The sequence below is a fragment of the Euphorbia lathyris genome, chromosome 1, assembly GCF_963576675.1.
Source record: "Euphorbia lathyris chromosome 1, ddEupLath1.1, whole genome shotgun sequence".
Classification (NCBI taxonomy): Eukaryota; Viridiplantae; Streptophyta; class Magnoliopsida; order Malpighiales; family Euphorbiaceae; genus Euphorbia; species Euphorbia lathyris.
In genome coordinates, this window is record NC_088910.1 from 25,921,566 (window position 1) to 25,993,654 (window position 72,089).

Genomic DNA, 72,089 nt, shown 5'->3' on the forward strand with positions numbered 1-72,089 from the left:
TGACAATCCCACTTCTCCTACTCAGCGTGATCACGCTGGAGTTACTACGCCGAGCAAGAAAGCTCAAGCTGTCCAAGCTACCTCTTCCAAAGGGAAACAACAGCAAAAGGACAAGGGCAAGAAAGTAATAGAACACACCTACACTCAGGTCTTCGAGAGTGTGAAGGGGTGGAAGATTGACCAATCGCGGTGGTTCTCAAAAGGATTCGTGGACGCCGAACAGCCCTTTTGTGAGTGGATCAAGAACAACGGTTGGACCGAGATGTTCTCAGTTCAAGATGCTACTTACCCTGAGCTGGTAAGAGAATTCTATGCCAACCTAAAAGCTGCCGATGATAACAGGACCTACCTGGTCTCCAGAGTTGGAGGAAAATACATCTTCATCAACCCTGCGTACCTTGCCTCACTGTTCCAATTGAAAAACGAAGGAGCTATACTTCGTAAATCAGGTGACCATGAGAAAACCGACTACATTCAGACCTTCTGTAAACCTGAGGGTCATGTAGGTGAGATCTCAAGTACCTCCATGGGTCAGCATCAAAAGATGGCCCATTACATACTGACAAATTTCCTTTACCCTAAAATCAACTGCACCAACTCAGCAACCAATTTTGAGCAGTGTTTTATATGGCACATGCTGACCTACACACCGATAAACATGCCTATCTTCATAATCGGTGGGTTTCTACGAAGTACAGGAACCCTTAGGCTGGGCTCCTTCATCACTCGAATCCTCCAGGATCATAAGGTGGACATGATTGCAGAAATCCAAGTTCGGGGAACCGAGATTACAGTTGCTGCCCTATTCAGTTTCGCATATGATCTACCTATTTTGCCAAAGAAAGGAAAAGGGGAAGCTGTCCAGAACGCTGAGGGGGTGGTGACTAGAAAGGGCAAAACACAAAGAAAGAGGAAAGCTGTGCAAAGCACCTCTAAAGGAGCTGCCTCTACCCAAAAGAAGCTCAAATTTGTATGTAAAGGAACAAAGCCTCAAATTGAACAAGGACAGGGTGGATCTAGGTCAGCTGAGAAAAGACCCAGACAAGCTGAGCCTGAAACAGAAGAAAGAGAGGTTGATGACCAACCATTAAGGAAGAAGAAGAAGCAGCTCAATTTTGAGTTGAGACCTATCGATGCACAACCAACTGATGTCGTCGTTCCTCCTAACTCTCACTATGTACAAAGTCAAGACGTTGACGCTGAGCAACAGTTAGATGCTCAAGAAGAACAAGACCAACTGGGTGGTCAGTTTGTCGAGGAAGAACTGGAGGAACAGTTTGAGGAAGAAGAACTGGATGATGAGTCTGAAGAAGAAGAAGAAAGTGGTCAAGATGACACTGAGGAACCAGCAGATGATGAGCATCTTGAACCAATCAACACTGAGTTGGTTGATGAAGAAGAAATTGAGCACCCAGTAAATGCACCTGCTGTTCAAAGGGAAGACTCGCCCACTGACTCCATTGAGTCTATTCCGTGTGACCCTACTCCTCCAAAGCTTAAGAGACTGAGAAAGAAGAAAGCTTTTAGAACACCCGTTATTGATCTCATGGGTGATTCACCGCTGAGAGATGAGATCACTGAACTTACCGAGGTACATCTTAAATACTTCTCCAACCCACCTATGCCTCAACTAGAGCTACCAGAAAATCAAGCCTCTGTTTCTCAGCCGAAGGAACATGCCGACTTATCCGCTTCTCCAAGTCACATCAATTCCGAACAAGTTCTCGAAGATTCCGCTCCTCAACACGTTGAGCAAGCCAAGGAATTACCTGCTCAAGTGAATACTGAACTTACTCAGCTTCCACAATCAAGTCAGCTTCTACCTGACCCCGAGCAAGCAACACTTTCTGCTGATCCTCCACTTCCCCCACTCAATGAGTAGAATCAGATTCAGTCAATTTCTACTGACAACACTAATTTTGGGCCAGCCGCTGATAATGCTGGGCCTTCTAATGTTGAGCAGAACCAAACAACGCCTCTATTCGGTTCTACTCCTCCTCCGGCATCTGGGTCAACAAATTATGGATCCTTAAGCTATTTGAATGCCTCTGAGTCTGGTCGAAGAATCGTTGACTCAGCTCAAGCTCTTATCCAGGACCTCCATCAAACCAGTACCAATGCCGCTGGGTCTACTAATGTTGAGACAACTTCACTTTCATCTGTCACTCAGCTTCTAACTGAGATCAAAGGTCTGAAGGATCTTCTGAGTGTCATGAATTCATTGCAATCTCAACAGCCCAGGCAGGACTCTATAACAAAGCTGGCCGAACTCCAGCTGACCATGGTAAACCACATGAACTCACTACAAGGGCAGATTCATCAATTGTCAGCTGCGAACTCAGCATATGCCACTTCTGCCGAAGTACATCATCTCTTCAGCCAGCTTCATTCTGAGCAAGAGAAAACAAATCACCAACTTTCCACCTCCTCCCAATGCTCCATTGAGCAAATTAGCGAGGATGTGCGTCTGCTGAACTTAAATAGGCAAGAGATGGCAACTGACGAGCTTAAAACCAACGAGATTCTGAAGTATTCTCGAGTGACTTTCAGCAATGTGCGCCAAATCAACGGTCAGTGTGAGTATTTTGATTCATCTTTGCTAAAGATGTTTCATCAAGCTTTCGCAATGCTCACTGAAACCATGCACTGGGTCGGCAAGTCTCAAGCCGCTATTTTGAGTATGCTGAGTGCCGCATCTATCGGTATTCCTCGAGCTATTATGGATGACGGCGTTCCAATCTTTGACGGAATGAATGAAAGCACAAGAAAGTTAAAGGCATTCTCTAAACGCCTAACTCAAGCTGCCATTGAAGAAACCTTCATTCCCAAATGTGATGATGGCAAAACGGGGGAGAAAGAACAAGCCCCAAGAACTCAGCAAGCTTCAGTTAGTCAGCCGCAACACAAGGGCAAAGGCAAAAAGCTATAGATCATCCTGTTCAAATTAATTACAAGAAGAAGTAGCTTAACTTGTATTGACTAGGATAGCTAGATTTTTGAACCGTTATATCTATGTTCTTTTTTTGTGAACCCTGTTGTGTTGACTTTAAATTCAAAACAAATTATATGCATCTCTTTCATACTAACTACTCTTATGCGATGCTTACTTAAGTGATTATTATAATTTGTTAAAACGCATCTTCATTAAATCAACTGTGCTACATTGTCTATATTAATTTATATGTCTGCTGTGTTGATCAAACATGTTTACCACTTCTTATATGTCCACTTAACTAAAACTCATTGAACAAAGCATACTCAGCGCTCCCTGATATTTAAACCTTCCGCGTAAAACTGAGTTAAATAGAATATGTTCCATGAGCCGACCTATCTCTGAAAACTGACCTTAGACTTACTCTATTAAACCTTGAAATGTTTAGAGTAAAACTAAGTCAGTAGCTCAACCCTTACGGGGGAGTTATTTGATAAAATAAGGTCAACTATCATGGGGGAGCTCAACACTGAGTTTTTCGACTGAATATTTTTGCCAACATCAAAATGGGGGAGTTTGTTGAAACACCTTTCCACATGATTTTGATTTGACAAAATTATTTAAGTAATGATAAAAATATTCTAACACATTAAATTTAAATGCTTTGATTTATTACACTAATGTGTTTGTTCAATGTTGAGTTTAATTGTGTATAAGACATTGAGATTAAAAAGCCCAAAGGCCTATAAAGTGGAAGTCAAGCCCAAGTCAACACATCAAGACCATTCGGCCCAAGAGTTCAAAACGAGGCCGTATCAACTAAAACGACGACTCAGCAAGAGAAGGATCGAGAAGCCTTCGTGGCAAAAGCTTCAAGTAGAAGCTGCTGAGTTGGACGACAAAGCAGTCTGGACAGCGGCAGACAATGTTCAAGTTCTAGACAAAGTATTTCTACTTTGGGAAAATTCAGAAGGCGCAGAAAGCTGTATCGTGGACTTTTCCTTAAATGTCGAAACATTCTGCCGAAGACTGACGAAGACAGAAGATGTGTGAATCCTATCGGCCAACGACGCTGAGCACGCCCAGAGTGACAACGACAGGAAGCCGTTTCCCTCCAACGGTTATTTCAAAATTCGAAATGACCAGGTGCCTCAAGTGTCACTATATAAAGGCCATCCATTTGCTTCAATCGATACAGAACTTCAATTAGTCGAAACGCTGACCAAATTCATACTTGAAGTTTCTGTGAGAAAAGCAAAGCAAAAATACCTTACACCAATTCTTAATCTTTGTGTAAAAGTCTAGAGTGATTTCCAATCATCTAAAGTGTCTTAGCAATCGTTGTTTAGGACAAACACTTTATCATTTCTAGAAGAATAGAAAGGAGAGGCTGAGTACTCGGTTACAGTACTCATCGTAGATATAGGAGTGAGTAGAGGTATAGAGGAAGGTACTCTTGTTATACTCAGCTTCTATTTGTAAAAGGTTTTGTGCTCTACCTTTAAAGAGCTCAGTAGAGAATTCAAAAAGCTCGGAACGAGTTCCGGGGACTGGACGTAGGCGGAGAGGCCGAACCAGGATAAGTCTGCTGAGTAATATCTTTCTAACCCTTAAACTCCTTTAATATATATTGCTTGCTATGAAAACTGACTAAGTAAAGAACTCACGCTGAGTTAAGTTTACTAAGAAGCTGAGTTCAGGAATAGACTCTAAGTGCTATTGCCTGACTCAAGTAAAGAAGCAGACTTAGTCACAAGTTGACTAAGCTTGTGTCTTGAATCTACTTAGTGACGCTGTGTAAACCTTTTCATAAGAAAAGAAGTCAGCCTTAACGGACAAAATTTTAAATAGTTCCTATCCCCCCCCCCCCCTTGGAACTAACTTGTCACGTTATAAGGGACCAATAGAAACCAAGTAACGAGTAGGAACAGGAAGATGAAGAACCATGGCTTCTTTTTCTAGGATTAGGAAGTTGCAGAATCAAAAGATGAAGAGAAGAAAAAGAGAAATTCATTGTGATTTGGCGAAATGGTGCAGATTTCGTGCAATTTAAAGGAAGATAGGAAGATCAAAAGTCTTCAAATCATTAATGGAGGAGCAACTTTTTGCGTAAACAAGGAGAAGGGGGGAGCGGCGTTCGCGTTGTGGGAAGGGAAAAGGTTAGGGGTATTATAGGAAAGTCACATAAAATCAGTCTAGATATATAGTAGGTTGAGTAAATGGGTTAAATATGTAAATGGACCTCCCATTTGACCTAGTTTCGTAATTTTCCCAATTTTCAATTATTAATTCTATAATTTATAATTGAGTCTGCTTGGTTTATCTGGTTGCTGTTACGGTTTGTCGTTTGCTGTTGGAAAAAACTGTTTTTCCAAAAAATAGAGATTTTCTCATTTTATAAAAAGCTACTTTTCAACTATGAAAGGTAAATATCATCTAACCAAACACTTAAAAATCTCATTTTTGGAGTGAAAATGGCGAACATGAGAAGAAAATGGAATAAGCAAACACTACCGGTAACTCGATATAGAATATCGAGATTCAAGAGAATCCTAATTCATACATTAATCTATTATTCTCAATCCAATTTTTCTAAAAAATAAATTTAATTAAAATTCCTCGTGATTTACAATTTATTTAAAATGACTTTATTTTTTTTAAGATAATTACAAACTTTCTTGTTTGATATATTATTATCGACGGTTTTAAAAGTTTGGATAATAAAATGTTATAAAAATTTAATTTATCTCAATAAAATTACTTAAAGTTTATTTTTGTTTTAATAAAGTCATTCTGAATGTTTTTCGATCATTTTCTAATTGGAATGGTTGATATAACATCTAATCAGCAACTAATGTGAAAATATATAGACACTAAATTTTACCATTAAAAAACAATATCCATAAACAAATCTATTTGGTGGAATGATGTAAAATGCTAAGGAGTTGAAATTTTATACAGGAATATCGGAATGTTTAACTTCTATTTTAGGAACTAATATATGAAAATATTTTACAATGAAGGCCCTGTTTGGTAAAGAGCGTTTTGAGATAAAAAAGAGCGGTTTTGACCAACTTTAGCAGTTTGACCACTGAAACCGCTGATTGGAGTGTTTAGTGGAGAGATGTTTTTTTTTTGAATCAAAGAATAGACTTTTTACTAACTTGAATCACAAAGAATAACATCGTAAAGGAAGTGAGGGGCAGAATCCCACTCACCACGAACAGACTGAGAACTTACTGCTTTTGCCAAGCAATGAGCAGCAACGTTCGCTGAACGTTTAACAAAAGAGACCGAAAATGAATCTAGCTCTTGTAACAAAGTTCTACACTCAAAGACAACATCCTGTAAGTATGAAAATCTAAAGGAAGATGTGGATTGATGAAGTGCCGTAATAGCTGATAAGCAGTCCGACCGAATATCCACCTTCCTGTACTCATTAGTCTTGAGCCAAGTCAATGCTTCCTTAATAGCAATAGCCTCTGCCACCACTGGTTCATAGAACCCGTCCAACACACCATGGAAGGCATAAACGCAGACACCTCGAGAGTCCCTCAGTATAAGACCCATAGAACAATATCCTTCTTCATGAAAAACACCAGCATCCACATTACAAGCAAGAAAACCATCTGCTGGTTTTGCCACCGAACAGCAGGAGATTTATTTCCGATCAGATTTCCTCGTCTCAATTGGATTTCCCGCCATTCAGACAGGTCTCTTCTCGCTGATAGCACGATTGATACCGGATTAGAGCTCTTTTGTTCCCAAACCACAACATTTCTATGTTTCCATATATGCCAAATTAAACTAGAGATTTCCGCAATATCCGTACCCCCCGGGTTTTGAATTTTGTCACCAAACCAATGAAGAAAATCCCCAATACACACCATACGCTTATCCAAAAAGAAAGCCTCCCAAACAGAAGCAGCAAAAGGATAGGTTAATAGAAGATGATTCTCATCCTCATTGTACTCCTGGCAGATTGGACAAAGGTTAGGATGGTTACTATGCTTCTTCGCCAAATTAGCCATTGTGGGGAGACAAAGTGAAAATAAACGCCATATAAAGTTCACCATCTTCGGAGGAGCTTTAATTCTCCAAATACCTGACCATAAATTCTCATATATCGGGTCCGTGACCAGAAAATTCGACAACAACCTTCTATATCCGCTACGAACCGAATATACACCACTTTTTTCAAAAAACCAATACCAGCCGTCTGCCATAGAGTTATTACGTCTCGGTATTGATTCAATGAGTCTCCTTTCACTTTCATTAAAAATATTTCTCACAATATCAAGGTTCCACCTTCCCTCATTAGTTAACAAATCACATACCTGTCCCGTAGGAAGCGTGGAGTTGATTTCGGATTCCGGCACAGGCTGAGTCGCAGAAGGTAACCATGGGTCACTCCATATCGCAATTGATGTTCCATTGCCAACCTTTGCCCGTAAACCCTCAATTAACACGTCCCTTCCAGCTAAAATGGACCTCCAGATATATGAGGGGTTGTGGCCGATTTCAGCAGTAAGAAAATTGGATGAATTGAAATATTTGGCTTTCATGATCCTTGATACAAGTGAATTTGGTCGAGTCAAAATCCTCCACCCCTGTTTTGCAAGTAAAGACAAGTTAAAACATTTAGTATCCTTAAAACCCATTCCACCTTTGATTTTTGGTCGGCAGAGACGGGACCAAGACTGCCAGTGAATTCCAGAATTCGCATCCCCAGAAGCCCTCCACCAAAATCTGTTAAGTAACTTGTCTAACTGCTCACATAATTGGTTAGGTAGAACAAATAAGCTCATAATATATGAAGGGATAGATTGGAGGACCGATTTGATCAAAATTTCCTTACCCGCTCTTGACAGAAACTTTTCCTTCCAGTTGTTGAGTCTAGTCCAAACTCTATCTTTGATAAATGAGAAAGTCTGCATAGTACTCCGACCCACCTTAATCGGTGCTCCAAGATAAAGACCCAATTCCTCCACCTCAATAACCCCTAGTTTAGCACAAATCAGTTCTCAGTCTAGATTACTCGTACCTTTGCTAAACAAAAGTGATGATTTCTGAAAATTAACGCTTTGCCCGGAAGCCCTTTCGTAAGCCTTTAAGCAATTTTGAATCACCACAACCTCCTGTTCCTTAGCTTTGAAAAATAAAAAACTGTCGTCAGCGAAGAATAAATGGGAAATGCTCGGTGCCTGTCTTGTAATTGCACATCCATGAATCAGACCAGCCCTCTCTTTAGACAATAGAAGTGATGATAAACCTTCTGCATAGATAAGAAAAAGGAAAGGAGACAAAGGGTCACCTTGACGTAAACCCCGAGAAGGTTCAATTGGATCCAACTCCTGATTACCACATAAAATTTTGTATCTTACAGAAGATACACACAACATAATCATTTTGATCCACTTATCTTGGAAACCAAACCTCTCCATCATACAGCTTAAGAAATCCCATTCAACACGGTCGTAAGCCTTGCTCATATCTAATGTCAATGCCACCAATCCTTTCTTATTTTGTCTCATAGTTTTCAAATGATGAAGGGCCTCATATGCAACAATGATATTATCTGAAATCAAACGTCCAGGTAGGAAGGCGCTTTGAGTCTCCGAGATCACCGAGTTCAGAACCTGTTTCAAACGGTTAGCTAGCATTTTAGAGATAATTTTGAACAGAACATTACAAAGAGCGATGGGTTGAATATCCGTTACAAACTCCACATTCTTTTTCTTCGGGACCAGAACAATAAATGTGTCGTTTAACTTTTCAGGAATTGATACCGTGTGAAGAATATTTAGACAAGTAGCCGTGACATCCCCTCCCACCACACCCAAAATCGTTGGTAAAACGCCGGATTCAAACCATCGGGGCCCGGGCTCTTATCAGGATGCATCTCAAAGCAAGCCAGTTTCACTTCTTCATCAGTAAACAACCTCCCCAACTCAGCATTATCCGTGTCAGATATCCGAGAATGGACAGTAGATAGAACCTCGTTAACTTTGCTACCACGGCTTTTGAAAATATCTTTGAAATAATCCTGCACGATTTGCTCTAAACCATTTCCTTTCCCACACCACTGACCATTACTATTATGAATTTCCTGAATTGAATTATGTCTTTTCCTGGCCGATGCGTAGGCATGAAAGTATTTGGAATTCAAATCTCCTTCCCTAAGCCAAAAAAGTTTGGCCCTTTGCTGCCAAAAATCATCCTGATGCTGAAGGACCTTCAAATACTCAGCCGTAGCCTTAGAGTACTGCTCCCTTCCAAAACAGTCAGTTCGCCTATGATATCTGGAACGAATCTCTCTCAAAATTGCTAAAGATTGATGAAACTTACCTTCGAGTTTCGAGCTCCATTATTGAAGTGCAGAAGAACATCGATGTATCTTCTCTTCAATAGAACTGCTAGGAGAATCCCAAGCCTGTTTAACAATCTCACCACAACTTTCCTCTCTAAGCCAGCTATTTTCAAATCTGAATCTTTTAACCCCCTAATTTTGCACCCATAATCTTAGAGTTAGTAATAAAGCCGTATGATCAGAACAAGTGGTTACCTGATTTTGTAGCCTTGATTCAATAAACTGACTTCTCCACTGTGTATTAATCAACACCCTATCAAGACGCTCTTCAATCCACCTGTCTGTTCCACGTCCTACTTCCCAAGTAAAAGGATATCCTTTCATAGATAGGCTTGACAATTCACAATCCTCAATTGCATTTTTAAAACCTTCTAATAGATTCGTGGGGTGGCGGTTTCCTCCTCTTTTCTCTTCTTGACAAGTTAAGTCGTTAAAATCTCCTATACAACACCACGGTCTTCTTAAAGGGTCAAATAACACCCGTAGCATATCCCATGAAGCTTGTCTTCTAGTTCTCTCCGGAAACCCGTAAAAACCCGTCAATCTCCATTGCGGGATATTGAACATATTGATATAGGCATCAATAAAGTTCAGACTGGTTGATTATATGACAACTGAAACAGAATCCCTCCACAATAAAGCAATACCCCCTCCATGTCCCTGACCCTCCACAACAAAACAATTCTCAAAGCCAATTTTCCTACAAACTTGGCTTACCTTAACTTCCTTGACCATTAGTTCCATCAGAAAACAATTACCGGGCGATGAACATGTACCAGGTCCCATAGGACATTGACTGTCCGTGGATTGCCCAATCCACGACAGTTCCAGCTTAACAGACTCATAATGTCCGACGGGCCTGGATCCCAGGTCCCGTCTCATCTCCAGATTTCCTCTGTCCGACACAGGTGGTTTCAATCTCCATTATCACATCACTATCACTGGTTCGTTGTCTTTTTGGATCCAAGCTAATGCCATCTACTACTCCACTAGATTTCCCCAAACTCATAGTCTGTTTGGAAGATTCCCGCTGTATATTATGTTCAGTACTTAGACCCATATCAGGTTGATCCCCAAGCTCACTCTGATTCTCAAAATTGTCATCAGTTGGATCACGCAGCCTTTGTTTCCCTATTTGAATCCCTGCCTTACGCAGAGGGGCTCTAAGGAAACTACCAAATCTTCTCTCAGTTGGTTTAGTCGGATTGTCAAATAGCATTGTACAAAATTTGTCCACATGACCAATTACCCCACAATAGAAGCAAAATTGGGGAAGCCGTTCGTATTTGAAATCAACCCAGAACCACTTTTCGCCTCTTCGCTGTAAGTTCTGACCCATTTTCAGACTTCTATGAACATCTATGGTTACCTTGATACGAAAGAAGCTCCTCCTAAGTCCAGTGAAATTCTTAGGATCAGCTGCAATGAATTTGCCAAGATTGTTTCCCAGGGTTCACAAACCGCTATTGTTTGAAATTCCAATGGGAGACCAAAGATCTGAATCCAAATAATCAAATCATTGAGTTCCACATGAGTTGCTTGTTCTGAAATATCCAAATTTCGAAGAATTAGCAGGTTTTGGTTGAATGTCCAAGGACCATCATTGATCACCCTTTCGCTGTCCAGCTCGTGATAAAATTGAAACAGATATCTTCCTTCGACTTCAGTTTCAGTTACCGTCACTCCTTTAACTGGTCTCCAAATTGCTGCTAGAGTGTTTTTCATTGATTCAAAATGGATATTCCTATGAGCAAGAAATTGCCCTACAACAAACAGAATTGTTGATCCGCAGCCGCAATTAGTAGGTTATCCTCAACAATAAGCCCCTCATCTTCCTCATCATTAATATGTAGTCGTTCATAATCTTGCGGCAAAACATTAAGTCCTGCCATAGTCTTTACCACAGATTGAAATACAGATACAAAACAGGCAAGCGATGATTATTGACGGAATGTAACAAAGGTATAAAGCAGATATCACCAATGGGATCGATAGGTTTAGGGTTTCAACTCAATCAGAGAAGACACGCGACACTCCAATAGGAGAGACAAATTACTTATCGAGATCAATCAAATAAACAGAGCAAAGGAATTAGGCAAAGACAGAGATTACACAAACCAGTGAGAAGAGCACGGCGGATGTAACGGCGAGATCAGACGGATTTTCAAGAAGACAGCACTTGCTCTGGTGGAGAGAGGTTTGGGAGAGAGTTTTGGGATGAAAACGCTAATTTAGAAAAAAGCTCACTTGAGGAGCTTTTTAAATTAGCGTTTTGCAATATTAAAATTAATGGACTTCTTTAACCCTAATTATTTTATGTATATTTTTATGTATTAAAAAAATACCCTTATTCGTCTTTTTGCACAAACCGCTACTATCAATCAGCTAATTTTTACCAAACAGGTCTACACAAACAGCTAATCAAATCAGCTAATGTAATCAGCTAACAGCTAATTCCCAAACAGGGCCGAAATGCAAATAATAATAGCTATTATCTTCAGAATTGTAAGCATTGTAAAAAGTTTTTAAGGCAACTTTAGTGAGAAGATGGTTGAAAAATGTTCAATAACACAAAAACAAATTTAAGTAATTTTATTGAGACAAATTAAAATTTTATAATATTCTGGAGATATTATCCAAATTTTTATAACTATGGAACTGTTTCAGTTTATCAATAAACTTGTATAACATAGGGTTTAAATTGATCTTGCTTGGAAACCATATGATTAATTGCATCATTTAAAATTTTAATATCTGACAAATCCTTCACCCAGCATTATAAAATGTATTTTTAGACTGGCTAAGGGACTAAAGCTCCCTTCAACCAAAATGGCAGTCGGTTCTTGATAAATTCTATATAATTTCCATTACAAGCCACAAAAAAATAAGTGAATAACAAGAACGCTTGAATTTCCTTTCTCAAAGAATTAGAATTTAATTCGTGGTTTTGTCGCATTTTCTCTTGAAGTAGTTTGGTGTATGCTTTGGTGTACTAATTGCGTGACCGGGAATACAAAATCAGAGTATATTTTTTCTGTTGCAAAACATATAAGAAATTTACACTACAAAAGATAACCCGAATATCTATTTATCCGAACGTGTGAATCTAAAGGTATATTCGAACATGTATATATGAAGATACATTTCGTCGGTTCCATCTATATGCATAGGTCAGAAAGAATATATATATCAGAACATGTATATATGAAGATACATTTTATTAATAATATTTTGATCCTTGGAATAAAATGTAGGCTTAAGTTGTTAAAAAATGTTATACTTTTGGTTTGAAAATAGGGATGATGATGTATGACAAATTGTGCAGTTAGAGTTGGTCATATTCCCATTCCCTTGTATTTCGGCTATATTCCCATTCCCTCTAGTTGTACCAGAATTCTGATAAAATTGGACAAAATCTAGTGTGATTTTAATATTGGGTTAAGGTGAAAAAATACCTCTAACGTTTTGGATTAGTAGCAAGTTTACTCTTAACGTCTAAAATTGTGCAATTTACTTCTATCATTGGAAGCCAAGTGCAAATTTATCCCTAACGTTGATAATTTGGGTCAATTTGAGAAATAATTCATCAAACTGTATTCTCGGTTATGAATATTGTTATCTACACTTCACACGTGCGTCATTTTATCAGTTACAAATCATAAACATATATTGAGATGTGAAAAAAATAATAAAAAAATTATATTGTCTTTTGTATGAATTGGACAAAAAAAATCGCCGAATTTATAAATATTAATCTTCAATTCTATTATTAAATTATAAAAAATATGGAATGTTTTTTTAGAACTAACCGATATGTAATTGGTGCAGAATAAGGAACAAAATATCTGTGATTTTTTTTGTAGGAACAGGAAAGAAAACAAAAACCAAAAAACCAAAGCAATTAACATGGGATTAGCCTACGGAAGCTAACCCTCATTGCATCTTCCAAAAGAAGAGAAGATAAATAGTCAGGAGGAGAAGATAAGGTTGTGACGCCCAACATCCGCTCATGCCCATCAGCCGCCAAACGATCCGCAACCCTGTTTTGCTCTCTGAAGACATGGCTGAAACTGATGAAGTCAAAGGAAGAACAAAGCCTTCTAATGCCTTTGATTAAATTACGGCTATTTAGACAAATAGCATTCTTATCGGAAATCATTTTGATGGCCTCGAGGTTGTCAGATTCTACAAGCAATTTATTTAACCCCAGACTCTTGGCCAACCTTAGGCCAGAAAAAATCCCTCAAAGCTCAGCCGAAAAGGAAGTACCCATGCCTAAATTATGAACAAACCCAGACAGCCAAGCACCCTCATCATCTCTTAGAACCCCTCCTGCAGAGATTTTACCGGAATTAAGGCAAGAACCATCCGTGTTTAATTTAACCACCCCTTCCCTAGGCCTACACCAGCCAAGGAGGTGAAAATTTTTCTTTTGGGTAGAAATAGCAAGGGCATCTCCTTTGAAACTAGCCATAATATTAGATAATTTTCCCAAGAAGAACTCTTTCAAATTAGGATGAATAATAGTTTTCCTTTCAAAAATCTCCACGTTCCTCTAATACCAAATCTGGTGACAGACAATAGCAAAGAAAATATCACCATGCTCAAGGTTAGCCAACAACTTCCCACTAACTCCATCTGCAAACCAGTCAATATCAGAGTGGGCCAGAAAAGTCAAAAGCAAATGGTGAGGAAGAACTTTCGTCCACACCTCCTTACTCCTAGTACAATCCCTAAGAGCATGACACATTGTTTCCACATGCTCTCTGCATCTGCTACAAGCACCAGAATCCACCAAATGCCGTCTGTTTCTTTCTGAATTAGTTAGCAACCTATTCTTGGCCCCAAGCCAGAGGAAGCTCCTAATACGGTAGGGAACTTTTAAAGCCCAAACACGCTTCCAGACTTCAGAGATGGAACCCGCCCCATTCTGATTGAAGGCCTCAAAAGCAGATTTACATGTATAAGCCCCGTTATTAGTCAACGCCCAACAATGCCTATCCTTATCTTCCTCCATATTACTTATCTTAACTCCTCTGATATTCAGGAGTGTATCCAGATTAAAAAATGAGTCAAATTTAGACCAAATCCAATCCCCCTCAGAATCTACCACATCCGCAATCCTCCAATTACGGACATTGTCAGGCGGCAGGGAAGTACACTCTTCTAAAAGGGATTTACCACCAATCCAGGGTTCATTCCAGAAACTGATAGACGTGTCGTTTCCCACCTCCCAGCTAGGGCTGTAAATGAACAGAGCGGCTCATGAGCGGCTCGGTGATCAGCTCGATAAAAGCTCGGCTCGACTCGGCTCGATTTGTAAATGAGTCACTCGTGAACACGATTTACTGGCTCGGCTCGTAAACGAGCCAAGCTTGAGCAGGCCAAAGCTCGGCTCGAAAGCTCGCGAGCAGGCTCGATTAGAACATTTATGAACAATTTTAGTTTTGTAGAAAACTATATAGTTTTGTATTAGTTCACAAATATCTAAACTTAATATTATTTCATTTGCTATTAGATGAGTTTGTTCACAAACATAATAAATGAGTAATAGACGAACTATTTGTAAGCATCTTGTTTATTTCACGAACTTTGCGTGTGAGCTTGTTTATGTACACAATTAAAGAGTTATTTGTGAGTAAACTTCACAAATATAATTAATAATTTATCTTACAGAATTATCAAGATGCATCGTTCATTGAAGCGCTATCGGTCCGTGAAGCTCTCAGTTGGATCAAAGACCGCGGATGGAAGGATGTAATCATTGAATCAGATTCTTTGATCGTGGTTCGGTCTATGGCCCGCCCGTTAGAGGTTTCATCTCCTTTTAACGTCTTAGCCAATGATTGTCATTTTTCATTGAACGAGCTTTTTAATTGCTCTATTCGATTTGTCTGTCGTTCTACAAATTCTGTTGCTCATTTGTTAGCTAGAAGTAGTATTTTACCTTTACATCGGGGTGAGTGGTTTTATATACCCCCTGATTTTATTTGTAATATGCTTCTTCTTGATTGTTAATATATGCTTCATTGGTTGTCAAAAAAATTAATAATTTACTCACAAACAATTCATGGTTAGATAATTTTTTTAATGAACCAAGTCCAAAAGAGGATTTTGGGCTCGAAACAAGCTCGAAGCTCGGCTCAAGCTCGTTGAGCAAGCCAAAGCTCGGTCCGGGCTCGGCTCGTTAATTTTATAGCAAGCTCGGCTCGGGCTCGAGCTCGTTAATTTTATAGCGAGCAGAGCTTGAACAGGTCAAAGCTCAGCTTGGCTCGGCTCGATTACAGCCCTACTCCCAGCCAATCCCAGAGCAAAACTCTGAAAAAACAGAACTAAGGCCTTTCCAAAGAAAAGAACAGTTAACAACTCTCTCTTTGGGCCCCAAAAATATCTGTGTTTTTTAATAGTGGCTGAAATTGACCCAAATTATTAACGTTGGGGTAAAATTGCTCTTGACTACCAACGTTAGGGATAAAATTGCACCATTTTAGACGTTAGGGGTAAAATTGCTTTTGACCCAAAACGTTAGAGGTATTTTTGCACTTTAATCCTTTAATATTTTATAGCCTCGTAGAAGAGGAACTGGCCCAAAATCTACAATTACCACTTTAAGCATGATTATCAATTTTTGTAATAGGAATGTTGAAGCTCTTAACTTTTTGCTTAGTTTTGTTTTTGCAAAGATGGACCCAATTGTCTATTTTGGAAGCTCACTTCCTTATAGTGATGTTTCCGCTAACTTATCTGACCGTCGTCGTTTCAGTAGGCCTAATTATTATCTCCCCTCGTTTCTCAAGATGACCTATAGGATATGTAATAATTATGGAACTTACCGTCCCTTAGCATTCATCCTTTTCTACCTTTATAACTCGAAGAAGTGAAGCTTTCTGTTTCTACGCTCTAGCTCATCTGCAATTTTTGTTAGTTCCTTGCTTCTTCTTTCTACTTTTCTATATTTCTTGATATCTTTTTGCTTTAATTTCGCGTTATGGCTCCAAAACCACACAAAAAATCACCTCTTTCAAACCTTAAGAAGCTTCCACTTCTGCCCTACAAAAAACCCTAAAAATGCTCTTGTCAAAGCAAGAAAAGTGAACTTAAATGTTCCTTTCCAACCCTCAACCTTGACTTAAGCAACTGAATGAAATTGTTGCTCTACATCCTTGCTTAGAAGGGATGTCCGTTAGTCTTCCTTCCAAGAGTAAAAGAGCTACCCATCCTCTTATAGGTACCTTGGGAATTTTCACCCAGTATCTTCAATGGGAGATGCAATTTCCCTTGCCTCGTGGGGTCGTTGCCGCCTTAAATGAATTCAATTTAAGTCCTTGCTAGATTACTCCGAATGATTGGCTTGAGTTGTTTTCATTTCTAAATGTGTGCTCTGATTTGGGCATGAATATGATCGGACCTATGTTTCGATTTTGCTGGCATTCTAACAACAAGGCGCATGAAGACATGGATTATCGGCCAGTCAATTCTCAATATCGTCCTTTCTTAAATAAGAATGTACAAAGCATAAAGAATTTTAAACCAAATTGGTTTTGGATAAAACAAAACGCCTCTAATGCTGAAAATCCATACTCTGAGGGATTTCCCTTTGTCACCAAATCGAATGAAACTCCATGTAATCCTGATTCTTGGAAATCTGTTGACACCTAAGCTCTAGGGAAAAAGAAGGACTTGCACTCATTCAGTCTTACAACAAGCAATGGTCCTGCCATGAGATGCTTAGTCTGATTCGTAATAACATGCTTTCAGCTTATATGACAAAAAAAGGGGGAAATTGTCTATAATGGCTCGAAACCATTTCAAAGAAAAGAAGGTGACCTTGCTTCTTCCATTACTTATTTTGATTTTGTTGGATGCATGTGATTTTGACAATATGTCTCTTCGTTCTCAACTCGTAGCCGGATTAAAGCATTGACTAATGCGAAGAAGTCCTCAATGCCTCCTAAAGCTACTACTACTCATTGCCAACTAGTGGACCGAGCGTGGAACCCTTAACCAAAGGTTCCTTAGGCCTTGAAGTTCAAGTTGCTTAGGCCGAGCTTATTCCTTCAGTGACTTCTAGAGGCTGGAATCCCTTATGGTCCTGTCGAAGATTCGTCCCTCCTAGATGCCTTCATCCAAACTGATCCAATGGAACCTAGTTGTAAATGATCATACTAGTAAGTCGCAGAATCCTTCAACATTATCGAAAATAGTATGCATATGAAGGCATCGATAGCCATCATCGTTTATAGTGCCTTATGAATTTTTTTAACATGCAAAGTAGGGTCAGTCATACAATTATAATATTTGAGCAGTGGATATTTAAATCCACGTGGCATAAGTTGATTCATAATCTCAGCAGCAAGTGGGGTATCCACATCAGTGGTCTTTGGTAGCCTTGATTGCAAGCATTCATCCTTCATTGCATGCCAAAGCTCTTTTCTGATGAGATTATCGACGTCCTCTTTTAGACAAACTGCTTCTTCTCTTTTAGGCTTAGGATCTGACCGAGGATTCCTTTGCTCAGGAGATCTGGATTTATATGCCTATAATAATTAGCTTCGTAGTGATGTATCAAAGACATAGTGGAATCGTGACGAGTGCCTCGATATTGCTTCAATGATTTGGAGCCTTCGGCCTGAGGTATTTGCTTAGAAGGTGTTGGTGAATGATGACGCCTTCGGTATGTTATACTAACGTTTTTCTCTTTACATCTTCCTCTAATCATCTCAATATGAGATTCTTTTGAGGCTTCTCTTTTCTTTGGATAGGTCCGGACGATGTGATGTCATGTGGAACAAGTTGTAGAGCCATGCATGTCTGTATGCTTATTCACCTCTCTTGTCTCTTAGAGCTCTGCCTTCATAACTTCCATTTCCATTGCATGCTCTGCCCTTAAATTATTCATTGACTCTTGAATAGAGCCTATTTTATATATAAGTTGGTTTGTTATCCCATCCATAAACTGACACAGTTCATAATCCAAAACAGACATCGATTTTCTGTTCTAAATTTAGCGTGATATGTAGAGGCTCAAGCGTATTGTTACTAGCATCAACGAGGCCATGATTACGTGTAGTTGAAGTACTTGGAATATCATGATTTGGTTGAAGAACTGGTTGAACTACAGAACTATTTAAGTGAGACATTTAGATGCAGTAGCTTCCATGTCACCGCACCAAATGATGTATGTCAATCTACATAATGCAACAATCTGGCTAAACTTTAAGCGCCCGAACAGAATGAACAAACAGTGAGAGAGGGGATGGAAACTGATGTCCCTTCTTCGATGCTTAACTCGGTAAAATACTTAAAGAAAGCAAAGAGACTTGAAAGCAGAATGTTTGTGTATGTGACTACATACCTTGTAGTATCTTAGGAATGACTATCTATAGATGATTAGAACGTACCTATCATTGTGTAGCCTTTTCACGTGTAAGTGACTGATTGACTCATGTTCTACCTTTTTTTTTTGTATTTTACGGCGCGATATTGAGATTAGAAGCGTATCTTTAGAATTTGACATTGTTACTGGTCCACGTATCCCGTTAATTATACTTTATGCCTAAAGCTATTTATTGGTATACGTGTTTAAGCGTTAATTCCATACTATATCATATGGTATTTAAGATATGTTTGATATGTTTGAGGTAGGTGGGTTCTTATTTATTTAAGTAAAATCCTTTTTTATTTTTTTTATTAACTGACTTTACTTGAAGTTGTTTTCAGTATTGACTGGAACAAAAGGAATTGATTGATATATGGAATATTATTTATTAAATTTGTTTTTTTTATTCATTTGCGATTTATGTACTGTAGTAATCATTACTAAGGACTCGTTTAATTTACATACTGATTGTCTAGAAAATGCTATTTTTCTAAAAAAAAAAATAAGAATTTAATAAAGATTATTTTTTTAGATATAAAAGACAAACAAAATATTACTAATTAAATACTTAAAAAAACTTCCTTTTTAAAAATAAAAAGATAAATATATACCTAAAAACAAGCGAACAAACACATTTATTTTACTTTTTTTATTATTATTATTTTATCACTTATCAATGTGCATCGATTTTGTGAGATTTAATAGGTGCGATATTATGATATTCTTTTTGTGTGTGGTCTTGATTGGTTTGTTTGTAGTAGTATTATGGAATTTTTTATTTTTGATATTTTGGTAACTTTTTGTTTTTGTGTGCTTATATATTGATAATGGGCCACATTTACAAGATCGGTGGGCCAATAGTAAACGTGATTATGATTGCTTAGGCGAGTAGTAACAAAAAAAAAAAAGGACAGTGTTCACGTGGATAAAACTTAATTAATTAATTAGAGGATTAAATCCATATTTCACCTTAAGTCATCCAAAATTTTATTTTTTTTGGTAGGCAAGGAAGAAAAACAAAAACCACAAAAAAAACTTAACCCGAGATCAGTCTGGGAAAGCTAACCCCAACTTGATCAGCAGAAAGGAAGGACGAAAGGAAGTCCGGAGGTGATGAGAAGGTGGAGGTCCCAAAAGCCCTTACCTGGCCCTCGGCCGCAAGACGGTCGGCAACTTTATTCTACTTTCTGAACACATGCCTAAAACTGATAGAATCAAATGAAGAACGTAGCCTTTTGATGCCTTTTAGTAAATTTTGGCTGCCAAGACAAGAGAACCTATTCTCAGAGATCATCTTCACAGCTTCAATGTTGTCGGACTCCACACACAACCTTTTTAATCTCAGGTTCTTAGCGAGCCTAAGCCCTGAGAAGATACCCCAGAGCTCAGCAGAGAAAGAAGAGCCCACTCCTAGGTTCTGAGCAAAGCCAAACACCCAAGCACCGCCAGCGTCTCTCAGGACTCCACCAGCTGCGATCCTTCCATCCGAAAGACAGGAGCCGTCGGTATTTAAATTAACAATTCCTTCCTCAGGTTTGCTCCACCCCAATAACTGAACCACCTTATTCTGGCAAGAATAAGGTAAACCCCCTTCCTTAAAGCTCTTGATAATAGAATTAACTTCTTTAGAAAAAAAAGGCCAGTAAGTTAGGACAGATAAGAGCTCATTCTCCAAAGATGTCTGCATTCCTCCACTGCCAAAGCTGGTGGCAAACAACAGCGAATAGAATATCACCATGATCAAGCTCAGGTAAAACTAAACCTTTAACCCCATCAACAAACCAATGCTGACCAGGATAGGCCAAAAATTTAGGAAGCAAATAGCTCAGAAGGACTTCCCTCCAAATCTTGTTGCTCTTATCACAGTCATCCACAATTTTATCATATACCTCATTTGAAATTATTCGGTAACATTTGACCTTTCGAATATTCACATAAATAACATTTAATTCAGTGTGGATAGAAAACTAATTAATTTGTTAATATTTTGGCTATTTTAAATAATTGTTAATACATCATATATACACGTGACAATTGATTTATTTATTTTTTCATATACATTTAATATGTTGATAAATAAAAAGTTAAATCTTTTTCTTATTTATATACATATTAAGTTTATGAGGAAAAAATTAAAAATTTGTTATATTTACATGTGACATGTTAAAAATTGTGTCATGATGATTGATTTAATTTTTTTTCCATATTAAATGTTGATAAATAAAAATTTAAATCTTTTTCTTATTTATTTATTTTTTGCAGACATTCATCCTATAAAAAAACAAACCTTTCTCAATTCTTTAGAAAGAATCCGTATTTTTATAAGAGAGGATTCATGATGTAATTTATAGCCAGAAATAAGTTTGGAAGTAAATGATTAGTAGGAACGTGGAAAAAAACTGTTTTTCAATATTTAAATTTTTTAAATTAAATAATTAATGTCTGATAACTGTAATTTGATAAAATAAGAAATATTTTGTATTAGAATTTGATATTTCAAATTTAATAGACAATCCTTCGATAATAGACAGAAAGAGAAGATAATTAATTATAAAAAAAACTCCAAATATGATTTCTTGTATATTTTCCTTTGAAGTTAACGGCGTGATTGAGAACGTTTCTCTCTAATCAATTTTTTCATATAATTCATTTAAGAAAACGCCAAAAAAAAATGTATACGAGAACAACAATTTCATTAGACTTATGTAAACATTGTTGCATAGGTAGATAAGAATTATGTAAAATACTTAAAACTAATTTAATAACACAACATCTGATCACTTTTAGTAAATTTAGAGTTTTCTTATAGGAATAACACGAAGAGGTAGTTCCTTCTGCAAGGTTAGACTAAATTTTTCAGACATGTCCAAATTGTTCGGATCCTCACCAATAGGAAGAGATCAGTGAAAACAATATATCAAATATCCTAATATCAATGGTAATTGTCGTGCAGCCATAGGTAATCCTGGACAAATCCTCCTTCCTGAACCAAACGGTATGAGTCCAAAATCATGACCCTTAAAATCTATATCAGTTGCAAGAAACCGTTCAGGCTTAAATGATAATGGATCTTCCCAAGTTGAGGGATCCCTACCAATTGACCAAACATTCACTAATAATTGAGCATGTTTTGGTATGGTGTAATTCATAATTTCACAAGATTCGGGAGCTCTGTGTGGGAGTAGATATGGAGCTGGAGGATGTAATCTCAATGTTTCCTTTATACACGCATTCAAATATGGAAGCCGCAAAACTTGAGATTCATCGATTTTCTCATTGTTGATTTCTATTTCTAGCTCTTGTTCAAGTTTCTTCATAGCTTGGTAGTATCTGATCCTGCACTTAAAAATTCCTGCAAAATCAAATTATATTAGCAGTAATATATAATTCTGAGATATTGAAATGTTTATGGTAAAAGTCTAAATTATTTCATATTTTGCTTTTTCATTTTAATACTTCCCTAGTTGGGGTATTGTTTTTTTAATCTAAAATATGGATTGAAAGAAGGTGTGCATCCGCATATTATACATAGCATATTGCACAAATCCAAAGCCGATCCGCCTATTAGGCAATCGCAAGGGAGTAGGAAAGAATATAAGGGAACGTTTGGTTCAGGGTCTTTAAGCATGAGAATAGAAATGAGAGGGTTTCATTCCCTGTGTTCTTATTTGTTTAAAAAAAAACTCATTCCTTTTACCCATTTTAGATTATGGGTTTACTCCATTTTAGGTTAAAGCCCATCACCCCAGGCCATGTAGGGAATTTGATTCCCTTTACCTCATTCCCTTTCCTAAACATATCCAAACATATACGGGAATTAATGCTTATTCATTTTCTTTCCTTTAGTTTCTCTTTCTTGATTCCTTTTCCCTTACACCTTGTGAACCAAATGCCCCATAAATTGCTATCCCACAGGTTCATTTAAGAAGACCCAATATATTTTTTTTATTATATAAATTTAACTAAATTATATGATTATTTATTATGTGAAAAATTAAGTGAATGTTAACTTATCCATAAAATTAACGTCTAAGAGTTTTAAGAAACCCAATTTTATTATTATTTTACAGTAGCACTGCTTGGTAAACAACCTTTTTGAGGTAAAATTAGAGGTTTGAGCCAATTTGAAAGTTCTAAATAGTCAAATATCTAATAGTAGTGTTTGGGGAATAGATGTTTGAAAGAGTTTATTGGGTCCAACAATCTAATTTTGAAAAAACTGGTTTTATAAGGTTTTTTCAATTAACTTATTGCTCCATCTCTTTTTAATGACATTTTTAACTCTAACTACTACCATTTAACCCTAAATAAAGGCTTCATCATTTTCTTATTTTGTCATTTTACACAAACAATTATTAGCAATCACCTAAGTTTTACTAAACAAATTTATACAATCAGTTAGTCAAATCAGCTAACAAAAAACGTAATGAGTTACAGCTGACAACTATTTGTCAAATAGGGGCAATATCTAATTAAATTATATTTATTATATTTATTATGTCAAAAATCAAGTTAAAGTATTTTGGTGTTTCATTTTGTAAAAACATTATTGTTACATGAAAGTATTAAATTTTTTTAATGAATAGGGCTCAATCTTTTCATTTAGCACATCACCTCAAAAATATTTAAGACGGCCCTGACCAATGGTGTTGTTCTTCTATCATTTAGTGAAGGGCAACTTTTCTTTTTTTATATAAAGTAAGGGTGCACGTGGTCGCTCAACTAATTCATTAAGATTAATTCGTTCGGTTAACTATTTCATCAGTTTTTTAAATATGCTAACCACACACTAATTCATTAAATTCGATTAGCCACTAATCAGTTAATCAATTATTCGATCGGTTAACCTTTTTATTTCGATTTCTAACCATTAGTAAATAAACATAAAAATAAAAAAATAAAAGTTCAAATCAAAGTTTACTGTCAAATAAAGCATTATAAAGTTTAAAAATTAATGAAAAAGAAGAATGTAATAGAATATAGGCAAAAAGCATCCTAAGGCCCCTGATCTTTCATTGTTTGGTGCATTAAGCCCTCGATCTTTTATTTAGACACATTGAGCCCCTGATCTTTCACCATTTGGTGCATTAAGCCCTCGATCTTTCATTTAGACACATTGAACCATTGATCTTTCATATATGAGTGTATTAGGTCCTTCCATAAATCAATTAATATATAGGATTATTAAGGGCATGTTTGGTGTGACAACAAATGATGTTCTAAAAATAACAAATTCTAAAATAAAAAATATATTATACAAATTAATAAAAAATAATTTAAATAAAAAATAAAAAATTTATTGAACACAATAAAACCTTGTTTTTCGATAATTATGTTCTAAAAATAAAAATAATGTTAAAATTGAAGCACATTTTGTGGAAATAAGAAGGGTAATTTTATCAATAACAAGTAACTACAAACAACTGTTCATGAAAAGAGCTTTTCGTGAAAAGCTCCAAAATGTTGCAGTGTTCAGAGAAAATGTGAAACACTGCAGTTATATAAACCTAACCAAACATGCCCTTAATAAACCTATATATTAATTGATTTACGGAAGGGTCTAATACACCCATATATGAAAGATCAAGCGCTCAATGTGTCTAAACGAAAGATCGAGGGCTTAATGCACCAAATGATGAAAGATCAGGGGCTTAATCTGTCTAAATAAAAGATCGAAGGCTTAATGCACCAAATAATGAAAGATCAGAGGCCTCAAGATGCTTTTTTGCCTAGAATATAAGGTGTCAACTTAATTAAAACATATATTGTAAGTTTGTGTAAGTAATAGCATAATAATAATTGACTAATTGACTAATTGTTAAATGTTAATCGTATATGAATTGTTTTTTTAATTAAAAAATATATAATAAGTATATATTATATCTTAGAAAGTAATAGGTATATATTAATAGAGATAAATAACTAATATTTTTATAATATTTGATTGATATACAATTGGTTTCGGTTAATTATAGTTTTTGAAATATCGAAAACAAACCTGAAATTGAAAACCGGTAATTCTAAAATAAAAAACCATACAGAAGTTTATTGGTTTCGGTTAACCTATTTTTCCGTCCGATTTCAGTTTGGTTTTACAATAAATCTGAAGAGACAATAACTCTAATATCATAAATCGTACAATTATATCTCTAATCTTTGTAAATTAGACAAATTTTACTTCTAATATAATTATATTCTATGCAATCATAAATTTCGTTATCTATACTTCATAAATATGTCATGTTATCAATTGTTATATATTAAATATATATGCATAAACGTTAAAAAAAAAAAGTTAGCCGTACATTATTGAAAATTTAAAAATATTGGTTTAATTATTATTTAAATGTCACATTGGACATTCTAAACATCAATTATGTTTAAGATATTTCATGTGCTACTAGCACAGTTACACAAAATAACCTAACAATTAAGTCTATTTTTTTTATACGTGTCTGAATCTATTTACAGTGTTACTAATATAGTTATAAATAGCCAATAAAAAATATACGAAACTACTTCAGTTTATCTACTTGTTTAGAATGTATGATGTGATAGTTAAAATAACATCCAAACCAGTTTTTAAATTTTTTTCATAACATACTACTAAAATTAATCTTACTTAAAAAAATTAGAGTTAAATTTATACAATTTAATATATTAGAGTTAAATCTGTATTTTTTTTTTTTTTGAAATTGTTAGTCGAATATAAATTTATCTTTGTTTTAATGGGATAGGGATAATTGCCATTACATGAGGAAATGGGCCTAAAAACATGTGTAACAGATTTAGGGTTAGTTACGTGGTTTGGTCGTTATTTGTGGTTTGCAAGCAAAATTTTACAAACGTAATCTAATTGTCAAAATTTAGTCGATAACAACATCAAAATGAAAATTTTTAAGAGTTAAATGATATTTTAAAAAATTTTATTCTTCAACTTTTTAGGATTAAGGTCATTTATGTGTTGTTTTTTTATGAGAAAAATATAATGTTTAGAAAGAGAAAACTCCACAAATAATGATTTTGAAAAATTAAAAATATAGTTGCATAGTAAATATGATAGTACTAACAATTTTAATTCTTAAAAATATTCTCGAGATCGTTACGATCAAATATTCTTTGGTGGGTACATGTCTCAGCCTGTCAAAAAGGTGTTTTGAAAAAAAAAAAAGACAGAAATTCCAATTTCGGAAATATTTCAGGAAAAAAAAAGAATAGAAAATATTTTGAATTTTAACACAAAAATTCCTATAATTCTTTGGGTTAACAAAAGATGAGAGATATGAATGAAGTAATTAGAAGTGCTTACCAGAACCAACCAATTGATTTGATCGTCATCGAAACCGTTGGCAAGAAATACATCTAAGAAATCTGTATTTTGAGCAGCTTTTTCTCTTCTTTCCTTTATGTATACTTCCCAAACTCCAAACATTTCTTTGATGCAAATCGACATCTTTTTCTTCAAACCCTGAAGATCCAACGCCTCTAAAACTGGATAAAATTCTGCAATATTTGGACTAGCCGCCATCTCCATCAGCTTCCAAATCGTGCTTTTAGCCTTTCCTTCATCTTCCAAACCAATCAAATCCTTTGAGAACAAAAGATTAGACAAAGTGTTGAAAACAGTAGCAAACACAATTTTTCCAATATTCATTTCTTCTCCTTGTTTGGATCTCAAAAACTCAATCATCTCCGTCAATTTCTTTTCTCTCAGGCTAGCTTGAGATTCAATCGCTTTCACAGAAAAAAGCTCTGTTCTGCTCAAACTTCTCAGAAACTTCCATTGATCGGAACATGTTGGGTTCCAAATAAGAGATATACGTTCAAGAACATCGCTGCCGCAGGGAATCGCTTTCCGTACGAATCTCGCAGAAAGCAAACGATCGTGGTTTTTCAGAATTTCAGCGGCTGCAGAAGGTGAGGATGCGACGATAACAACTTGAAATCCGAGTTTTAATGAAATTAGAGGGCCATAAACTTTGGCTAAGTTAGCGATTGAGATATGCAATTTCTTTTCTAGTTGAAGAATGTTTCCGATCAGTGGCCATGGCGTAGGACCTGGAGGAAGAGATCGCCGATTCCAAAATCGAGAGATTATGTAGTTGAAGAGAATAATGAAGATAATAGGAATAAGAAAAATAATTGGGGAGGATTTGAGATTGAGAAATCTATCACCAGGTGTTTGATCCATTGTCTGTGAGAAGAAACTGAGTTTTCCGAAGATGGAAAAAGTAGAAGAAAAAGACAAAGGACCTAATTGAAAATCTAGAATCGTTTAGAAAGTCCCTGCGAGAGCATTGATTGTGCATAACATAATAAATAAAGGATGGGATGGATATTTTGGAAAGTGGGAGACCTATAGTAGATTGACCCTATCCTAACATGGGCTGCGGCTGCCTACTAAGAGCATCTCTCTGTTGGGTGTTTAAAAGAGTGCCGAAACTTACTATAATATAGTATTTTATTGTCTTTTTTATCCACATCATTTTTGGTAACTTTTATTTAAAAAATACTCCAATAGAGGTTGCTTGAAAAGTTGCCACTATAATCCTATAAATTATTATTTTATTATAAATAAAATGTTCCATATTTATTATTTCTAGGAGAGTATATTAAAAAATTATTAAACAAGGTTGCCAAGAGGTTGCTAAAAATTGGCAACTTTCTTTGGCACCCACAATCACTCCAATAGTGGGCACTCTTTAAAAGTTGTCAAACCTGATGCCACATCAGCTGGCACTCTTTTGGGCACCCTCTATTGGAGATGCTCTAAATGCCAAATTTCAATTGCCAATTGCCAACGGCGATAAAAGTTAGTAACATATACTCCACATCCACGTCATTTTTGCTAAAAAAAGAAAATATTTCAACAATTGCTAAAAAAATATTTCAATCAATGTTATTAAAATATTAAAATTAGAGTTTGGTAGAGAGTTTTTTGAAATAAAATTAGAGTTTTTAGTCACCTTAAAAGTTTTGACTGGTCAAACTTTAATAGTTATGTTTGGTGAATATAGGTTTGGTGAATATAAGTTTGAAAGAGCTTATTAAGTCCAAAAAACTAATATTGAAAAAATTGGTTTTAGAAGTTTTTCAATTAGCTTATTGTTCTCTCTTTTGAATGAAATTTTTACTCCTAATTACTACCATTTAATTCCAAATAAATGTTTTATTATGATTTTATTTGTCATTTTTCACGAACAGCTATTAACAATCAGCTAGTCAAATCAGTTAACTAAAAAGTAATCAGCTAACAGCTAATTGCCAAACATGGTTTTTATGCCATGAGATTTTTAATGGTATATTATTAACTCAAAATGGACAAGTGATAAATGAGAGATTGATGCTCAAAATGAACCACTTGAAACGGTTTTGGAAGATAAAAAGGAAATTAAGCCTCCATTTCATACAGGAAAGAAATGGGAATTTTCACTAGTTTATAAGTAAAAAGACTTTACAAGCCTTTAGTCAATTACTATGGAAAAGACTTTGTCACGTGTAGGAGTGTAGTCGAAACACCATCGGATTAGAAGCACACAAGGACGACATGGACGACGCGAATGCGACATCAAAACTAGATCTCTTAGACTGACCTACTTTTGCTAGAAAACCAACTTTCTTAATGTTAATCTCTATCGTTGAACATTCAACGAACCAGTGCAGCTCAGATCGAACTCGTGGCCAATTTCCTAGTCGAACCGACCGGTCCGATCCGAGTTTTATAACATTGGTTTCAATAGTAAACAACTACAAAAGTCGATACTATGACCCCACAAATCATGACTTTATATATAATTTATTTTAATTATAAATATTATCACAAAAATGCTTCAATAGCAATCTAATAACATTGTGATATTATCCCAATGATCAAAAGAGATATTCGCCTAAGAACGCCACGTGTTGGTCACCTGATATGGGAATACCACGGCGTATTGAAACAAAGAGATCCGGCGGGCGGATCACCAAGGACTCACCAAAAGAGACCCGCGGGCGAACCTATAAGGCGAATCTCCATAAACACTCAATCCGCCATTAGAACGGCTGGGCCTATCCGGCAATTAAGACCATTAATGAGCTATCAATTAGCTAACCGCCAACTTAAAGGTAACCTGTAACCGCCATTAATGGGACATTAATGGAGACTTTCTAGTTACTGAAAGTTACAACTTTATGACTATATATAGCCTATGTCTCAGGCTATCAAGGTACACATTCACTTACCCTTTGTCAATTCAGTTTGCTCTCTTGTTCTTCTTTACTGACTTTGGCATCGGAGCTTCCCCTCGTCGAACCCAACGACGCCCCCACAGAGGCGGAAGTTAATGAGAAATTCTCCACAAGTCATCAATTGGTGCGGTGAACGTGGAATCCTTAATCAAATAAAGGGTTTCCATTCACATTAGAAAAGATATGACAAATGGAGAACAGAACCCCTCCTCAGGGGTTGAAATGCCCTCGGCAACACCCTCAAGCCAACCTGAATCAAGCGCTGGGCGCGTTGATGGGAGCACTCCAGCAACTCAGGACGGAAGGAGTCTGTCGCCAGATGCATTCGTTGAGACATGTGCGGGAGCCATAGGAAGAGCGTTTGGTCCTGATATGGAGAGACGCCTAAGGTCGTTCATGATAGTACCAAAGCTTCGGCGCAGCAACCCTATGTCATCTCAATGGCAGCAGGCCATTGTTGGATCTGGCGCCCATGATTCTTCGTTCTTCCAGGCTCAACCTACGGATTCCATGGTGACTACTACCGTAGCTGGTATTAACCCGCCACTCAATCGGCAATTATTTTCTGATGAAGCAGGTGGTAGTCAAAGGATGAATCTGGGCGGATCAGCTAATCCAAGCCGCCCGCAGTAGAGTCTCCCTGAGGGCGGATCGGAAGGTTGAAGACACAAAAAGAGTCGAAAAGAGAAAAGTAGGCGGTCGAAATCACCTTCGCCCAGGAGACCAAAATCCTCCCGTAGGGGTAGATCACCCCCATCTACTGGTCGTAGACAAAGTAAGAGGCCAGTAGAGACGCCTCGTTCAGATAGGCCACCGCCACCGCCACACCAAGGAGAGGATAGGCACCTTCCTTCTAGAGACCATGGAGGCGGTAGTGGCCAAGGTGGTGGAGGCCAAGGAGGTAACGGGCAAGGTGGTGGAGGCCAAGGAGGTGGAGGCCAAGGTGGTGGAGGACACGGTGGTGGAGACGGACGTTCGCCATCAGATCCGTCATCTGGTTCCAGCTCGTCATCTTCTCCAAGTAGATCTCCCCATAGGAGACCTCCGAGTCGTTCGCCACGAAGAGGACGCCCCAGGGCAGGGCCGGAGAATTTTGATGATCGTGTTAGAGCTGCGGTGCTCCGTATTAATGAAGAGGATGCCCGGCATAATCCATTCGCCAACCGTGATTCGCCTTTTATGGCGTGGATCGAAGCTGAGGAAACGGAGAGGCATTTTAAAATCCCAAATATACCCCTTTACATAGGGGCGGACAACCCGGAGGCCCATGCAAGAAAGTATCGGATGTTGCTCAGCCTCAACCGTGCTAGTGAGGCGGTCTTATGCCGAATGTTCATCACCACCTTAGGAGGCCCCGCTTATGATTGGTTCCAATCTTTACCTCCTGGATCTATTGATAGCTGGGATCAATTAAGTAGGCAGTTTTGTGCGAAATTCGCCGGATGTATTCCTCTAGTGGTCAAGTCACGAAAGCTTTTTGAATTGAAGCAGAAGGAGAACGAAACCCTTCGAGAGTATGTAGACAAATTCAACAAATTGTGCATATGAATTGTCGATGTGGATGTCTCCATGGCAACGGAAGCTCTAGCAAAAAACACCACATGTAAAAGCTTACAAGAAGATTTAATTCGAAAAAAGCCCCGAGATATGGCAGACTTAATCGAAAGATGCAAGGATTTTATGGAGGTAGATGACATTCGCCGCGAATCACTATCTCCGCCTAGAAAGGACAAAGGTGAATCTCGCCACCGAGATAAAGAGAAGGACAAGGACCAGGATTCCTCCTCTAGAAACCGGCGAAGGGGTTCTAAGAACAAATCGGCATTTGTCACATCCTTCACACCTCTCAATGCCTCTAAAAGCGAAGTGCTAATGTGGATAGAGAATAGCCAGCACAAGCGGAGCATTTCATACCCCGAACCAAAAGGGGGGGGGAGTACACTAACACTTCGAAAAATCCAAAAAATTATTGCAAATATCACAGGAAAAATGGCCATGACACAGACGCATATTGGGAGTTAGCCAAAGAAATAGAATGTCTCATCGAGAGAGGCAAATTGGACCGGTTCGTCCAAAATGATGGCAAGAAGGGAGATGGTGATAGACCCAGAGATGATCCGAAGAAGAAAGGAAAAGGGACCATCAATGTCATAGCAGGCGGACCTGGGTACCAACCTGTACTGAAAAAGGCAAGAACCACTGCTCTGGACAAGGCATCACTTAATCGCCCTTTTGCAGATGTTGGCCCAGAGATCACTCCTCATGCGGATGCCTTGGTCATTACTATAATGGTGGAAGGCTGGGAGATGAAAAGAGTGATGATCGATACCGGGAGTTCGTGTAATGTCATCACAAGAGGAGCATTTGCCAAGCTTATGGTCGACCCAATCCAAGTGGAAACCACCGTAGTGGACATCCTGGGAGTGACAGGACATACCATCCAAACAAAAGGCCAGGTAACACTAGATTGTGAGTTAACAGATGAAGATCAAGTTTGGAAAGGCGATCTGGAATTTTCCATCCTGGACGGCCAGTTAGCTTACAATATTATCCTTGGGCGACCCGTTATCTCCGAAGCAGCAGCCCTTATCTCCATACGCCACTTAACTCTTTATATCCCCACGGCCAAGGGAGGTGTAATGATCAGAGGAAGCCAAAAGATAGCTTAGGAGACGTATTCGGTATCTTTAATGATCCGCCCCCAGTCTAAAGACGAGGAGGAGGAAGAACTCGTCACAATGGCCTTGGGCGAAACAGAGATGTACCTCATGGCGGATGAAAAGCATGTACGGATGGCGAAAGGGCTCAAGGGGGAAATTAAGGAAGCAATCACCAAGGTCCTCCATGAGGCAGAAGATGTCTTTGCATGGAAAGATGAGATCCTTCCCGGGATTAGTCCAGATGTAATCACTCACAAACTCAACATCGACAAGGACGCGGTTCCGGTTGCCCAAAAACGGAGAAACCATGGCCTTGAAAGGCAGAAGGTGATAGAGGAAGAAATCACCAAGCTCCAGCGGGCGGATGCTATTGAAGAGGTACTTTATACACAATGGCTGGCGAATGTAGTTCTAGTATATGACGCGCCTTCAAGGTTGCCAAAGCCATTATCACCTCACCAAACACTCAATCAAACACCCTCTATTGGAGACATTCTTAGTTTACTCTCTAAAGACAATATAAACAATTGATTCTTATTCATTTAAGAGTTTTAAAATATATGTCATCTCTAAAAATACTCCTCATACCTGGTCCTTAATTTTTATAACTAAAATTATTACGTATTGTTATATTTACCAATAGTAAGAGGTGAGAGACTCATTAAGAATAAATTATTAATAGGCTTAAGACATTATTTACCCCTGAACTTGTCCAAAATGCTTGATTGGCCCTGAACTTTTAAAGTGTCCTGATAACCCTTTCAACTTGCATAAAATGTCCATTAGCCCCAAAAGTTTGTGTAAAATGTAAACAATTAATGACTTAGTTGCAACAACAAAAAAAACAAGTTAGATGCGGAAGATGTATTGCACGCGTCTTAAAAATAATAAAACGACTAAGGTTGGAGTATATACGGTTCTAATATGAGAGAAAGATTCGCCACGTGGTAGATTGTTAGTATGGGATTTTGCCCCATTTTGGGTCTCTTAATAAAGATCGGTTAAATATTTTGCCCACTGAGGAGCTTGCTTAACCGGACTCGAAATCGAAAGACTAGCTTCCGGTTTCAATTTGCAAAGAAACCGGAAGCCTGTGTTCCGGTTTCTATTTTTTAATTAAAAATAAAGAAACTGGAAGACAGACTTTCGGTCTCAAAAATAAAAGTCAATGCTCCCATCAAGGGAGCAGTGACTACACATTCGCGGTTTGAACAAACCATGAATGTGTATAACTTTAGAACCAGAAGTTGATACAAAATTAAAACCCCCCTATCCATTATCCATTCACTCCCCCTTATTTTTATTTTTTCCCCTTATTCCCATTTCTCTTCCTTTATTTCCATTCACTCTTTCTTATATTTTCTATTCCTATATTAAAAACCTCTCCATCCTTCATCCCACTTCTATTATTTATCTTCAAAAATCTTATAATTTTTCAATATTAACAAATATCATTAAGAATTGGTATTTTTGTCCTCCAATTTCGTAACAAGCTTCCAAAAAGATTAAAGTATATATGCATAAAAAATATATATTAGAGAAATGTGTTAAAAAATTATATTAGATAAATTATCGGTCCTGGATTTATTATTTGTTGAGGTTTGTTTTGGTAGGTCATTTGTTCCAAGTTATCCTACATAATATACACGTAGATAAATGTTATCTCAATATTTCTAACATCAAACCTATTACTAATATTTCTTACATTTCTAACATATAACATATTTAACATACTTCTAACATTTTATCATATTTCAAACATTTAACATATTTCTAACATATTAATATAATTCTAACAAGTAGATAAATATTATCTCACTATTTCTAACATCAAACATATTGCTAATATTTCTAACGTTTCTAAAATTTAACATAATTCTAACATTTCTAAAATTTAACATAATTCTAACATTTAATAAAATTCTAATCTTTCTAACATTTAACATAATTCTAATATTTCTAACATTTATCATAATTCTTATATTTTCTAACATATAACATAATTCTAACATTTTATCATATTTCTAACATTTAACATAATCTAACATTCAGATAAGTGTTATCTCAATATTTCTAACATCAAACATATGATTTAATATTTCAAACATTTATAAAATTTAATATAATTCTAACATTTTTAACACTTATCATAATTCTTACATTTCTAACATATAACATATTTAACATAATTCTAACATTTTATCATATTTCTAACATATTTCAAACATTTAACATATTTTTAACATATTAACATAATTCTAACAAGTAGATAAATGTTATCTCAATATTTCTTTTTTTTTTGTTACATGGAGGGGAAAACCCTAGAACAGAAGACGAAAAAAACTATAAACGAACACGCCTGGGCCAGCAAGAGCCACAAACGTCAGCTAGAAGTAACAGATGAATTCCTGCATGAGGCACATCACACTTGTGATATCCCAAAGACAGTCGTCCCGCGTAATTTGCTATCCAATCTGCCACCTTATTACCCTCTCTATAAACATGAGTAATATGCACCTCCCAATACCGAACCATCAAATCTTTACACTTGTTCAGTAGCCAGCTAAGCATGTTCCCCGAACATCTCACCCTATTCATAGCCTGCACCAAAGTTTGAGCACCAAGCTCCACTTCCACTCGTCTAAAGCCTTTAGCCCAAGCAAGCATGAAACCATGATATAAACACCACACTTCAGCTAAAACTGATGACCATACCCCAATATTCATAGAGAAACCCCACAACCAAGTCCCCAAGCGCATCCTGAATCACGCCTCTAGTGCCTGCCAAACTTGGGTTTACTTTAACAAAATTTTAATATTTCTAACATTTAATACAATTCTAACATTTCTAACATTTAACAAAATTCTAATATTTCTAACATCTAACACAATCTAACATTTCTAACATTTAACATAATTCTAATATTACTAACATCTAACATATATATATAATTTTTAACATAATTTTTCAACACATTTCTCTATCATATTTTTTAACACATTTCTCTAACATATTTTTTTTTATACTACCTTAATCTTTTTAGGAGCTTGTTGCAAAATTGGAGGACAAAAACACCAACTCTTAATGATATTTGTTACTATTGAGAAATTATGAGACTTTTGAAAATAAATAATAGAAGTGAGATGAAGGACAGAGGGGTTTTTGTATTTGAATGGATTTAATATAGGAATAGAAAATATAAGAAGGAGTGAATGAAAATAAAGGAAGAGAGATGGGAGTAAAGGAAAGAAATAGAAATAAGGGGGAGTGAATGGATAGTGGATAGGGGGTTTTAATTTTGTATCAACTTCTGGTTCTAAACCAGAAGTTATACACATTCACAGTTTGTTCAAACCGTGAATGTGTAGTCACTGCTCCCTTGATGGGAGCAATGACTTTTATTTTTGAGATCGGAAGCCTGTCTTCCGGTCTCAAAAAGGATTTCGAATATGGGCAGAGTGTGTTCTTATCCACACTATGACCCATAGAGAAACCGGAAGTATGTCTTTCGGTTTCTCTGTTTTCTAATTAAAAAATAGAAATCGGAAGACAGGCTTCCGGTTTCTATTTTTTAAATTAGAAAAAAAAAATAGAGAAACCGGAAGACTAGCTTCCGGTTTCTTTGTAAATTGAAACCGGAAGCTAGTCTTCCGGTTTCGAGCCCGGTTAAACAAGTCCCTCAGTGGGCAAAATGTTTAATCGGGCTCTAATCCTCATTAAGAGCCCTAAAATGGGGCAAAATCCGTTAGTATGTGTAGAAAACAATATTATTTTAATAAAATAAAATCTGTACCTGTTAATCTACAACCTTTCTCAACTGTTTACACACACGAACTTCAATCACCCCTCTCCACTCTATTTACGCCTAAATCTTAGAATTATAAGGTAATTTCAATTGAGTCATTATCCTATCCTAAAATTAGAAACTGTGACTATTTGATAAAGATTGTAATAATCTTTATGTTGGTTCAAAATGAGTTTGGGTAAGAGGGTCTTGAACTGTTTAACCAAATGATTTTTGTTAAGGCATCAATTGATGATTTTTTTTTATTAGTTTAAAGACCTAATTGATGATTTTGATAGTTTAAGGTGCTAATTGATTTTGAAACCTTAGTTTGAGGATCTAAATGAGTATTATGCCTCCTTTATTTATCTAAGTTATTTTTTTTAATTATTAGTTTGAGGATCTAAGTTTTGACCTTATTTTACTTCAGAGGATTTCGAGTTTAGTTGCATAACTTAACTTGTTAGACTTTCGGTTCAGAACTAATAATGAAATTTATAAGGTAATTTCCTTAATTATGTAACATCTTTTCATTTTATTTTTTAGGGTGATGATGTCCTAATTAACACTATACATCTAACATAATTAAATATTTAATTTTCTTTCCGAAGCAAACCTTCACACCATTGATTTTAGAAATGATGAAATGTGAGAAACTTTTTGCATCATAAGGGGGGCCTATAATCCTTGCCCAGTCAGGTTTGTTTATTTTCTCTTTGAATTAATTAAATTTTTTTAATCCATTCTCACTTTATTTAACCATACTAAGAACATCTCCAACAATCTCCTAAGTTGGCTCTTAAGTTAAAATTTAAGGAGTGAGAATAAAAATTCAGCTCAAACAGTCTCTTAGTGACTCCTTAAATCACTAAGAGCCTCTTCATTCTCTCTATTAATAGAGTCTCCTTCCACATCTTAATGCTTCCTAACTCATTTTTTATTAATAATTTATCATTGAACAGTCTCTTTCCTTTCACTATTGGTAAATATCACAACAATTAATAATTTTAATGCTAAAATAATAAATAAGGAGTGAATATAAGGAGTATTGTTGGAGATGATATGTCTTAGTCACTCTTAAATCACGAAGAGTCAATTATTTATATTATTTTTAGGAAGTGTACTAAGAGTCTATTGGAGATGCTCTAAATACTAAAATTTCTTTTTCATATCTATTTTATTATATAAAGATGAATCGATTAAGGAACAGTAAAAATCCAATTGATTCAGTACAGTGTTTTTTTTTCAATTTTTCAATTGAACCTCTCATTCCTTCTATTTCTCCCTCAAATGATGTCATTTTAAGTAATTTCAGATTTCCCTCCAATTGCATTGCGAAACGACGCTGTTCAAGGTAGGCAATTCAGTAATTTCACCCTCAAACTTTTGGGTTTCATTACTACCTCCTCATTTTTCCTTATCTCATTCTGTCCCCTTCCTGAAAGATCTGTCCCTGTCTCTAGATTTCAATTTCTTCTTTGGTTTCAGATTTCTGGAACTCATTCCTCTACCTGTCACGATTCTTTCTCCCCCATTGCCTTTCTGTTTAAGAGGTGAGAAATGGAAAATAAAGGCAAACAAAAATTTCCCTAGCTGTCGTTGATGTTTACGCTGATGCTGCCTAATTCCGAGTCTCCTGTTAGTTCGTTTCACTTTTCCCTTTTCTATTTTTCTTCATTTTTTTATTTCAATATTTCTTCTGGTCTTATTGATATGTTTGTGTTCAAGGATCTTGAGATCTGGAGATTATTATGGTTCTTCTGGTGAGTTTTTTTATGAGATCTGCTTTTTGGGTCTTACTTATCTGTTTTTGTTCATGGATCTTAAGGCTTCGAGAAAAATGATATTCATTCATGCTTCTTCATGTGGCCGTTCCTTCTTCTCCTGGTAAGTATTTCTTCTTCTCTTCCTATTTTTTCTCCATTCCATTTTGTCTCCAGATTTGTGTTCATGGGGCATTCATATCTTTTTTTCCAGATTTAAAGCGATTTTTGAAACCTCATGTCTTGGAGAGGTAAATCTGACGTGTATTTATTCTTAAGTAGATATAGATTTTTTCTTTTATTTTTTTGCTTGATTCTCCTGGTACGTTGGTGATTTAGCTGTGATGGATTTGGAACTATGTTGGCTAGACTTCGTTCACTGTTTGGGCTTATGATCTCTGATGATTTCAGGGAATCACGAGGTACTTTCTTATTAAATTTATATCTAAAACTTATTTTTGTGTTATTGGATATTATGGAGCAAATTTTATGATTTCAATGGGATGAGCCTTTACATCTCTAGCTTTTGTATACTTTAATATTGTCATAACCATGGAAGCTTTTGGAACTTATGTTGACGTAATGTGTTTATCAATTCCATGCTCATGTATCTTCTTGAAATCTATTATTTCTTGCTTGCTCAATTATGCCTTCCAAATCCGTTGACGTTTGAAGGAGATCTGTAGTTTGTTTGTTTATTTGTTTTAATATTTTTCTTTATTGTGTTCGTTGATAATTATGTTTTGTTACTGATATTGGTTTTTCAATTCAGGACATTTGCTGCAATTATTTTCTCATCACTGAGTTCACCTATTGGCTTCTGGCTAATCGTTGTGAGGTTATGAGGTCTGTAACCATTCTTTGATTGTCCCATGATTTTTGAAATTTCTTGCATTCTTATTCATAGAGAAGTATATTTATAACGAAAATTTTAATTGTAATGTTATTAGATTACTAGAAGCCATGCACTTCAAACCTCAATTATATTTAAAATAGTGTACCCATCATCTCCTATTGTCTTGGTATTGATTGATAATGTGATATTGAAACTTCCGTGGATTTATTTCGATGGTTGTTCAGGTTTTTCATTAGTGGTAGTTATAATATGTGGCAATTTGTTTTTAGATCTTTTAATAATTTCTTTTGTGGTTTTTCTTTATAGGAGGATGAAGAAAAATTAATTTTGTTGACAAGTTCAGTAATATAATGTTGTGATTTTACAATGGTTGTAAATGGTCTATTATATTCTAATTCTCAATTTTAATGGTTAATTGATGTAAACACGGTTATTTCTAATTCTATTTGTTTAATCAGTTTATGATGTTTTCCAGAACATATGAGATGATTTATTTATTATGGAGAAACTGATTAGGATAATGGCATCGAATCCCCGAATCAAAATGGATTTCCATTTTTATATTGCAGCAACATCAAGTAGTTATCCAAAAGCTGACTTCGTTGGGAAAATGTGATGATTTCAAAGAAACCAGAATAGCTAATCAATGTTAATTATTTGACTCACATTGTATTATTTATTTTGTTTGTTTATGTTTGTGTTTGCTAATGTCTTCTTTTAATTAGTACATGGTCGTAAATATGATTAGTGATCATTGTGATTAATTACATTCATAAATATATGCATATGTAAGTTTTTTCTTTATTTATATGTTTTCTTTATTTGATTAAGCCCTTTTCTTTTCAAGGAAGTGTGTGATAATACACTAAGGAGCTATAAAGATAGTTTGAAGTTTTATCTACATATTTGGCATTTCCTTTTAAATTTTGTGTGCATTTCCTTTTAAGAATTGAAATAATTCATGCTTCAATTTTGATAATTTTGAATAATGTAAACCTCGAAGCAGTGTTTGAATATAGATTTGAATATGATTTTTTTCCAAATCCTGGTTAGTATTTCTCTCCGTATTTTCTTGCCATTCCATTTCGTCTTCTGCTTTTTTGGCTCTTACTGATCTATTTGTGTTCATGGAGCATTCATTTTTTTTTCCAGGTTTAAAGTGATTTTTTTAAACAACCTCATGTCGTGGGGAGGTAAATCTGGTGTGTATTTTATTCTTAACTAGACATGGATTTTTTTCTTTTATTTTTTTGCTTGATTCTTCTGGTATGTTGGTGATTTAGCTGTGATGGCTTTGGAACTGTGTTGGTTAGACTTCAATCACGAGTTGGACTTATGATCTCTGATGATTTTAGGGAATTACAATGTACTATTTTTGTGTTTGGATGATTTTTGTTTCTACTAAATATGCTTCCTAATTTTTTTAGTTTTGATTGCATTAATAATTTGGTGAAGAGCTGCAACTTTAGTACTTGAAAAGTACATGATCCATATTGAATGAAGGTCTTGTGTTATCCAGTTGCTATTAGAGTTGATTTTTTTTTTCATTAATTTGGTATCGTTGGTATCGTTGTATAGGTTTGGCAAATGAGTTATCATTTTATATCTTTCATCTCAATAAGCATACACAAAGCTGATGAGCAGATTAACAATTCATATTGAGCTAAGATTTGAACTTAAAAAAACTTTAAAGAGGATAATTTCATACTTATGCACAACTCTTTTTTTGTTCATTTTATTATCGTCCTGATCCTTCATCTATCTCTGTACTTATAATATATATAGAAAAGAAATTGCTTAAAATATTATTAATGGTTTTACAGTCTTGAGATTTATAAATTGATTCTACAACTATTGTTTTTTATTCTACAATTACTTACTCCGTATTTTGATTCTAATGGTTTAAGAATTTTGATGCAGATCCATTCAACCATGTCCTTCAAAATTTGGAAGGATAAAAAAAATGGCATCATTTAAATTAAATGCATTTCTTATCAAGATGGACCAATCTTGGATTACCAAGAGTTTTTGCTACAGCAACTATGAAATAGAAGTGCATATTAATTGGTTTACAATCAGATGAAATATTTGGAAATCCGAAATTGTATCCATCCAATTAAGTTGAGTGAAGATTGTGTAAATATGAGCATTTTTTGTGGATGAAATTGTTTCCATCCAATTGTATTTTTTTTTTTGTGTAATATATTTTTCATTTTAACCAAATGAAGATGTAAGTTGTAAGTTATTTGATTATGTTTTATAGCTATTAAGAATACACTTCAATAGGTATTCGTATTTGTTTTGTTGGAGTATTTTTGTAAATACAATTGATCCTGTTATATATTAATATATATATATATATATATATATATATATATATATATATATATATATATATATATATATATATATGCCTTTTTGTAATATTAATTTACTACTTTATAATTTTCATTTTAAATATGTCAAGAATTAATTATTTCCTCGAAACGAAGCGAGGGTCACTTCCTAGTTTTTTTATAAAAGAGATTCCAAGGCCACCTCCAACCCATTACGCTATCTCTATCTCCATTTTGTATTTTCTAAACATCAAATCTTATGGAGATGGAAACGTGGAATGGGCTTATGGAGATGGTTAATATTATAGGATTCCCTTTGCACTATATTAAACATGGGCAATACTTCCTTCCAATGATGGAGGGCAGGTTTTTGTCCGCAGCTTCTTTGATTTTTTTTAAAATAACTACAAATTATCTAAAACATGTATTTGACCCAACCTAAAATATCTAATAGTAAAATTCTTCTAGTAAAATTCGTCGGGATTACCGAATCACAAGTTGACATTAAAGATTAAGGATCTATTTGGTTCAGCTGTTACTTAATAGTTATTTGCAGTTGTAATAAACTGTTAGCTATTTGTTATTATCTGTTTAATTATTAATATTTAGTAAAATTATATTGAATTGTTGCTGTTCGGATTTAAAATATCTAATATGAACATGTTTTAAATTAATCAATAAATAAATTATAAAAGGAATAAAGTGAAAAAATACTCATAGTTTACAACTAAAAGCAATTTTACTCTTAACGTCTAAAATTGCGCAATTTTACCCATAACGTTGGCAGCTAAAAGCAATTTTACCCTTAATATTGGCAAGTTGGGTCAATTTCAGACATTATTATAAAACACAGATATTTTATTTCTTATTCTACACCATTGCACATATCAGTTAGTTTTTTTAATTGAAAGCTTGGAGGTCGACCAAAAGAATCAAAGCATCCTAACAAGGTTAGCACACTTCGAATCAAATGGAGCCGAGCCCAAAATATTATTAAAAGAGAAGAGAAGATCCGTACAAAATAAAAATAAAGGACAAACAAAAAGGCGAAATAAAATACAAACAAACTAGCGGAATCGAAACTGGGGCAGTCCCGCCAAATCATCGGACACAAGATGAGAGCAGAAGGAAGGTGAGGAATTCCATGAAATCAACGAAGAAGCAGTTCGACCATGGTTAGCTAAGGAATATGCCACCCTGTTTCCTTCTCTAAAAATATGCGAAACAAAAATGGTCATTTGGGACACAAGAGAAAGGCAAAGCATCCACTCTTGTCGGAAACGCCAAGGAACAGTCTTGGATCTTGATGTTAACAAATTAACTACATAGCTTGAATCTGATTCAATCTAAAGCTTCTTCCAGCCTTTATCCCAAGCCATGCGAATGGAGTGCATAACACCCTGTAATTCCGCCTCAAAAGGAAGACAAATGCTAAACGGCATTGCAAAAGCACCATGCGGAAAGCCTCTGCAGTTTCTGAAAATTCCACCTGCCCCTGCTAAATTATCAGCCACAGATCCATCTGAATTTACTTTGATCCAACCCGGCAGAGGCGGATGCCAAATAACTTCCACGCAGGAGGGTGCGGGAGGAGGGCGACCAAGTAAAGAGAGTTGCGACAAAACATGGTGATCCTTAGCTGAATGAAACATAACTCCATTGCTTCCAAATTGCACCTCACGAAGAGCACTCCAAAGGTCCTGCAAAATGACAGAAACATTTGGAACAATTGAATCAAAGATGGCCCGATTTCTGGCCTTCCAGATTAACCAAATTGTGTTTACAAATGCAGATGCCCAGATGTCAAAGAGTTGAGGACTGAAATTTTGTGATTGAAAACACTCCAAAAGAGAGTTGAGACTGTCAAAAACTCCAAGTCCCAGTCCAAACAAAGAAAAAATAGCATTCCAGATCTGGGTTGAGAAGATACAGCTCACAAAAAGATGGTCATGACTTTCTAAATTAAGACGGCAAAGTTCGCACCGTGAAATTAAGATCAACCCTCTTGCACTGATTAAATCATGAGTTGGGAGCTTGTTCAAAATTGCTCTCCAACAGATAAGAGAACGAGATGGTGGCAAGAAGCTTTTCCAGATGAAATTTTTCCAAGACACCTCAGGCTGAACCCCCCGAATTAAATTGTAAAGACTTCTGACCGAAAAAACGCCCTTTCGGTCAGCCTTCCAAAAGCACACATCTTCGGAGTCAAAACCTCCCTTGATAACTTCAATATCGCCCCTAAAATCTTCCACCTCAGTCGGGAGATTCGACCAACCAGAACTGCCAAAATAATTTAAAACTGAATCGCCACTAAGCTCAGTATCATCACAAATATTCAAACGTTCAGCAACCGTTGGAGAGATCCAAGAACTAAACCAGAAATTGAGTTTTGAGTGTACGCCAATCCACCAAGAAGAATTTTTCAAGACAAAAGAAAAACAACTCCTTACGGAGGACCAAACCGAGGAGCCAATAGGTGTGGATCGAGGACCCCCCAACTTACTTAGAAAACGCTTCTTCAAAATCCCTATTGGAAAATTATCTAAGGAGATTAAACCCCAACATATCAGTTAGTTAAAAAAAGATTTCATATTATTTTTGTGATTTAATAATAAAATTAAAATTAATATTTATAAATTCGGCGAAATATTTGAATTTTTTTTGTTCAACTCATACAAAAGACAATATATATTTTTTATTTTTAAAATCACGTCTAATCACATGTTCGTGATTTGATAGTAATGATGATAAAATGATGCACATGTGAAGTGTAAATGACAATATTTATGATCAAAAAGACAATTTGATGAATTATTTCTCAAATTGACCAAACTTGTGAATGTTATGAGTAAAATTGCTTTTGGCTGCCAACGTTAGGAGTATAATTGCACCATTTTAGACGTTAATGGTAAAGTTTATCCTAGCTATAAAATAAAAAATGTGTTACACAAATTAATAAGAATAATCTATATAAAAAATTAAAAATAAAAAATTTATTGAACGCAACAAAATCTTGTTCTTCCGGTAATTGTGTTGTAGAAATATAAATAATGTTAAATAATAAACATGTTTTGTGGAAATAAGAAAGATAATTTTATCAATAACAAATAACTACAAACAATTGTTTATGAAAAACTCCAAAATGCTGCAGTTTCCAGAAAAAAATGTTAAATATTGTGGTTATATAAATCGAACCAAACGCTATATTTTCTACGGTTTTGATTGAAACGCTAAACGCTCATTCGAAAAGCTGAAACAAACACCCCTTACAATAAATGTTAAGCTACTTCATAATATTGAGCATATTCTTGAGCTATATGTAATGGAATCCAATTTGTGGGAATACAATTAAGAAAACATGCGATTGAAGAAGAGAAAATCACATGTTTTGATATTGGAAAGAAGATTTTGATGCTTTAACTAACTTTGCCTCTAGACGTCAATTTAACATTTCCATTTCAAGGAAGGCAATAATATCCCTTCCGTATTTACTTTAGTATAACAATAAATGAAAATCATATGGTGACATATTATAAATATGCTTGCTTTTTAATCACGGCCAACAGTCCCGTTCAAATGGACCTTAGGGACTAAATTGTATTTGGACCTTCACCGTTAGATTAAGCTCTAACATAATCGTGTGGTGTTAAAATTAGCCAATTAAATATTATTTAACTAATTTTTTTTTCTTTTTAATAAATTAATCTAATAAATTATTCCTAAAAATAAGCATCCCTCGAGACAGAAAAGAACGAACCTGAAGAGAGAGAGAGAGGAGGATGAATGCTTTGGAGAGAGAAACCACCATTTTTCATCGCTTGGATGACAATCTCGTTGTGAACCAGCGGATCTCACTTATATCGCTGGTTTCTCTCGAAAGCTTTTCTAGAATTTCAAAACCTTTTTCTGTCGAAAAATTGCAGAGGAAAAATTGTTCAATATGTTGAATCTGCTGGAGAATTTTTTTTTCAGAAAAAACATCCGATGATTCCTCAATGGAATTTCTCTGCGCTTTTTTTGAGAGCAATGAAATTTCTCAATATTAATTTATTTTGAGACAAGTAACAATGAAAATTGATTTAAACATGAACAAGAAATAATCATGTCTTCTGGAAAAGGATATGCCTAAAATAATCATATCTGGGATGAAAAATGACGGTTTCTCTTTCCAAAGCATTCATCCTCCTCATCTCTCTCTCTCTTCAGGTTCGTTCTTTTTTGTCAAGGGATGCTTATTTTTAGAAATAATTTATTAGATTAATATATTAAAAAGAAAAAACAATTAGTTAAATAATATTTAATTGGCTAATTTTAACACCACATGATTATGTTAGAGCTTAATCTAACGGTGAAGGTCCAAATACAATTTGGTCCTTAGGGTCCATTTGAGCGGGAATATGTAACCAGTATATGTAGTGTTCGAATAAGTATTTAATAATGTATGCTTGCTTGTATCGTAATGTACAACAAATAGTTTTAAATTATTGTTTAATTTACAAAACCAGAAAATTCACTTATGAAGAAATTTAACACATAATGCAATTGATTGAAAAATATTTTTTTAAAAATAAAATCCATTAGATAATAATAGTGAGGAAATCAAATAAAAAAAACCTTACAAGTCTAAAACAAGTTATTTATTTAAAATTGAATTACGGGAGCAGTTAAGTTTTGGTGCAGTTGACAATTGGAATTTAGCAGGCAGCCGCAGCCCCATGCTATGATATCGCCATCCTTTTATTACTTATTTATTGTAAAGCAATCAAAGCTCGCACAACTTCAGATCTAAATTCTCACTTGTCTTTTTCTTTTACTTCCAGAATTCAATGGATCAAACGCTTCTAGATGGACTTCTAAATCTCAAATCCTCCCCAATTTCTCTTCTTCTTCTTTCTGTTATCTTCATTATTGTGCTCAATCTCATAATCTCTCTATTATGGAAACGGCGATCTCTTCCTCCAGGTCCGACGCCATGGCCACTGATCGGGAACATTCTTCAATTAGAAAAGAAATTGCATATCTCAATGGCTAACTTAGCCAAATCTTATGGCCCTCTAATTTCATTAAAACTCGGAACTCAAGTTGTTATCGTCGCATCCTCACCTTCTGCAGCTGCTGAAATTCTCAAAAATCACGATCGTTTGCTTTCTGCCAGATTCGTACGGAAATCGATTCCCTGCGGCAGCGATGATCTTGAACGTATAGCTCTTGTTTGGAACCCGACGTGTTCCGATCAATGGAAGTTTCTGAGAACTTTGAGCAGAACAGAGCTATTTTCTGTGAAAGCGATTGAATCTCAAGCTAGCCTGAGAGAAAAGAAATTGACGGAGATGATTGAGTTTTTGAGATCCAAACAAGGAGAAGTAGTGAATATTGGAGAGGTAGTGTTTGCTACTGTTTTCAACACTTTGTCTAATCTTTTATTTTCAAAGGATTTAATTGGTTTGGAAGATGAAGGAAAAGCTACTGGAGTGAAAGGTACAATATGGAAGCTGATGGAGATGGCGATGACTCCAAATATTGCTGAATTTTATCCTATTTTAGAGGCGTTGGATCTTCAGGGTCTGAAAAGAAACGCATCGTCTTGCCTCAAAGAACTGTTTGGAGTCTGGGAAATTTACATAAAGGAGAGAAGAGAAAGTCCTGCTCAAAATACTGATTTCTTGGATGTATTTCTTGCCAACGGCTTCGATGATCATCAAATCAATTGGTTAGCTATGGTAAGTTTAATAACTCCAATTTTAGTATCAAAATTTTGTTATCTTATATACGTAATACTTGAATATAAAACTCGGTTAATAGAATATTACTCATTTCATCTTATATAGTATGTTTTGAAGTTAAGATGAAATAATTATTAACTAGAGTTTTATTCTAAAAGGTGATTTTTCTTGTCATTGTTGATTTAATTTGATTTAAAAAAACGAGAAGTATAATGTGTTGAAATGAAAGATTATGACTCAATACATCATAATAACAATGATCAAGGCTTCGAAATGTTTTTTTTAACCTTTCATATAACCTATGGTGTAAATATAAATGTTAGAAAAATGATAAACATGTCAACTTTCAATCAGGTTCTCTCATGTTGTCGTGTTAGAGATTATCACCCCTAATCTCTAGTCTTTTGTTAAGCCAAAGTTGTTGCTAATATAATTTGATTTTTCTAGGAGTTTTTAAGTGCAGGAACAGATACTACCACCACGACAATAGAGTGGGCAATGGCAGAACTTGTTAGGAACAAACAAGCTATGGAAAAACTCGAACAAGAGCTAGAAAGAGAAATCAACAATAAAACAATCAATGAGTCTCATGTTTCACAACTTCCATATTTGAATGCATGTATAAAGGAAACATTGAGAATACATCCTCCAGCTCCATTTCTACTCCCACACAAAGCTCTCGAGCCTTGTGAAATTATGAACTACACCATACCAAAAAATGCTCAATTACTAGTGAATGTTTGGGCAATAGGAAGAGATTCCTCAACTTGGGAAGATCCGTTGTCATTTAAGCCTGAAAGATTTCTTACAACTGTTGCAGATTTTAAAGGTCATGATTTTAGACTCTTACCATTTGGTTCAGGAAGAAGGATTTGCCCTGGATTGCCTATGGCTACACGACAACTACCATTAATTTTGGGGTATTTGATACGTTGTTTTCATTGGTCTCTTCCTAATGGTGAGAATCTGAATAATTTAGATATGTCTGAAAAATTTGGCATAACTTTGCAGAAGGAGCAACCTCTTTATGTTATCCCTACGGAAAAACTCTAAATTTAAGAAGAGTGATACTTTATTGTGTTATTATATCAGTAGTGAGTAGTTTATATAAATTTAATTAGGTAGCAATAATTTGTTGGTTAACTTCTTTTAGATGTAATAGTTGAAATAGACCATCATCATTATTATTATTATTATTAGTTAAAAAATGTTTTGTGGTTTCACATTTTAACACGTGGGAATTACCTCCATGTGGATTCATATTTATCTAACTAAAGTTATTAAGGTAAATAGAAATTCCAACTATCTACAAAGATAGAATCATATTCTAACTAAGACTCCGTTTGTTTGAAGAATTCTAGAAAATTTTATACAGGGAAAAAATTGTGCAGGAAAATAAAATATTTTTCTCTGTTTGGCAACAACACTAGAAAATATTTTTCGGTGTTTGGCTACAACACTGAAAAATATTTTCCAACCACTAAAAACGTAAAAAAACACAAAAAAACGTGAAAATTTGTTGAAAACACAAAAAGTGGAAAAATGCGAAAATCACGAAAAGTAAAAAAAATTAAAAACATGGAAAAAAGTGGAAAAACACGAAAATGTGAAAAAAAAAATTAATGTTAAAAACACGAAAAACGTTTTTTTCACATTTTTGGCATTTTTTGTATGTTTTCTCATGTTATTAATGTTATTGTGTTTTTTTTTATTTTTTCGTGTTTTCACGTTTAGTTTTTCGGTTTTTTTCGCGTTTTTTATTTTTCTCACTTTGTTACTTTTTCGTGTTATTCACGTTTTTGTGTTTTTTACGTTTTCGTGTTTTGTTTGCATTTTTCGTCTTTTCATGTTTATCGCGTTTTTCACTTATTGTCACGTTTTTGTGTTTTAGCATTTTTCGTGTTTTTCGTATTTTTTCACGTTTTCGTGTTTTTTGTATTTTTCATGTTTTTGTATAATTCGTGTTTTCTCACTTTTTCGCGTTGTTCATGTTTTGTACTTTTTCAAGTGTTTTTTTTTTGCGTTTTTGTGTTTTTCACGTTTGTTCACCTTTTCATGTTTTTGCGGGTTTTTCATATTCTCATGTTTTGTAACGTTTTCACGTTATTCATATTTTTTCGTGTTTCATATTTTTGTATCTTTACATTTTTTAACGTTTTTCCCATTTTTCTCTAAACGCGTATTTTTGAGGAAAATGTTTTACCCTAAAACATTTTCCCTTATTTCTTCCTTCATTTTCCATTGACTTGCAACTTATTTTCCTTTGACTTATTTTCCTGCTCAAACAAACACTGGAAATTGGAAAAATATTTTCCTGCAGAATATTTTTCCCCAAACAAACAGGGCCTAAGAGTTAGAATTATAATTCATTGAGATTTACCGTATCTGACTATGATTAGAAATAGTCATTATTTTCCACTATAAATAGAGCATCAGTCAACCATAATAAAAAAAAAAGGATGGACACGCCTATTCTCGCTTTCTCTGTCTCTCTCAACGTTCTTTCTTAATTCATGGAATCATCGCCATCTCCTTCCAATTAACATTACCGTAGGAGATGTGTAACCGGTAATACAAGATTGCGATTCAATTCTTTCGCTCCAACAACTCAACATGATTTTACACTCCAAGAGGTAACCCGATATACTCGTATTTGATATCCGAATCATATAGAGTAATTCCTTCATTGGTATCAGAGCCACAGATTTCGTGTTATGTTAGTTGTAAGAACCACGTCTTAGATCAAAACGATGTTCTTGACTTACGTATAATTAATATATATGTTATGAGTAATTAATTACGCTTAAAAATGTGTTTTTGGACTGTTTATTCATAAAAAACGGGAGTAAAATCGTGAAATGCACAAAAGATTTGCAGTTTATGGTTTTTTTACTGTTTCAGTCTCACTATAGAGTATGTGATGCACAAATCCAATTTTCTGCTCATCATTTTGAAAAACGAACCACACTAACGTGATAGGAGCACTAAAAAAACCCTACATTGAAAAAAATAGAGTTGAAAAACGCCGGTAAGGTGGCACGAGGACCCCATACACCACCTTCGGATACGACGTTCACATAAATGCCTGATGCACGCGCCCATATGTTGTGCAACGGTTGGTACGTTGCGCGATGGATTATGTGATTCAATAAAACAACGATGCATGCGCATGTGTGGCGACTCCCTAGAGCTTTTCGACCTCCATTTTTCGGAATTTTTAATGAATTATATTCAGTTTTTTTATGAAGAGAATATTTATTTTTTATTTTTCTAACATTCTAAAATTATTTAAAATTTTCATAAACCGTTTTTAAATATCTAGAAATTACAGAAAATTCTTAATAAAATTGAAGAAAGTTTTAAAAATAATTTGGAAGATAATAGAATTAACTGGAATGTGTTTCAATATTAACTAAAAATATTGGTATACATACTTTAATGATTTTATATTTACTTATAATAGTTATGTCTGTTATGATTTGTGTTCCGAATATTTTAGAGCAATTTATGATCAACTTGAATTGATCAAAATATGTTTCGATTATTAAAGATATTTATATGAAATTTGAACTTTGTCCTAATTTTTTTAGTTAAAATATTGGTATATTTAATTAAAATGGTTATTCCGATTTGAGAAGCGCCGCAACCCTCGCCGACTAGGTTCCGATGTCTCCTGCTATGGTTCCGGCCGCCACCATGGCTGCCTCGGAATCGGCGTTCTCTATTGCTCATCTTTTCTCCCGTGAGGCCTTTACTAAATACAGCCGGCCGCCTGTTACACCCATTCCCAACGATTGCATCTCTCGGCTCTCCAGCAAGGATTCATTCTCCTCGGCGATGGCTTCATCGCCCCTTCCTTCTCGTCCTCCTCTCAAATCCTTCGTCGCCGATGTCATAGGGCCAGACGATTCAGTACCAGTGCCGGACAAGCCCATGATTTCAGAAGAGGGGTTTTTTTAAAGCTATTAAGGTCCAACAATCAATCTACAATGAGCGGATTCAAGCTTGCCAACACTCGGTAATCGGCAGAATCACCTTGTCCAAGGGTGAAAAGCCTTGGAAGCATCAGGATTTGAAGCTCAAATTGAAACAGATTTGGGGATTGGCAGTGGATTGGAAGCTCATTTCTCTAGGACGCAGTTTCTATCACATTATAATGCCTAATGCTGAGGTTATCAGAACGATTTGGGGTCAATGGGCAATTCCTTTACGCCCTGGTATCATGAGATTTATCCCCTGGTCACCCAGATTTGATCCGAAAGCTCATAAGTCCACATCAGCTCAGGTATGGGTTCGCTTTTATAATCTTCCTTGGGAGTTTTGGGATAAACGGATTATGACTAGCATAGCCAGAGCAGTTGGGGTACCTTTAAGATTTGATAGGAATACTATTGAAGGGGAATTAGGCCATTACGCCCGAATTCTTATTGATGTAGACCTTGCGAAGGAACTGCAATATAAGCTTAGAGTTGACACGGATTCCTCAATGCAATGGGTTACTTTGGAGTATGAAAGATTGCCCAGTCTCTGTTCAATATGTCGATCTATCGGACACTCGGCTATCAGTTGTCAACGGAACCCGGGAAAGGAGGTTAATGAGGAACGACAATCAGCGAGAGGGTAAGCAGAGGATGAATTCCCCAATGAGGCGTGGTAGGTCCAAATCGAGGAGCGAGATGCCCTCTACTTCCTGGCGTCCAGTTAGCAAAGAGCCGGTCAGTTCAAATCCGTTATCGGAATCTACCCCAAGGAGGTGGGCAGACTACTCAGCCTCAGAGGCTGACTCAGACAGTAAGGCGGTGAATCCCGAGGCACATCCGATTCAGGTTCTGTAAGGATATACACCAGCGGCTCGTAATGTGTACTTGAATGGGGGTTGGCAATTCACTGTTCCTATATGCGTCAATGATCCAAAGGGAGCCTCGTTTAGCACAATCACGATCCCTCCGGCACAGCGGGAGGCTCCGATTTTATTGATCACATAGGGTGAAGAGGGATGTAGTCACGGAAATCCTACCATGTTGGTAGAGGAGACAGAAACAGCTATTGGAGAAAAAGAAAAGGAACAGTCTTGGTCCATTGTTAGTAGGAAAAAGCCTAAACGGATCAGAACTCCGAGCTTCCACAGTAAGCGACAGAGCCGTATGCCTCTTCGTTACCAATGATCATAATATTTTGGAATTGTAGAGGAATTGGGAACCCGAAAACTCAAAGAGCCTTAAAGCTTCTGTGTCAAACTCATCGACCGGATCTTCTCTGCATCGCGGAGCCTATGGTTGACTTCTCTACGATTCCGGACGGATTCCGGTCCTCCATTGGTATGTTTTTCGTTGCAGGTAATATCCCCTCATCACTATGGTTACTCGCTAGGGACCCTAGCACTGTCTCTGTACTCAGTTGCAATCGTCAATTTCTAACGATTTCCCTTCAATTTGGGAGCACCCTTATGAAAATTGGTGTTATTTATGGTAGCACTTCTGCAAATGAAAGATGTGATTTATAGGAGGGGCTCTCTCATATTATCAGTAATTCGCCTTGGCTGATCATTGGGGATTTCAATGCCGTCACTAGGGCTCATGAGAAGTCTGGTAACCCCCCCTCTTCTCGTTCTTGTAGGGAATTCCGCAATTTCATTTATGACTGTAATCTGCTTGACATTGAGGCCGCGGGGCTGTTTTACACTTGGTCAAATGGACGCAGGGGTAACTCGCTCATGGAATGCCGATTGGATAGGGCACTGGGTAATTCTGAATTCATTGATCTCTGGGACTCCGTAAATTGCTGTGCGCTGGCCCATTACAGATCTGATCATAGTCCTCTCCTCTTAGAATGTAAGACCCCGCTCCCGAGGCTTACTAGATTCAGATTCCACTCGATGTGGTTATCACATACTTTATTAAAGGAGGTAATCAGGTCACATTGGGTCGCCTCCTCTATCTCGTTATCCTCGGGGCAGCTGCTATGTCATAAACTCCGTACCCTTCGACCTGTCCTGCTAAATTGGAATAAAACAGTATTCGGTAGGGTTGAGCACAACATTTAGCTCGCGGAATCCAAGCTTGCGGATCTGTAGAAACAGATTTCAGATTCGGTTTGGTCGGCTGAGCTCTCTGATCTGGAAACAGCGGCTAGAGGAAATCTGGATGTTGAGATGCAACATCAGGAATGTCTGTACCGTGAGAAAAGTCGGGCTAAGTGGTTAGCCGCGGGGGATCGCAACACAGAGTTCTTTCACAGGGCAGCCAAGGTAAGGAAAATTCAATCCCACTGTAATTCCCTTATTATCTCTGGTGATCATCCCACCTTCAATCAAGATGAAATTGCTGAGCATGCTGTGGATTTTTTCTCTTCTCTGTTCAGTAGTGATAGGCGTGAAAATAATATTTCACAGGTTCCTGAGATCGTCCCGGCAGATTTAACTAATGAAGACAATGATTTCCTCATGGCTAAGCCAAACGCACAGGATATCAGAAACACGGTCTTAAGTATGAGTGCGGATAGCACTCCGGGTCCGGACGGATTTGGTGGCGCATTCTATCAGCATCACTGGGATGTGATAGGCGAGGATGTCTGTAATATGGTCCAATCTTTCTTCTATACTGGTTGTATTTTACCTGGGCTGAATTCCAATTTAATGGCTCTTCTTCCAAAAACACAGGGGGCAAATAGAATTGAGAACTTCAGGCCCATTGTGATTTGCAATTTCTCATTCAAGATTATTTCCAAAATTCTAGCGGACCGACTATCTGTGATTGCTGCTCAAATTGTCTCTCCGAATTAATTCGGATTCATTAAAGACCGAAGTATTCACCAGTGCATCGCGGCTGCCTCGGAAGGTATAAACATGCTTGATAGGTATGGCTGTGGGGGTAATATGGCATTAAAAATTGACATTCGGAAGGCATTTGACACATTAGATTGGAATTTCCTATTAGCAGTGCTTGAAGCTTTTGGGTTTTCTTTACAGTTTAGAGATTGTATCCTAAATATTCTATCCTCGGCGCGTATCTCAGTTTTAATTGGTGGTCAGGCTAAAGGATACTTTGGCTGTTCGAGGGGGGTCAGGCATGGAGATCCGCTATCGCCTATTTTATTTGGATTGGCAGAAGACTTCTTCTCCCGCTGGATCGCAAGAATGGAGGCGGAGGGCCGCTTCGCTCCAATGAATTACACCGGTAATACGCCCTTTCCCTCTCACTTACTCTATGCGGATGACATACTGGTATTTTGCAGGGCCACTATGAATAATGTCAAGGCCCTGAAGGAGATTTTCCGGTTCTATAGAGAGATTGCTGGTCAGGAGGTTAGTTGGGGAAAATCAAATGTCTATTTTGGGAAACAGGTCTCCCGTATCTGGGGTAACAGGCTTGCCTCCTTCCTTGGGATCCGCAGGGATTGCTTGCCCCTCCACTACCTCGGTGTCTCGCTGTTCAAAGGTGCCCCCAAGGCAAGGTATTTTTGCAGTTTGGCCGATAAATTCTTATCCAAATTCAGCAATTGGAAGGGAAGTGCTCTCTTGATGGCAGGACGGCTCTCATTGATCAACTCGGCAATAACAGGTTCTATCGTCCATTCGTTTTTCATATATAAATGGCCTGCTAATGTCATACATCGGATTAATAAGGCGGTAAGGAACTTTCTTTGGACTGGTTGTATCGATAACCGAAAAATGATTTGTGTTAAGTGGAAGGTTTGTTGTCTTCGTATTAAGGAGGGTGGCTTGGGCGTGAAAAACTTTAGGAGTTTTAATTCTGCACTGTTAGGGAAGGTGTGTTGGAGCTTAATCCAAGGAAACAGTTTTGTGGTTGATTTACTAAAAAGAAGATTCTTCATGGCCTCCGGTAATCCAAAAAATTGCATTTCCCCCTCTTCCATTTGGTCTTCTTGCAGATTGATGTTTTCTATCTTTAAAAACAGCACTCGTTGGTGGATTGGGAGCAGTTCGAACCTAAAATTCTGGACAGATCGGTGGATAATCCCGACAATTGCCGACCGGCTATCCATCCCTGCTGCAGATCAGCGGCATCTGTCGGAGTCAGTTGAGGAATACCTTTCCGGCAACGCCTGGGGGAGGCTTGATCAGTTGCCCACTGACGTACAATTTCAGATTGAACAGATAAAGAGGGGGCGTGACACGCACGATGTCTGCGTTTGGGAGCCTAGCAAGAAAGGCTAGCTCACGATTAAAAACCTATATGCCTGGATTAACGGTTCGGTTCTAGGGAATGTCTGGACTCGTTTATTTGGGGGAAGAATATTCCACCTTCTCGACCAGTTACCTGCTAGAGGGTATTGCAAGGCAGGATGCCTACTCTTGACTGTCTTCAGAGCCACGGGGTTCAGCTTGCACCGCGATGTGTATTGTGTGGCTCGGACTCAGAAATGATTAATCACCTTTTTGTGAGCTGCAGTTTTTCATTTGAGTTGTGGCGGAAGCTCTGCTGTCTGTTCCGGTTAAACATGCCTAACAATGCGGACATTGTCAACTTTTTCATTAACATATGTGATATTAATTTTGGTTCGCAGGTACGAAGCATTTGGCGTGCCGCTGTAGTTAGCTGTATCTAGCTTATTTGGCGTTCGAGAAATAGAGCTATCTTCGACTCTGAGCCCCCTTCAATCCAAAGCTCCTTCATTATACTCTGTTTAGCCATTCGGGAAGCAAACGGTGGGTTATCTGGATTCTGCAGTACTAGGACTGATCACTTGATTCTCCAGCAACTTCAAATCACTCCTCGGCTGCCACCGGCCCCAAACATTGTGGCCGTCCGTTGGCGCTTCCCTCCCCGCGGCTGGTTAAAGGTGAATACAGATGGCTCGGCACTTGGAAGTCCAGGTCTTGCAGGTGCAGGTAGCATCTATCGCACTCACAGGGCTTCGCTAGAGGCTGTTTTGCTTTCTCAATCCCTGATTCATTCGCTTACATGGCAGAACTAAAAGGAATTATCTTTGCCGTAGACGTTGCATGGGAAAAGGGCTGGCACTGCCTTTGGATTGAGTCGGACTCATCATATGCGGTCAATCTATTACGGTCATGCTCGGCATCTGTTCCTTGGACCATCCGGCAAGATTGGCTGCAATGCCTGTCTCAATGCTCGGAAATGACGACATACGCCTCCTACATTTACCGAGAAGGAAACAGGACTGCCGACTCCTTAGCAAAATACGGACTCACAGTCCCCGCCTCTGACGTCTGCTGGTGGCCCGCGGCTCCAGATTTTTGTAACTCATTTATTTCGGACGATATTGACAATGTCTGTCAATTTCGTGGCTCTTAGATCAGCTTTTATCTTTTCTTTACACTCTTCTTGTATACTCTCCTCATTTTTTATTTAATTTATTCATTCGGATTTGCTTGGTTAACGGTTGGGATGCCAACCTAGTTGAGATGTCAGTCATAACCAGGTATCGTCCCCGCCTTCATTAAAAAAATATTAAAGATATTTATATTTTTACTTTAATCTTTTTATTACAATTAATATGTTACCGTAATAACTAAACAACTTGAGTTCCAAGTATCGTTGGATTTCCTTATTAGTTAGCTGAAGAGCTAAACTTTAAAGTTGAAATCAATAATTGCAAAATAAATCGATATATCAGATTAGATAATATGAAAACAATTATCCTTTACATATTTAAGCTTGAAAAATTAATACAATACCATATTAGTGGACCATTGATTTACCTCATGGGCAAGATTATACACTTTTTAGTGTGCATCTGGACCTTAAATGACTAAATAAATTTGGTCATTTACCATTAGATCTATGTACATTAAATCTTAGCCTTAGAATGCTTTGAATCTCCACACTAGTTTTTTAATAAACCTAAATCTAACGGTGAATAACTAAAATTGTTTCCTCAACTAGTTGACGAAATCCATTTCAGCACCAATGTTATAAATTTGGCATAACTTTGTAGAAGGAGCAACCTCTTCATGTTTTTCCTACAGGAAAACTCTAAATTTAAGAAGAGTGATAATTTGCTGTGTTATTAAATTAGTATTTAACATTTTGCATAAATTTAAGAGATAAAATATCAAAATAGGCCTAAGTTTTTTTTGTGGAGTATCAATTTAGGCTCCACGTATAAAATAACACCAATGTAGGCTTAACATTTACAAAAGAGTAGCAATTTATGTTTAAATAACGGAACGTGACATATCATTCATATTACTCCGTTAAGTTTTGATTTCTCTCTCCATGTACAATTGAAAAAAATTATAATGTAATATGAATGACATGTAATGTTCATGATACGGATTAAACACGAAATATCAGGTTTTGATCTTAAACCCACAAAAACTTTATTCTCAAGCCAAACTTGAAGGAGTTAATCCTAAGAAAAGATGAACAAGCCAAGCTTGATTTGATTCATAAAAGTTAGTCCTTCATACAAAATAGGCCGCTTATATAACTCTCCTAATTCTAGAAGCAAAAGACATAAAAGCCCAATTAGGGTTATAACTTAATAAGTAAAAGATAGGGGCAAGGAGGGGATAAAAGGGTCCAATGACATTTAGATTATTATTCCTAAATGACAAGACAATAATTTAAGGAGTGGTAAAATAGTAAATTAAAAAAATGAGCAGAAAAATCGACGAAACTGTCCCTTTGTTCGGATTGCAGGAAAAGCTAGACGTATGTGTGTCAACATCAGAAACTTTTCTTCCTCACCTCTTTGATCTCACACGACGTGTGATCCTTAAGCACACATCATGTGGAATGAAATAAAAGTTCTAAGAGCTTTTCTTCTGCTCCACATGCTGTGTGGAGAAGAAAATCACACATAAATTACGTTATCGAGTGCTAATTGATACTTTTTTTATAAATTTTAAGCCTACATTTAGTGCTATTTTATATTCAAAGCCTAAATTGGAATTCCTCAAAAACCTTAGTTGTATTTTAGTATATTCTCTTTAATTTTAATTAGGTACCAATAATCTATTGCTTTAAAGAAACAATTAGATACCAATAAGTTTTTTTTGAAAGAGATATCAATAATCTTTTCATTTACTTTTCTAGATGTGACAGTGAAAATAGACCATTAACTAAATGTTAGTTATAATATTATTATTATATTATTATTACTATTATTGGATAAGTAATGGGTTGTTGTGGTTTCATATTTTAACATTTTGAGGATTTTAATTTTATTTTTACAGAAAATGTTATCAGTTTTATTTTGATGTTAAAAAAATATAATAATACAATTAAAACCAGAAGATTTTTTGTCCAATTAATTTTATTTATTTATGTTTTTTTACTATTTTTTAGATAACCTATAAGTTGTCCTATTTAATTAAAATTAATTATGTTGATTGACAGCAAAAAAAAACATATATATATTATTTTGAAATTTCTCTTCTTATGTGTTACTCGATTTTTTCTAAATAAATTATATATGTAAAAAATTAATTGGAAAATATTCTCCACCATATTATCAATCTCAATACTGATATTACAAAGAATTTTCACTGAAAATTTGCAATCTCGTTTTTTTTTAATTTGCGCACAATGCGCTTACATTAAAGAATAAAGAAAAATCCCGACCAGACCCGGATGTGATTCGAACCCATGACCTCCCTAATCATAGATAAGCTCTCAACCACTAGGCTAAGAGCTTCACCACAAAATTTGCAATCTCGTTATTCTTAAAAACAAAACTCGAAATTCAAGAATGAAATTTCCTAGTTAATTACTTATTGTGTTATTGAATTAGTTTTTATCATTCGCTTTTCTAAACGTAACCGTGGAAGTAGTCAACACCTATTGTTATTAGATGAAAGTATAAAAATAAATCATGTGGTGTCAATCATTTTTAAACACAATCATGTGTTTCAAAAGTTGGTAAATAAGAGTATTGAAGTTAGGGATGTAAACGGGACGGAGCGGGGAATGCATTTCCCATCCTCATCCCCGACTAGTCGGGGATTCCCCATCCGCATTCCCACGAGTTAGATGGGGACAGATTTGCCTCTATCCCCGTCCCCACGGGGGTGCACATCCCCGTTTAAAAATATTTTTTCTCTATTCCACATCCTCGTTCCTGCAGGAAATCGCCATTTATATTTAGAAAAAAATCAGTATATATTTCTTTTCTCTTCTCCTTTCTAATTCTAGGTTTTGTTCGAAAGAATTGTAGAGATACTATGTCTTTAGTTTAGTTTATGTTAGGAAAAATATTCATTTAGTCCTCGCCTAATATTTTATTTATCCCATTTAGTCTATTTAATTTAAGTTAAATGTTATAAATTATAATATTTAAAGTATAATTTTAATTATAATGGTGAATAATTGGGGATTCGTCGGGGATTTTTCATCGGGGATTAACGGCGCGGAATCGGGAATCTCCACGGGGCAGGGATACCATTCCCCATTCCCGCTCCATCCCCGTCACAGGGAATAAAATTATCCATCCCCGTCGCATGGGGGATTCTTATCGGTGATTCTTCGTCCCCGTCGGGGGGATCCCCAACGGGGACGGAGAATTCCCACCCACTTGCATCCTTAATTGAAGTTCATCACGTTAGCAAAAAATAGTTCAAACTTACTAAAAGTATTAAAAAGGCTTATGTGGTAGTCAAAATCAAATTTTCATGAAGTATTTTTTTATCTTTCTATTTATTTGTTTGAGAATTTATTTTTTATTTTTTACTATTCAATCATTGTCTTACACCTGGTCATTTCTCTACCATCCACATCTTTCTGTCCTCACCTTTCTCTCTCCACAAGCTCTCAATGTCTAACAATGGAGAAAGAAGAATAGGAATCTTCAAATAAATCGGTTGGAGCTATACTTCTTGACCTTTGATTACCATTCCATCTTTCAAAATGATGTGCATATCTTTTGATCATAGATTGAGCCAATTTTTATCTTATTGTCTTCCCTTAGCTTGCCCGGATCAAAACGAGTTGCAAGCAGACCTACAATGTTTTCTCCAATAACCAAGACATAACTAGCAGAACTGATGATGATTACAAGGCTTCTTGCAATCATAGCCATGTTTTCTCTCAATTGGAGTTCTACACTTTCGATAAGGTTTTGTATAACACCTTCAACCTCTTAATTGGATTCTTGAGTTAAAATTTGAGGAGAGAGCGTTAAAAACCAACTCCAACAATCTTTTAGCGACTCCTCAAATCACTAAGAGCTTCTTCATTATATTTATTATTGAGAAACCTCTCTCCACTCTACTCTCTCCTTATTTTATTTTTTATTAATAATTTATTATCGTGGAGTATCTCTCTTTCCACTATTGGTAAATATAACAATATTTAATAAATCAAATGATAAAATAATAAATAATAATACGATGAATATTGTTGGAGATTATATGTACAGTAAAACCTCTATATAGGAATACACTTGGGACCGAGCTATTTGTATAATAATTGGAAGGTTATTACTAAATAGAGTTTCATAAAGGCTATTACCAAGTTGGGACCAAGTTTTTTTATAACAAAATAGAGGTTATTCCTATATAGAGTATTCCTATATAAAAGCTTTACTGTATTAGTCATTCATCAAATCACTAAAAGCAGTTGTTGTTTTTTATTATTTTTAGAAGGTGGACTAAGAGTCTCTTGGAGATGAAAGTTACTTCATTACAAAGAAAGAGATGAATTTATATTAACTTCAAAACTAAAAGAGCAAATTGTATAAGTAATTAAAGGGGTAAGGTTAAGGGGTAAAATGAGATAAGTATAAGGGATGACAAGCTTTTGAATAAACTAAAGGTAGGAGTTGTAAAATAAGGAGTGGTAAACTTGTAATTAGGAGAAAGATGGAGAAGGTAAGAGCTTGTTAGTTAAGTAAACACACACGTTGTGTGGGAAAGCCACATGTCGTGTTGATTAATCAGAAAACTTCCAGGAGCTCTTTTTTTTTTACCACACGTTGTGTGGATGTCTTGTTAATATTTCTTGTTGCTTCACTTGGAGCCACACGTCGTGTGGCAATTTGACACGCCATTTGAGCCCTATTTCTCACACAGGTTGTCATCTCTTTCCTTAGGTGTGTTTCCCCCCTAGCTCGACTTCTCTCACTATCCGTCTCCACACATTTAGTCGATTGGATACCCTCATCAGTCGGTAAGGACATAAACATTGATACCTCTCTGCCCTCTTTTTACAAATCTTCTGATTTTGCACTACAAATCTTATAAGTTTAACACTCACAAAATGTTGTTTTAATTTCTGATTTTTTATTTGGATTTTAATTTTATTTTTGAAATTTATTTTGAGGATTCGTGCATGTTGTATATAATATTTGGTTTCAAGTTTTTAGATATTGATTTTGCGCCAGGTTTATATCTTCCATAGAAAATGAAGGCGAAGTTGATCTTCTTCTTTAGAGGTGATTGATTCTTCAGTTTTATGGTTTTTCGGTCACATATGTTGAATTTATGTGTTTCTTTGTTATAGATTTATATTTATTGTCGTCGTTTTCTATATGTCGTTTTATTTTTTTTATCATTTTCTGGTGTCGAATTTACAATAAATTTTTTTAATGTTCAACTAGATTGATTTTATTTTGTCAAATGCTTCTCCTTTTGTTCTCTATACTTGTTGTTGTGTTCCATTGCTTGAGATTTTTCTCCCTTTCCTTCTTCTTTTACATTCTGATATTGAAATAATTATGTGGAAGGTAAATGATACAGAGGATATAAAGTATAGAAGAGTCAAAAATGGATTTCTATGATAATATACATGTTATATGTCATATTTATTTTGGGTAAATTACACCCATGGCCACTAAACTTTACCCATTTTCACATTATGGCCACTGAACTTCATTTCTTCCCGATATGGCCACTAAACTTTACACTTTTTAACACCGGTGGCCACTCAACGCTTCAAAACGACCGTTGACGGCTAAAAATAAAAAATTCAAAGTGTTAATAATATTTTAAGGAACTTTAATTCTTGAAAATTTTCATTTTAAAGTCATTTAGGTGTTATTTGGTTAGGAGAGAGAAAATGAATTTGTAGAGAGAGAAAGCTCCAAAAAATATGATTTTTGAAAATAAAAAAATGTGTTTTCTTAGTAAATGTCGTTCTGAACAACTTTAATTCTTGAATATTTTCATTTTGAGGTCGTTAACAGTCATTTTAAAAAGTTAGTTAAAATTGAGTGGCCACCGGTGTGAAAAAGTGTAAAATTCAGTGGCTATACCGGAAAGAAATGAAGTTCAATGGCCATAATGTGAAAATGGATAAAGTTCAGTGGCCATGGGTGTAATTTACCCTATTTATTTTCATGTGTATTTCAGTAAGCTATTGCTCATGGATTTTGATTTTAATGACATGTTATACTAAATTTCCAACCTAGATGAACAAATAATTGGAGAATTATTGGTTTTTAAATTTTTATATGTTTGGAATAGAAAAGAGAATTCAATGAAAAAATGGGTAAATTACACCCATGGCCATTGAACTTTACCCATTTAATATTGTGGTCACTGAACTTCAATTCTTAACAGTATAGCCATTGAACATTACACTTTTTAACACTGGTAGCCACTCAACGTCTCAAAACGACCGTTGACGGCCTCAAAATAAAAATTCGAAGAGTTGATGGTATTCTAAGGAACTTTAATTCTTGAAGATTATCGTTTAGAGGTCATTTAGATGTTTTTTGGTTAGGAGAGAGAGAGTGAATTTGTAAAGAGAGAAAGCTCCAAAAAAAATGTAATTTTGGAAAATAAAAAATATAGTTTCATGGTAAATATTGTTCTGAACAACTTTAATTCTTGAATATTTTCATTTTGAGGTCGTTATCGGTTATTTTGAGGAATTAGTTAAAGTTCAATGGCCACCGATGTTAAAAAGAATAAAGTTCAGTACTCATACCGTTAAGAATTGAAGTTCAGTGGCTATAATGTTAAAATAAGTAAAGTTTAGTGGCCATAGATGTAATTTACCCAACAAAAATAGAAAACCGAGACAAAAGAAGAAGACAAAGAAACAAGGATCGAAAACAATAAAAGACTTATAAATAGTTTTAGAATTCTCTCAACAAACTCGAAAAATTCGTTGTAAATAGCATTTGCAAAAATTTCAATTTTTTATTTTGAAAGGCATATGTTTTTTCTAGATTTTTATTGTTACGCCTTTTTAGTTGTTTGATCTGACCATTTATTCATTGTGAAAAATTACGTGAAAGATGGTTTGCATTTGTTATAGCAGTGAGATAGTGAGATGTTCACAAGTTAAGCTTTCATTCCGTTAAGGCATCTATTGATCTAAGCTTGATAAAATATAGGGTAAATTAAAAAAAAAAAAAACATGTGGTTTTATGGTCTTAAAAAAAACTCATTTGGTTTGTTTTTGCAAAAAAAAAAAAGATTGTAGTATACGCCGTTATAAAAAAACGAAAAATGGTTTAACACCGTTTAATTTGTGATTGTAGTATACTGTATGTCAGGCATACCACGTCACAATCTGATGTGGTATGCCTGACCAATAATAATAAGACAGGTGGCACTTTTAATTAAAGTTTAATAATTAAAAAAATATATTTCACCTCTCTTACGGATCAGCGACCTTCCCCATCCTATTTGCTGTTCTCTTCATACAAAATCACAGCCGACCAGATCCACCAAGACAGAGATGGAGGAAACAACAAATATTTCTTTCTGGTCTTTTATCCTCGACCGTCAAGCGCGATCTTTTCCGTTCATCAGCTTTTTTGATCTTGTAGAAATATTTCTTTCTGGTCTTTTCTCCTCGACAGTCAAGCGCGATCTTCTGCGTTCATCAGCCACGGTAATAGGCCAAATAAAATACAGTGCTGCGGTGGAAAGGAGATTAAAGAAGGAATATGTGAAATCCCTGAATTGGAGGTGGGAGAAGGCATTACCCAATTTGGGTGTTGAAATTAAAGAAATTGAAAGATGCTTCCGAGCTAAAAAAAAAATTTATGGATAATCTTAGAAATTGTATAAAGATCATTAATTAATGGTATGTGGTTTTGTATGTGTTCAAGACTTTGAATCTGAGAAAAAGAAATAGAGAAATTATATGATTTTTCTTTATATGGATTCAAGACTTGAATTTGAAAAATTACATATGAAATCCACCTTCTACCATTAAAAGATTCACCTTTAGCCAACATAAGTTCTTTTTCTTTTTGTGATGAATAACAAAACCGCCTCCAGTAAAATATTTTCCTGCATATATCAGATTCATGTGTTGGAAGTGTAAAAAATAAGAATTTAAAAGGTCTTAGAATCTGGTTGACGGTAATTTTTTTAAGAAGGGAACAACAAATAAGGTGAGGAAGGCCGCGGATCGGTGAGAAGTAAAATATATTATTTAAATTATTAAACTTTAATTAAAAATGTCATGTGTCTTATTTTTATTGGTTAGGCATATCACATCAGATTATGATGTGGTTGCCTGGCATACAATATAATTTCTTTTAATTTATTGACGTGACAAAAGGTAAAATGAGAAAAACCAACTTTTTTTTATTTTTCTTTCTCTCTCCTTATTCTTTCATTGTTCTTCTTCCATTCTTCTTCTTCCATTCTTCCTCCTTCTCTCCTCTCTTCTTCTTCCATTCTTCATCGTACTGGAATCTGTCACGTGTGTCTCCGGGATCGACTCTCCTCTCTCTACCCTGACTGCGCTAACATACGCCCTTGTGCTTGCTGCACCTCCTCCTCGAGCTCCTCTTCTTCCTCCATCTCTCGCTTCTCCACAGCCGCAGATTCATCAACTGCTGGAATCGGAGCTGTCGGTCGCGTTTCTAATCTAATCGAGATCGATCCTGCCTTTCGGCGGTCGAGGTCATTAGCAATTCCATTTCTCCGGGCGAAGCCTGCAGGTGAGCATGATTGTTCCATTCATAAGGACAGTCCAAAGACGGCGTCATCTTTCTGGTCACGTCTTAAAAGTAGCAGCGGAAGCGTCAATAAGAGTAAGAGAGAAGATTTTGAAAGAAACAGATCAGTTGAGGAGCAAGCGGAAGATGTGAAAAAGAGGAAAGAAGAAGGATGATGAGGAAATCTAGGTCCGATAGCTGTGACGTCACATTTCGGTGGCATGGTGGACGTAAAATCATCCAAGGGGAAGGGCTGGTATTTTCTGGATTTGATAAGGAAAATGAATTGATTTTCTTGAAAATATTAGGGAAGAATACAATTTTGAGATTAATGAAAAATTAGCACTGATTTGATGATTGTTGGTATTATGGAGAGAGAGGAGGAAGAATGGAAGAAGAAGAAGGCCCCATTTGGAGATTTTATTTATTTATTTTAATTTTTTTTTTGTTTTTTGTTTTTTTTAATTTTAATTCGGACCATTTTATTATTTGTCACGTCATCAAATTAAACGGTGTTAAGCAATTTTTGATTTTTTTTTGTAACGAGTATACCACAATTCTTTTTTTTTTTTTGGTAAAAATAAACCATATAAGTTTTTTTTTTGAAAACCATGAAACTATAGGGGTTTTTTTGAAATTTATCTCAAAATATATTAAGAGCATCCACAATGGTTGGTAACAACCATTGTGACTTAAGAGGAAGAACTAATAAGCTTTAGTAACAATCCATTAGAGGAGAAAAGTGTAAAATAAAAATTATTAATTACAAATAGGTATTAAATCTGTAAATTACCGCGTACTGGGCAGCATTTTTGCCAACTTTGGCAACCTAAAAAGCAGCCACAATTGGCGCTTATAGCGCCATGCGTGGCTGTCAAAACTGTTTTTTTTGGATTTTAGGGACATTTCATTTCTTTGTTACAAAAAATCTGTAACCAACCAAATTTTATTACACCTGCTCTACTGGTTTGTCATAACTCCACCTAAGATTATAACAAAAAAAAAAAAATTCCATTAGAGTTGGTCTAATATATTACTTAGATTGATACTAATATATTATCTGAGCTGTAGAATCTCAGTTTTATTTTTTTCCACTATTAGAATTTACTTTTGTCAGATCAAGATCTGTGAAGAGTTTTATCTTAAAAGTGGAAATAAAAAAGCTTTCAAAAAAAAAAAACAAGTGGAAATAAAATGAAGTGTTGGCCGAATAAAAAAATCATTATTCATTTTTTTCAGTATAAAAGAAATATATATATTGTCCAGCTTAATCTAATCGAATATAATTTTATTATAATATTTTTATATTAAAATTAAATACAAACATAAATTTCTAATATAAAAATTTAGATTTATGTTCTAAATATTAGTTAAATAATGAATAAAAAATATATGATAAATAAAGGAAAAAGTACAAAAATAAGTCTTATGCTTACACATGTTTTCGATCGGCATCCTCGTGGTTTAAAAATTTACAAACTGGTATCTTGAGGTTCATTCCGTTAGCAAACGCATGTCCAATTGACTAACGTTGTTAAAAGTCAAAGGGAAAAGAATTAATTTTGTCATTATATTTATTTATTTTATAAATTAACTCCCCTTATTATCTAATTACCACAAACAAACCCCCAAAATAAAATATAAAAATCAATTATATCATCTTCTCCATCTCTCTATAAATTTTTTTCTCTCTCTTCTCTCATCTTTGTTAATTTTTTTTCTTTTAAAATCAATTGAACATAACATTTATATATGGACTAAAAAAGAGTGTTCATGCTATTATTGGTTAGGTTTAGTTGTTTTAGCTTGGGGTTTGTTGTTTAATCGTGGTGTTCGGAGAATCAGAGACACTGCAAAAGTTTTAAATTACATCACCAAAGGTCTTGCTTCTTGTGTAATTGGGGCTGCTATATGGCTACTTAAAACTTTGTTGATCAAATTGCTAGCTTCTTCGTTTCAATGCACGAGATTCTTTGATAGGATTCAGGAAGCACTGTTTCATCAGTATGTTCTTAGAGCCCTTTCTGGACCTCCTCTCATGGAGATGGCTGAAAAGGGCGGAAGCAGTCAATCGATCCCTAGGGAATTGAGTTTTAATGTTGTGGGGAAGAAGAATGAAGAGAAGAAAGAGGAAGTGATTGATGTGGATAAGCTAGAGAGAATGAAGCATGAGAATATTTCAGCTTGGACAATGAAAGGATTGATTAATGTCATTACGTGTACATGGTTATTTACTCTTTCGAACACTCTTTACCAGAGTGAAGATGAAGACGGTGAGCAGAAGGATGACGAGATTACAAATGAGTGGGGAGCAAATGTTGCTACTTATAAGATTTTTGCAAATGTGGCAAAGCCTGGATGCAAGTGAGAAAAATTATTGAATATTTTATTGAATATGTCCTGAAACTTCGTAGTAGTAATTTATTGAATATTTTTGTTTCCGTCCGTTCAATTGATTTTAGAGAGAGAAAAATTAAGAAAGATGAGAGAGAAGAGAGAGAAAGAAGAAAAAAAAAGAAATTAAAGGGAGATGGAGAAGATGGTTTAATTGATTTTTATTTTTTATTTTGGGGTTTGTTTGTGATAATTAGATAATAAGGAGGTTAATTTATAATATAAATAAATATAAGGACAAAATTAACTCTTTTCTATTTGACTTTTAACACCGTTAATCAATTTAGTCTGTGTTTGCTAAGGGAATGAACCGCAAGGTACCAATTTGTAAATTTTTAAACCACAAGAGTTTCGATAAAAAAATAATACAACATATTGACATAATATCACGTTGGGTGAGATTGAATATCATCAAAATACATAATTTTTGATTGATTTATTACAGGCTAATTACAAAAATGGGTCAAATAGGAGACTCATTTATATATTTAACTCATTTACTCAACCTATTACATATCTAGACTGATTTTGTGTGATTTTTCCATAATGCCCCTAACCTTCCCACTTCCCCCTTACACGAACGTTCTCTCCCCTCTTCTCCTTGGGTGCGCGAAACGGCTGTTGGCTCCTCCATTAATGATTCCAAGACTTTTGATCTTCCTATCTTCCTTTAAATTGCACGAAATCTGCACAATTTCTCCAAATCACAATGTATTTCTCTTTTTCCTCTCTTCATCTCTTGATTCTGCAACTTCCTAATCCTAGAAAACGAAGTCATGGTTCTTTATCTTCCTGTTCCTGCTCGTTACTTGGTTTCTTTCTTCTTGTTACCATAAAAGAAATGGTTATTCTATGTTATTTCCATCATTTTTCCCAGTTTATCATATTGTTATTGTCGCTTTTAAGGGTGAAAGATGCGAAAAATGTAAGTATATGCTGTTTTTTCTGTGTTTTTCCATGAAATCACTTTGCGTAGTCGATGATTTCGCGAAGATCTGTGAAGAGAAAGAGCCTGAAACGTGACAATCTACTTCGTGAATCGATTGGTTCGCGGAGTCTGCGAGTAGAAAAGTTCGTGATTTCACTCGCAGACTTCGCGAAAGCATCGATATGCGACGTAGATCGTCACGTTTCATACCTCGCATACCTCGCGAAAATATCGATTAGCGAAGTAAAATCATCTCTTTCCCTACATATTTACATTCGCATGCTTCGCTAATCCTCATTTCGCGAAGCCAAAATCTTCTTTTTCCCTGCCTAACACGTCTAATTTTTTCTAAAGGTGGTTGATTACATAACATCCCTTTCTAGAAGGCGGCGTCCTCAGATGCAAGGGAGATGACTTTCCTTCCTGTATAGGGAGAAATTTCCCTCAAGATTGACACATTCACTTTGAAATGACTGGTTTAGAGAGATTGTGCCAATCTTGGTGTGCACCATGGGACACATCCATCCCAAAAGGTCTGGACTTCCATTTCTCATCCCAAAAGGTCTGGACTTCCTGTAGAGAGAGAAATTTCAATCTAGATTAGTCAGGTTCACTTTGAAATGATTTGTTAGGAGTTTATTGTAGCAATCTTGTTATAAATTTTGATAATTTTATGGTTTTAATGTTGTTATTGTGGCAATCATGTTGTAAATTTTAATGTTATGATTTTAATGTTAGAATTCGTTGTTGTTTGGCATTTTTTGTTATATACCACTTCGCGAATTAGCTTCAAAACACATCTAAGCTTCGCATATGCTAATTAAATTCATCAACTAAACCAAACATTAGCTTCGCAGGCTTCGCACATCCTAATTAAATTCATTAAGTAAACCCAAACATTAGCTTCGCAGGATTCGCATAAGATCGAATTTGTGAAGTCAGCCGGGAGGGAGACATGCGCATGTAAATATTGAGGGTATTATGGGAAAGTCACACCAAAACAGTCTAGATATGTAGTAGGTTGAGTAAATGGGTTAAATATGTAAATGGGTCTCCCATTTGACCTAGTTTTGTAATTTTCCCTTTATTATATTATGAAATATCCATAGTCCAATTGATTTAATTATTACGCTTTAAAAAACATATAATTTTTGATTGATTTATTATATTATGTCAAAAAATAGTCATTTCTAGTCTTTATACAAATCATAACCAATTTCATATCACCAAAATAAATAATATCGTGAGAAAAGTACCAAAAAAAAAAAAAAATTGTGGTTACATTTGTTTTTTATCGGTATTTTTGTGGTTTAAAAGTTTACAAAATAGTACATTGAGATTCATTCCGTTAGCACACATACCAAATTGACTAATGATGTTAAAAATCAAAGAGAAAAGAGTTGACTTGGTCCTTATATTTATTTATTTTATAAATTAACCCACTTATTATCTAATAATCACAAACAAACCCCTAAAAGGTTGACTTGAGTGGTTAAGAGTCTTAAATCGTTTAAACTAGATTTTAAATTCGAATCCTATTGGTCGCAAAGCTTTAATTGAGAGAGAATACACCTAAATGGTATCTGACAAGTTTTTAACCGAAAAATCGGGTAAACTATAAAAAAAAAGATAACATTGAAATCATAAATTTTGTTGACGAAGAACAAAATCTAAAATATTATTTATACCTCGTGTAATGTGCAGGCTTTTGATTAGTACTAATTTAATAACGCAACAAATTTATCACTCTTCTTAAATTTGAGGTTTTCCTTTTCAAAAAAAATTAGAATTTTCTTGTAGGAATAACATGAAGAAGTTGCTCCTTCTGCAAAGTTATGCCAAATTTTTCAGACATATCCAAATTATTTAGATTCTCTCCATTAAGAAGAGACCAATGAAAACAACGTATCAAATACCCCAAAATCAACGGTAGTTGTCGTGCAGCCATAGGCAATCCAGAACAAATCCTCCTTCCTGAACCAAATGGTATGAGTCCAAAATCATGACCTTTAAAATCTACAACAGTTGTAAGAAACCGTTCAGGCTTAAATGATAAGGGATCTTCCCAAGTTGAGGAATCCGTTGCTATTGCCCAAAAATTCACTAGCAATTGAGCATCTTTTGGTATGGTGTAGTTCATAATTTCACAAGTCTCTAGAGCTCTGCGCGGGAGCAAAAATGGAACTGGAGGATGTAATCTCAATGTTTCCTTTATACATGCATTCAAATATGGAAGTTGTGAAACTTGAGATTCATTGATTGTTTTGTTGTCGATTTCTCTTTCTAGCTCTTCTTCGAGTTTTTCCATCGTTTGCTTGTTCTTAACAAGTTCAGCCATTGCCCATTCTATTGTTGTTGTGGTAGTATCTGTCCCGGCATTTAAAAACTCATGCAAACTCAAACTACATTATAGCAATAACTTTGGCTTAACAAAAGACGAGATATTAAAGGTGATGGTCTCTAACACGACAACATTATTATCATTTTTCTGACAACATTATTATCATTTTTCTAACATTTATATCATAGATTATATAACCATACTGAGAGATATATGAAGGGTGTTACTATTTACCGCCCTATTTTTGCTTTTACCGCCCCAATTCGGACAATTTTACCCTTTTAATAAAAAAAATTAAATTTAAAAAAAAAAACGTCAATTTTGACCTGGGCGGATGCTTCACCCGCCCAGCCAATGATTTGGGAGGGTGAAACACCCGCCCAGCCAATGGCGTGGGCGGATATAGAATCCACCCAAGCCATTGGATAGGCGGGTGTTTCACCTCTCAAACCATTGGCTGGGCGGGTCAGCCACCCGCCTAGGCTGCACAAATTTAATATTTTTAGTGACGGAAAATGTTAAATCGTTTAATTTTTTGTAACGAAAAATACAAAATCGTCATAGAAAATATGCATTATGTTTATGATTTTTTTGAAAAAAAATGTAAATTTTAATGTTTCCGACATAATCATCTATTTTCGGGGTTCGGGTTGTCACATATCCATTATTTTCATAATTTTAATTATTGTTGTTCAAGTTCGTGATTTTGGAGAGAAAATTTATAGTTTTTGATCAAAATTATGAAAAATGACAAAAAAAAAAAAAAAATATCAAAATGAGGACGGTAAGTAAGAAAACAGGGGCAATAAATAGCAACCCACTATATAAATGAAGTGATTAATTACCATAGCCAACCAATTGATTTGATCATCATCGAAGCCGTTGGCAAGAAAGACATCCAAGAAATCAGTATTTTGAGGAGGTCTTTCTCTTCTTTCCTTGATGTAAATTTCCCAAACTCCAAACAGTTCTTTGATGCAAGACGATGCCTTTCTTTTCAGACCCTGAAGATCCAAGACCTCTAAAATAGGATAAAATTCAGCAATATTCGGACTAGTCGCCATCTCCATCAGCTTCCATACTGTGCCTTTCACTCCAGTAGCTTTTCCTTCATCTTCCAAACCAATTAAATCCTTTGAAAACAAAAGATTGGACAAAGTGTTGAAAACAGCAGCAAACACTATCTCTCCAATATTCACTACTTCTCCTTGTTTGGATTTCAATAACTCAATCATCTCCATCAATTTCTTTTCTCTCAGGCTAGCTTGAGATTCAATGGCTTTCGCAGAAAAAAGTTCTGTTCTGCTCAAAGTTCTCAGGAACTTCCATTGATCGGAACACGTAGGGTTCCAAACAAGAGATATACGTTCAAGAACATCGATCCCGCAGGGAACAGCTTTCCGTACGAATCTGGCAGAAAGTAAACGATCTTGATTTTTCAGAATTTCAGCAGCTGCAGGAGGTGAGGATGCGACGGTAACAACTTGAGTTCCGAGTTTCAATGAAATTAGAGGGCCATAAGATTTGGCTAAGTTAGCCATTGAGATATGCATTTTCTTTTGTAAATGAAGAATGTTTCCGATGAGTGGCCATGGCGTCGGACCTGGAGGAAGAGACGGCCGTTTCCGGAATGGAGAGATTATGTAGTTGAAGAGAAGAATGAAGATAATAGGAAGAAGATAAAAAATTGGGGAGGATTTGAGATTCACAAGTGTATCTGGGAGCGTTTGATCCATTGATTTTTGTAAGAAAAAAGTGTGTATGAGGTTTGAAGTTGCAAGTAAAAGAAGACCTAATTGATAAGGATTGAGCAGCGCTTGTTTTCTTTTTGTGCACCATTTCATAATTGAAAAGTGGGGGACACTATAGAGAAAGTCTAGCTAACTAGATTGAGCATATCCTAGCATGGGACTGCGGCAGCCGAATATCTAAGTGATATTTAATTAATATAGTCACTATAACTAGTTGATCTAAAAAGCTTCAAAACTTAAATAGTGATGTAGATTAAAGTTGATGGTGACGGGTTTGACCGTAAACCGACAAAGAACACAATCTTTTCTAGCTAAATTAGAAGGTTAATAAACCTAAGAATGAATCCTTGCTCCAACGGAGGCTCAAAATATTAGATTATCAAAAGTTGTGGCTCAATACAAAAGAGGAAGTATTTATACCTTCCTTAAATTAAATATCAAAAGACTAAAAGACCAACCTAGGGTTTAATAGGTAGTTTAACTACTAGGGGCATAATAGGGGTAGTAAAGGTTAGTGGCAGTTCTGTAATAAAAAAAATGTAATGGCAAAACAGTAATTAGTGGATGGCAGTAATTGTTCCCAACAGCAAGAACTTGGAGAAGAAGTATTCTTCGGATTGGACACACTCCGCGTAACCCTTCTCACGCCCCACGTGGTTGCGCTCCTGGACTTGAAGGCTTGCTCTGGTGGTTTTCACGCTCCGCGTCCCTAAGGGTACTCTCCACGTACATGACCTCTTGTACATGGCTCTCTCCGAAGGCTTGATCCATGCTCCGCGTATTGGGGGGCACGCTCTGTGCATTGGGGGACA

At 35.7% G+C, this 72,089-nt stretch overlaps 2 protein-coding genes, 1 long non-coding RNA gene and 1 pseudogene across 8 annotated transcripts; 2 read left to right on the forward strand and 2 right to left on the reverse strand.

The window, feature by feature from the left end:
* Window positions 1–21,357: 21,357 nt before the first annotated feature.
* On the reverse strand, window positions 21,358–27,002 carry LOC136225887 (probable (S)-N-methylcoclaurine 3'-hydroxylase isozyme 2; annotated as a pseudogene).
* Window positions 27,003–36,758: 9,756 nt separating this feature from the next.
* On the forward strand, window positions 36,759–40,264 carry LOC136225894 (uncharacterized). Of its 6 annotated transcripts, none has more exons than XR_010687370.1 (6): window positions 36,759–36,994; window positions 37,085–37,243; window positions 37,334–37,370; window positions 37,459–37,541; window positions 37,892–39,177; window positions 39,896–40,264. It is a non-coding gene; the product is annotated as an uncharacterized lncRNA (long non-coding RNA). The 6 variants fall into 6 exon arrangements; XR_010687373.1 differs by having other exon boundaries at window positions 37,185–37,243; XR_010687369.1 differs by having other exon boundaries at window positions 36,760–37,243; window positions 37,892–37,965; window positions 38,282–39,177.
* A 4,717-nt stretch (window positions 40,265–44,981) lies between these two features.
* LOC136225904 (probable (S)-N-methylcoclaurine 3'-hydroxylase isozyme 2) lies at window positions 44,982–47,251 on the forward strand. The gene is made up of 2 exons (XM_066014065.1): window positions 44,982–46,031; window positions 46,482–47,251. The coding sequence occupies exons 1-2, from the start codon at window positions 45,138–45,140 to the stop codon at window positions 47,085–47,087; spliced, it is 1,500 nt and encodes a 499-aa protein (XP_065870137.1). The 5' UTR covers window positions 44,982–45,137; the 3' UTR covers window positions 47,088–47,251.
* Window positions 47,252–68,820: 21,569 nt separating this feature from the next.
* On the reverse strand, window positions 68,821–71,407 carry LOC136225910 (probable (S)-N-methylcoclaurine 3'-hydroxylase isozyme 2). The gene is made up of 2 exons (XM_066014078.1): window positions 70,372–71,407; window positions 68,821–69,571 (listed from the first exon to the last, which is right to left on the reverse strand). The coding sequence occupies exons 1-2, from the start codon at window positions 71,368–71,370 to the stop codon at window positions 68,969–68,971; spliced, it is 1,602 nt and encodes a 533-aa protein (XP_065870150.1). The 5' UTR covers window positions 71,371–71,407; the 3' UTR covers window positions 68,821–68,968.
* Window positions 71,408–72,089: the final 682 nt, after the last annotated feature.

Excerpts from the sequence above, each read along its gene's own strand:
- LOC136225904 (XM_066014065.1), top strand. The coding sequence starts at position 45,138 with ATGGATCAAACGCTTCTAGATGGACTTCTAAATCTCAAATCCTCCCCA. Across the intron at positions 46,032-46,481 it reads AAATCAATTGGTTAGCTATG|GAGTTTTTAAGTGCAGGAAC; the intron begins GTAAGTTTAATA and ends TGATTTTTCTAG.
- LOC136225910 (XM_066014078.1), bottom strand. The coding sequence starts at position 71,370 with ATGAAATGGTGCACAAAAAGAAAACAAGCGCTGCTCAATCCTTATCAA. Across the intron at positions 69,572-70,371 it reads AAATCAATTGGTTGGCTATG|TTTTTAAATGCCGGGACAGA; the intron begins GTAATTAATCAC and ends AGTTTGCATGAG.